The sequence below is a fragment of the Caloenas nicobarica genome, chromosome 6 (genome assembly GCF_036013445.1).
Source record: "Caloenas nicobarica isolate bCalNic1 chromosome 6, bCalNic1.hap1, whole genome shotgun sequence".
Lineage (NCBI taxonomy): Eukaryota > Metazoa > Chordata > Aves > Columbiformes > Columbidae > Caloenas > Caloenas nicobarica.
The window spans coordinates 32,215,936-32,276,380 of NC_088250.1; the positions used below are offsets into that span (position 1 = coordinate 32,215,936).

Consider the following 60,445-nt stretch of genomic DNA (forward strand, 5'->3'; position numbering starts at 1 on the left):
AGTGCCGGGGTCTTCCCCACGCAGGTCCTCATCCCCGTGGATTTCGGTGAAGGCACCGTTTTCCCCATTCCCCATCCGGGGCACTGAATCTCCCTTCTCCCAGCCGAAACCCGCAGCGCAGCCCCTCGGGGGAAGGACCGACCCGGGCAGAGAAGCCGCCGGGGCTGCGGGCGGAGCCGGGGGGGGTTGGCTCTGCCACCGGGGCCGCCGCCCGCTCACGCCGGTTCCTCCCGCAGGCGCCGGGGGCCGGGCCGGCAGGGGCGGTGCTGGCAGCGGGCCGGGCCGAGCGGAGCCGCCGGCAGCAGCGGGAGGGCCGCCCGCAGCATGTCCCCGCTCCGCGTCTGCATCGTGGGCTCGGGGAACTGGTGAGTGCCGCAGCGCGGGGGGGGGGCACGCTCCGTCCCCCCGCCACTCCCCTGCTGTCCTTCCTTTTTTCCTATTTATTTTTTTTTTTTCTCGCTTTTTCCTTTTCCTTCCTTGTTTCCTTCCCTCCTTCGCAGCACAACCGCGCCCCGGGCCGGCTCCCCCCGCCGCTGCCGGGGGCTTCGCAACAGGTCGGGGGCGGGAGCGGCGGGGGCGGCGGGGGCGGCGGGCGGGCTCCGCGGGGTCTCCATGGTCCTGAAACCGCAGCCCCGCTCCGATCGTGTCCGGCGGCAGCCTTGGGGCAGGGAGAGCTGGAAAAGACACGAGGCTCCTGCATCACTGGGGGGTGTAAACTGTTTAAAGGCAGGTGACAGGACAGCGAGATGTCAGAGAGGAGCAGAGCTGTTCCTCTAGCTGTGTGTGGCAGGGCCCAGGCAGGTCCAACGCAAGCATTGAGTAGGAAGGAGAGCAGTGATGCTGTTTGTATCCCTGTGAAGGAAGCAGGGCACAGGTTTCGTTTAAAGCCGTGACTTACTGACAGCTTTCACTTCCAGCCTCCTCGGCATACTGTTTTGCATTTTGGGGCAGATGTAGCCTTGTACAAGAATTGTGTTCAGATCCCCAGTGTATCTTTAGCCCCATTCATAAGAATATCTGCTGCTGCTCAGTCCTTTCTATTATAGACAAAAGCACAGCTCTCCAGAGCTCCTTGTGTCTGACAGACCCCACTGAAATCAACAAACCCTTTCTCACGGGAGTTCACAGTTTACTTTCCTTACAATTTATATAAGCTGAGCACAAACAAAAACATGTATGTGCATGTGCTTGGGATTAGCAAACCCAGCCTCCAGGTAGTTCTGTGGATTACTTTTGTACAAGAAGGGCAAGGTCCTTGAGATTTTAAAAATATCTGACAGCTAAGCAGAAATAAATGCCAAAAAAAATCAATAGGTGAGGGAGTGGTTGCTCGTGAGGTGCTGAGAACACCGCATAAAGCACCGCTCTTTGCCTTCCTGCCTTGCAAAAGCAGTCTGCTGCTTTCTGAGCCCCCACGTGCATGCTGTCTTTCCAATTCACACGCTCTCTGTGCACGACATGTCCCAGACACAGCCTTTCACGTGTAACTGCACAGCTAAGTCTGCTTTGGGAACTCATCATCACACATTTGGCTTTCTCTAGTGCTGACGGACTCAGTCCTGCCCTGTCATTTCTGCACCAGCATTTCCCCAACTGCCACTTCCACCATGTCATTCCAGCACTTGCACCCCTCCCCTGCTCCCCTTTTCTCCCTCACCTCAACCACAGGCATCCAAGCCTGTGTAGGCATCTTTCTGTCACTTCCAAGCTGCTCAACAGTGCTGGCTGCACATCTGGGAGTCAGCTTTTACCTTTGGTCAGCCCGCAGTGACAGTCTTCATCATTCTCTTGTTGCATCCTCAAGCGAGCACCTCCTGCCTTTCCCAGGCTGTACCCTTGCCATAAGACAGTCTCTAAAGCCACTTAGTTGTCTTCCTTTGGGTCTGTACTCAAGAAAGTTCTGGTTTGTTCACATGTACCTACAAAACTTGGAAAGAGTTATGCCACAGAGATACAGAGACTCCAGCTCATTCAATACTACCTACTTGTACTGCCTGTCTGCCTGGGCCCATCTCTTGCTTCCTACCACATATATGGACTGTAAAATCTTTGGGGAGGAGATAAACACTGTGCTCTGATGCGTACATCACATCTATTCATAGCCTCTGTGGCAGAACAGGTTGTCTTAGCACAACACAGAAATATGTTTATCCTTGGCAAACATTTTTTTTTCCTTATGTTCCTCCTGAATATTTGGGTGACAGTTCATATAACTGCTCTTGAGTCTTCCTTGCAGCTCAGAAACATGGTTGACACATGACACAGCGTGTTGCAATAGCTCGTGTCAGCTGCAGAAGTTCAGCAGGTCACAGAGACTTTCTAAGTCAACACTGCCAGGAGACTCATGAGTGATGTGGTTAAACGAATTAAGTGCTGCATCGCATTTTGTGGTTACCAGCCAGGTACAGGAGGGTTTGTGTTCACATTAATCACAGTTCAGTTACCTGTTCTTAAAAACAGAGGCTTAATTCACTGCCTGTCCCTTCAAAATCCAGAAACTCTCCTAACCTTCTTAGATTTGTTTGGACTGCAGAGCCTTCAGCAAAGATCCAGCTTAAACTAGGTTCTTGTCTTGCACAGACAGATGGCCAGGCTTTTTATGGAGGCGCATGGAAGAAAAACAAGAGCCAGTGTTCATAAATTGAACCAGAGAAGGTTCTAGCTCAGTATATAGAGGAGGAAAAAAAAGAACTAAACCCATATAAGAATAAGAAAGCATTGGGGCAGGTTGCCCAGAGAGGAGGTCGTCCTCGGAGAGTTTTCAAGACTCGACTGAACAAAGCGCTGAGCAACCTGATCTGAACCCAGTGCTGGTCCCACTTTGGAGACCTCTCATGGTCCCTGCCAACCTCAGTGATACTAGAATTTTAAAAAAATGGGGTGGCTGGTTAAAAAGAGACTAGAGGAAAACATGGTCATCTTCAAGGATCTAAAGGAGAAAAAAAATACTCCACACTTCTGAAATAGAAATAGGCTTAAACTGCAGTAAGAAACACTTAGGTTAAATATGAGGATGGTCTTTCTAATGCTAAAGGTAGCAAAGTCCTGAGATCGGATGGTTGGGAAAGGGAAGAGACGTGCAACTGCTGAGGCTTTAAGACCTCCTCAGAAAAACTATTATGAATGGCATAAGTATATTTGACTGCCCTCTGCAGAGGGAAGGGACTCGGTGTTTTGTGGGGTCTGTTAAGCTCTATTTTTCACTGGATCTGATGTAAACCACAAACACTTTCATGTTCACATATATAAATAGTAGGTCTTATTTGAGTTATTCTACATCAAAGCTTTTCCATTATGACAGGAAATCTCTAGATGAAAGCTTTATTTTTCTCAGCATGAATTAACATAATTGGGAAAAAAACCCCGACTGGCAGTTTTCACTTACTTTAAAAAAGTATCTAAGTGGAGTTCTCAGCCTTCTATTAATTTTCACTAAATGGAGTTTTGGAGAAAAAACCCTGCTACGTCAAAGTCTTTCTACATGAGCATCCTTGGTTTTGTTCGCATTAGCAGCCCTTTTCTGCCAGGCCTCCATAGTCTGTCAAACACCACCTCCAGAGACAAAGCAATTCTTTTTTCCAAGGCTGATCAGTGGTGACCGGATTTTAAATGGACTGAGCAAAACAGAGCATCAGGTTTTGAACTGTTTGAGGGTTTTGTGGTGAGATATTTTCCCTGATGACTACTCAATGTCTTTTAAACATTAAACCCTTTCTCCTTCAAATCCTCCTTCATCTAAAGAGAAACAAACAAAAAACACTGACATTTATGGAGTTACTTTTTGCCAAGATACCTTCACTGCTATCTTGTCAATAGGAAAATACTTGGGTGGCAACATCCGAGCACGGTGGTAATGACAGCTCTGCCGGAAGGTCAGATTTATCTACTGAGGATTGAGTCCCATTCAGGATTTCAGAGGTTAGAGCTGGAGTCTGCATCTTGCAAGAGAAAAAAATCATGTTAACTTGGTACATAGCTAGAAGGGTTATTTTTATGGGTAGGCTTGAGGCCTAAGTTCATTGTCCAGGTTGTGTGGGAGATTCCAAGCAGAGGTTCCTGGACAACCTGGATGATTAATTTAGATCCTCAGCTCAGGCCTTGATTGTGCTCTCTGTTGACAGCAGGGCAAGAGAACCAGAATGTAAGTCATTTTAAAGACAATACTTCTCTTACAGCAAAGGCTCACCCCTAAAACATTTCCCTATGCATTTTAAAGGACCAAATAATCTCTTTTTAGAAAGCAAGCATTACGGCAGCTCAGGATACATTATATAGTTAACACTGAGCAATGTGAAACCTGATCTCAGTAGGATTTCTTTATCGCTAAAGATAAAGGCCTTATTATTTTATTACTTATTGAGCAATTCAGCCTTGTGCAAACCTGTTACATCAAAAATATGGTTGACCCAAGGAGAGCTGTTACAACGTGGTTCTCCTTCAGCCATTGACAGCACAGACATACCTGGACTTCGTCTTGGACATACTCGAGACCTTTATCAGTTAGAGAAAACATACGACAGCTAAATCCTGTCCATGCAGGTGTGTTATAAGTGGGGCAGAGCACAAGAGTGTTGCAGCCGGAGCTCCTCTTTCAGTTGCATTAGTAAAATGGCCAGTACTTGAGAGATTAAAGTGGTATTAAAATGAAAAGAGGGAACAGAGGAATAAAAATAATCACCCCATAAAATATAAAGAGCATTAAGCAATATCTTCCAATATTTTCTATGGGGTTTTTAGTTCTCTCTTGCCAAGAAAACAAGTGAATGTTTGCAAGGCTGCAGTGGTGACGAGAAAATAAAATTATTGTCTGAACTGAGTGTGACTGAAGAAGAGTAAACTGGATGGTTAAAATATCCTCAGGCTGCAACTCTTACAGATCCTGTTACAGCGATAATTAGAACAATAAATAAAGAAAAACCATCAGGTTGAAGATTTGTTTGGATTGTTTCTATTTAACAAAAGAACAATTTCTGAGGAGTTATGTCTGACATAAAATCCTTATTGCAACTGTTTGGTTATTAGTAGGAAAGTGGGATCCATCCATCCGTTACAGTAAGGTTGTTCAGCGCTGCCTTGCCAAATTTGTTTGTCTTCAGAAAAAGAGAATTATCTGAGAAGAAAGAGAGATTTCAAACCCAGATACTGTATTTTTAGAGCTGTTGATGATACACCACACTTTCACTGGATAATCTTTGTTATGGCTTCAGATCCATTATTACAACTATGTTTTCCCTGGTTCTACTTTCTGTGGTTTTAAACTGAGGGTTTTTGATGGAGGATAGTGGATAAAGCTTTCTGATAAGTGTAGCAAGCACACAAACCGCTTTGTAGCACAGGCTTCTTAAGAGTTATTATGTTTAAAGTAATTCATGTTTCCAATTCACAATAAAAGTATTTGTTTCCTGTTAGTTATTTTGATTTTTTTTTTCAAGGGGATCAGCCATAGCAAGAATCATTGGCAAAAATGTCCAGAAATCCAACAGATTTGATCCTACTGTCAAGATATGGGTATTTGAAGAGATTGTCAATGGAAGAAAACTCTCAGAAATAATCAACCAGGAACACGAAAATGTTAAATATCTGCCTGGATACAAGATACCCCAAAATGTGGTAAGTTGGAGGGTGGAGGGAGCGGAAAGAAATCACTGAATTTTTTTTTTTTATAAAGGAGGCAACATCTAGCAAAATTAAGATTAGGAAGTAATTCTTCATTCTGGTTTGCCACCTAACTCACTCCAATATTTTAAGTTTGCTGAAATACAACTCGCTTCTGTGAGTTCTGCTTGTCTCATATGTCACATGCAACTTCAAACACCCGACTGGGTCAGGTGCTGGTAACACCCCCTTCCTTCTCTCCAGCAGAAATCAGCATCTCTGTGCCTGCCAGTGCTACAGTTATGTCTGCACAGACCTCAGATACTTCAAACCCACAGCATTTTCTGGGGAAAAAAAAAAAAAAATAGGAAAGCTAGTGCTCTCTCCTTTTCTGAAAAAGAAAACAGCACAGGTAACAGCTGAGATGAATAACTCATGGGCAACTTCAGGATAGCAACACACTGCTATAATTAATAATGCTATAAATTCCACCAAAAATATACGGTATTTAATTTTCATGGACATTTAAAATTCCAAATTATGCATCTCTACTTAAATTAATCAGCTTAGATAATTTATTGCTACTGAAGCAAACAAGGCGAGGCTTTTTGGCTGTTCAAGATTTTGCCAAGTGCCATTGTTCTGTGAATTAAATAAAGTAGCAACGTGTTTCTGGAACAGCTGCACTTGTAAGAGGAAGTTAGGATGCTGCATGTGGTGGGTCTCCTTTCTTGGAAAGTGCTTATATTTAGCACTCCATTTAGTGCTGTGACTGCATATTTGCACTCCCGTGGTTTGAACTTGGCACGCAGTTCTCCTGGGTTACAATTGACTTGCCATTGTTATTTTTACAATCCTCTAGCAGAGCAACAGGCTTGTCAGCATCACTTGAGATCAGCCTCAGCCTGTCTGTAGCAAAGTCTCAGGCTTCACCAGCAGAAATCGACTGGAGGGACCCTCACATCTTCATCTCCAACTGAGAAAGAAAACGAAAACCACACAACCCCAATTTTCCCCTTGCATTGCTCTGTGACATTTTGGAGAGCGAGGAGCACTGTCTGTACAGCGCTGCCAGCCTCTGCTCCGCTCCTGCTTTGCTGTTTTCTCAGAGAACATGCCTTGCTGGCAATAGCTCTGGTTCTCCCACTTGCTCCAAGAGCGATGTTTTCTCAGATTGTAAACTGCTTATGATGATCGGAGGGCTGGAACATCTCTGGTATGAGGACAGGCTGAGAGAGTTCGGGTTGTTCAGCCTGGAGAAGAGAAAGCTCCAGGAAGACCTTATTGCAGCGTTTCTGTACTTAAAAGGGGCCCATAAGAAGGATGGGAATGGACTTTTTAGCAGGGCATGTTACAACAGGGCAAGGGGTGATGGTTTTAAACTAAAGGAGGGGAGATTCAGGCTAGACGTGAGGAAGAAATTTTTTATACTGAGGGTGGTGAAACACTGGCCCAGGTTGTCTAGAGAGGTGGTGGATGCCCCATCCCTGGAGACATCCCAGGCCAGGCTGGACAGGGCTCTGAGCAGCCTGATCTGGGTGAAGATGTCCCTGCTTGTTGCAGGGGGTTGGATTAGATGAGCTTTGAAGGTCCCTTCCAACCCAAACTATTCTATGATTCTATAGCAGGCTGCAATTCACCTGCTGTTGCCTCTGTAGCCTGGCTTGAAATATTGTTCTGAGTGATGCCAGCATTTGGAAGAGGATACAGCTTGCTAGTTATTAAGCATTTTGTATAGCTCTTTGTAATTATTGGTTAAGTTACTAAGACACATACCCTTCCCCAGATGATGATAATCTCTGCCTTTTGATATAGTTTATTCCTGAGTAACTCTCAGCTGGTGACCTATGGAAACTAAAGACTGCCAGAAGAGGCTCTGTCTCACTGCCCCAGTTTGCTCCCATGCTCCCCAGTGCTACCACTCATTCCAGAAAAATCATATGGGGTTGCTCAGTATCTTCAGGAACCACCTGAAGAAGTTGAACCAGCAAAGGGGCTTCTCAGGATGCTGCAAATTCAGAAAGTATATCATCTTCCCCAGAGTATCCACACAGGGCTGGGATGGAAGGCAAATTAAAAGCAAAACTATAAAAAAATCTAAACCTAAAGTAGTTACGCTGCTTTGGATATTTCAGAAGAGATCTGTAGCTGTTCACATGAAGAGCTAGCAGCTACACCACAGTGCCAGTTAAAATTAAGGACATTTGCAATGCATCTGCAATGGCTTCAGCATGTTGCTGTCTTGCAAGGTGTGAGGATTCCTACCTGGGGCTCATGTTGGTTGTCACTCTTGTCCCAGGTGGCTGTACCAGACGTGGCTGAAGCAACAAAGGGAGCAGACATCCTAGTGTTTGTTCTGCCACATCAATTCATTGGACGAATCTGTGAGCAGATTGCAGGCCAGATAAAACCCGAGACCTTTGGGATTTCCCTGATCAAGGTAAGCTGTCATCTCCAGAAGACTCAGTTTGTACAGAGTAAACAAATAACTTCAAGTTAAGGGTAAGAGCTCCAGCCCTCAGCTGCATGCTCTGCATAAACACAAGCATTTCTTTCTGCAAGAATTAAAACTTACCCAGCTTCTGCCAGCCCTTCCACTGCTCATGTGGCCGCAGAAAGGATGGGGCAACCCAGCTGGGCTAAGAGTATCTGCCTTTGCCAGCCATCTTTAGCCTGGATCCGTTCCCACTTGGACCAGAACAGAGGTGAAAATGGACAGAGGGCGGGCTGCATGGGCTGGTGCCACTGCCAGAAAAAATGCTCATCAGACAACAGCCTCAATTAACTCTGAACTGGGAAGAGCACTGGGTCGAAGTGCTTATTCCAAGTATATGCTAAAGCTGTTCTTGACAGCATTAAAACAGCACAGTAACACTAATAGTTTTGCAGAACTGAAGCAATTTCAATCTGGCATGAACTGAGGAAGAGGGTTAGAGGTACCAGATTATCCTAATCTTAAAAGGATTAAATATTTTAAGAGAATCTCAAACTAAAACCCAGAGGAAAAGCATAGTAATATAGTCTACTGCTTCTTCGTTTGATTGCATTACAGGAAATATCCAATTAAAAATCATAATGAAAGAAATGTATTGCAGGTTTTCAGACTGCAATGTCAGCTCTTCCTCCCATCCCTGTTTTATTTTTCCCCTATAGAAATTATCTCGCAAGCAGCAGTACACAGAGGAAAGGAGGGTGGAAGAGGAAGGAAATTCCTGCAAATTTACTTCTTTCTTTAGCTCAGAAAAAACCTCAAGACATTTCAGTATACTCCTTAATGCCAATGAAGCACTCAGATTAACACTTAGATCTTGCAAAAAAAAAAAAAAGCCACTGCTTGTAGGCTTAATTTAAAAGTCTGGTTCTGTACTACAGGAATCTAGCACAAAGGAAAAATACAGCATCAAAGAAAGCCTCAGGACAGCAGCACTGGATGTGAGGCCTCTTGCAGATTTACCTTGACTGTCGCTACTTTCTCCTTGAACTTGCACTGAATTTGCAGTTAGCAAAGTACAAACCCAGAGCATTTGTAGTAATGGCTAATGCTAGTGAATATAAGACCCAAATCCTTCCGATTAACACCAGAGAGCTGCAGGCAATAGGACACCTTTTGCTTTACTGGTGCTCTACTGCTGTAATTTTCCTATTCTAACAACTTGGTTTTGACTGTTGTCTTTTATTCAGGGGATTGATGATGGTCCTGATGGCCTGAAGCTCATCTCTGACCTCATTCGAGAGAAACTGAAAATAGAAATCAGTGTGCTTATGGGGGCCAACATAGCCAAAGAAGTGGCTGATGAGAAGTTCTGTGAAACCACCATTGGTAATTACTGCAAAGAGCTATTTAGAGTGGCTGTGACTTAACTTCACCTGTGGCTGGGCAAGAGGAAAACCTCTGGAGGCAGCAGGGGGATGTGACAGTCCCAGGTGGTTCCCAAGCGGTGGGGTGGGTGCTGTACCCCTGAGCTCATTCAGGGAGGCAGCCTGATTTCCAGGGAGGCTGGTGCTGGCAGGATCAGATCCAAACCAACAGCTGGGTTTCAGTGCTGAGAGCCAATTTCATCCACTGAAACATTACAGCTTAATCCTGTTCCTGTAGGGGCTGGCAAGAGCCACCTTTTATGTCTGTACAGCTCGACGCTGAGTACATCAGTGGCTGATGCAGTCTAGACAGAGAACTGTAATCAGAAGCTCATCTGTGCTCATGCTCCCCGAGGTGTATTTCTCCATCTTCAAATTTCTTTGTTTGAAAACAAAACAAAACCCAGTAACATTCTGTTCCTCCCTCTCACTCAACTGCTTGCCAAGACGTAGCCTCAGATGCCCCCAGGACCAGGCCTGACCTGATGGGAAAGTTCATCCAGTAGTTTTTATAACCCATTGATTTTTGAAGTCAGCAAAAATTCGTATTATAATACATCCTTTCAAAGCTAGGCAAAACAGAAAAATAAATCATTGTTGCACTACTGTTCCTTTGCCCTGCAAGTGTTACAGTAACAGTGAAAATTGTACCCCCTGGGCATTCGTTGCTGGCAGAGCAACTAGGCACAAATAGGACTAGACACGATTAGAAGAGTTGAGCAATATCCATTTTCTTGGGGAGAGTTTAACTTCTGCTGGCTCAGTTTTAAGCCACGCTGTGACGATGACTCTGCAGAGAGCTTTGCCCCTTGCTTTTGTCTTCGTCAAAAGCCACACAGCCCAGAAACAGCCACCTCCAAGAGACTGAGTTTTCCCCAACATCAGCTATTGCTAAGGACGAGAAGCAAACCCAAAGTTTCTTGTGAGATGAGGCAGAGGCCCCACAGCTACCAGAGTGCTATCACCCAGACTCTTTCATACTCAAAAACACGGAATGCTCAGAACTCTTCCAGGAACGACAGCTGGAAAATGCTACAGCTTCTCACCGCTGAGCTCTCCCTGAAGGAAACCAACCTGCCTCATATGGAAATGAAGTGAAATTCCATTCAAAAGCCTTTGCCCAGCTGGCCAAGGGCTCTCTGGATAGAGCAAACTTCATGCCTTTACCGCTGAGGGCTCTCTGCCCTACCTCCCAACACCTAGGGCAAGCGCCGAAATGACATGATAATGACCTTGGTAGGACTGATACCACAAATATTCCAGCAGTGCCAAGGTTAAACTCATCATCTGTGGATTTCCCTGTAATTGGGAACTAATTAGCGTTAATCATTTGCACCCCAAAATAATACTTAGCAATTACACCAGTTTACATTTTCAAAGTAGCAAGTATACGGTTGTGCTGTACAAAGTGATTTGTAAATATGTTTTGTGGGGTTTGTGGTTATATGAGCTTTCTCGGGCAGGAAGCTGCATTGGGGCTACCTCCTTCTGAGCTCTTTAAAGTGTTATTAAGCGATACTCCATCAATGCCCTGGCACTTGCATACATTTAACACTGGCTTCCAGCAGCAGGAACTGCTGTCACACAAATCTCTTGTTCAGCATCACTCAGTTAGGTTTTGTGGTCCCTGGGTCCCTATTTTAGATTTTAGTTAATTGTGTGTACTGTGAAACATTACAAAAACATTCTAACTTTCATCCTTCCTTCCCACAGGGTGCAAAAATGAAAAACAAGGGGAGATCTTTAAAGAATTAATGCAGACCCCCAACTTCAGGATTACTGTGGTGCCTGACTCTGATACAGTGGAGATTTGTGGAGCCTTAAAAGTGAGTGGTTTCAAACCAAAATGTTTTTTATTAGGGCCAAATTCTACCTTCACCTGAGTCTTTTGTAAGCTATAGGGTCTAATATGAGCTCTGCCACCCTATAATGAATGAGCACAGACAAGATGTTCATGTGTCAATTTTCCAATCTGTTCAAAAGGGAAAATTTACTTAAAAATATGACTGCTGGCAAAGCATTTTAAATAGCTTTTTATCTTTCTTTGAGCAGAGGCACCTCTCTGCTTCTGAGGGCAGAATTTAGTCCGCCATATTTTCTTGTCTAAGTATTGCAAGCACGTGGAATAAAGACTGTTACATATGGTAGCTCCCACTAAAAACTTATTTCCATGGTTCCAGTAATAACCTGCTAGAAAGTTTGTATCAGAAGCAACCTTCTGTGTTGGCAGCACATCTGTGCATTGTTCAATGATGCCCATAGAGATCTCAGACCAGATCAGAGCAATAACCAAATCACCAGGTTTCCAATGAGAGGGCACTTGAGTGAGATTTGGAGATTACTTTTAAATCTGCTGAAAGTGACTTCAGCCTGTGATCCTTTGTACTTTTTTTTTATACAGTCAATCATTTGCACTTCAATAATTCACCTTTCCTTGGAGGAAGGAGGATTACTGTCTAGGAAAGAATTTTAACTTTACATACAAAACCAAGTACCTCTGGATTTTGCTTTCAGCCACAGATTGGAACTGGGGGCAGGCACAGAGGGGAGAGAAATTGTTTCTGCTTTGTGGAAAATCTTTGCTCTTTTTGAAGTAATTTGCTTTGCTAAAATATATATAAATTTGCACTAAGGTGTGTGCATGTCTGGAGTAAACACTTCAACAGCAGGACTGGGTGACATATTACTCAAACACAGTGAACTACACTTATTTAGAGACTTATTTAGGTGCTGGGAATTGGGAGGTGGGAAGGGAGGTGTGCAGGACAATGGTGAGGATATGTGAAGATGTTTAGGATACTGAGAGATTTGTTTAGAGCTGTAGAAAAGGGTAATTCTATTGACCTTTTTTGAAGGGAAACCCCAAATTTGATCTACTGCAGTATCAGTATGTAGAACCCATATCTGTTTAAATTAGAGGCACACAGAGAAAACCTGGAAAGGCATGACTCCGTGTGGGATATTTTAAATAGTTAAAACAGAAAGGTCAGAGAGCCCCAACTTGGAACTAGCAGAAGAAAAAAACCCAAACATTAATTGCACACATGCTATGTGATTGCACCATTACTATATTAAACAAGCTGATTTGATTTTTGCCCGTGGGAATAACAGAGGATACTTTATAATAATCTTCTAGAAGCCCAGTTACTTTTGTTCAACGGTAATTAGCTGCCTACCTTCTTCATAACAAACTCATAGCCAATGGGAATTGAACCTTCTTCTGGTGAAGGGGTGAAGACAGATTTGTAGATTTTCTTAGAGCTCAGTGCACACTAATGAACCACACATCTTGCCTGACCATTTCCTTTCCTCCTCTGTATTTTGCACTGGACTGTTTTCAGAACATCGTAGCAGTGGGAGCTGGGTTCTGTGATGGACTGAACTTCGGCGATAACACAAAGGCAGCAGTTATACGCCTGGGCCTTATGGAAATGGTGGCCTTTGCCAAGATGTTCTGCAGGGGACCGGTATCAATAGCCACTTTCCTGGAAAGCTGCGGGGTCGCTGATCTCATCACCACCTGCTATGGGGGACGCAATAGGAAAGTAGCAGAAGCTTTTGCTCGCACAGGAAAAGTAAGGAGGATTTTGAAATATTTTATAGTAACACATGAAGAAAACCTTCTGTGTTTTACAAAAGCATCATTAACTGTTTACCTTCTTGATAACTGCTGGTACTGCAGCAGTATCCCCTCTGATCCAAGTAATCGGTCTCCTCTCTTCTAGTCCATTGAGGAACTAGAAAATGAGATGCTGAATGGACAAAAGCTGCAAGGTCCTCAGACCTCAGCCGAAGTCTACAAGATTCTGAAACAGAAAAATATGCTTGATAAGTAAGTGCTTTTATTTTTTTAAAGAATGGAATCAACAACAAATGATGAGGGATTCACAACCTTCCTAATGGTACCTGTGTTTAATCACCTTGTTAGTTTGTGCAACAACTGTTTTCTATATCTCAGGCCACTGTTAGAGCTCAGCTTAGCCTGACTCCTCATTGCCACGGGCAGTAGAATGGGATGAAGCCTAAACAGCATTGGAAGAAACAAGCCACAGACATACAAGAAACAAAGGAAACAATAATCCAGAGGAGCTACCCAGATATCCCCATTCCCTTAAACAAGGCTGAAGGCCACATGCAGAGTCAGCTTGCAAACGTGATCTATGGGTCAAAGGGTTTCTCGTTCTCAGTGTGTCACCATTACAGCTTGCGGCAAACATTAACTGGGTTATCTCAGTATAAAATTCGGGAGTGTAATCCTAATTAAAAATTTGTACGTGCATCGAATAGGCAATATGTGCTGATATCAATGCTTTAAGCGCCACAAATAATGCTGAGATAAAAGTACTTCTAATTGTTTGGGATTATGTAAGATTATTTATAATTTGAAACCTTTATTTCATCTTACAGAATAGAAAAGCTAAACTTCGCTCCATCCCTTTTCCTCTCGTACATTAGCAGTCCTGACAGGTCAAACGCCGCTAAATTACTTAGGGAAAAACCAAACCAAACCAAAACACTATTAGAATTATAACAGATACAGAAGATTCAAGTAGCATTATCTTTCAAAAATGAGAGAGAATAGAAAAGCTCATTTTGACATGACGTGAACTTTAAATCAAAACTTGATCTAATCAGTATCCTATAATTGCACTTAGTTACACACTCAGCTCCAAGTCATTCAGTGGACTCATTTTTTACCACATAGTGACTAAGACAACTTGCAAAAGGGAAAGAACTCTAAGCCAGGAAAATAGAATAATTACACATTTTCATCCTTTTTTGTCTTTTAGATAGCAGTAATGAATGAAAATAACATATGCATTTTGCACACAGAAGGAAAAAGAGGATATGCAATTCAAGATTTTTTTTTTTTAAGATGAAAAATTATAGGAATTTTGTCTCCAAAACAACTCTTCTCTGCTGACACCCCCAAGAATTGCCTCTGGCTCCTCTTAATTGCCCTATATAGTCTTCCAGTAACGGCACCTCCAAGTTCAAAATTACATTGTAATGAGAGAAAAGTTTTCCACTTTCCTTTTACCATAACAAAAACCCCCCACAATGACAATAAAAACTTCATTATAAATGGAGTAGAAATGTTTTTATATAAGCTTTAAAAACTATTTTCATTGCTACGTGCTTCTTTTAGGTTTCCATTATTTACAACCATCTACAAGATCTGCTACGAGGGTCAGTCGATCCAGGGTTTCATCACATGCCTGCAGAACCACCCGGAGCACATTTGAGACGCCCTCTCCTCTCCTCACCTGGCTGCACCCGCATCTTCCCAGGACTCCTGTCCACAGCAAATAAAGTAGAGAAAGAGGTTGTGTGACAACACTTGCTGTAAAAGCAAGAAAGAATGTATTTCAGTATCCTCATTTCTGGGGGTCGAAAAATCTGCCTTTAATTTCAACCTTATACCAAATGAACAGGAAACGAATGTAAAATTGAACAGTATTCGATTTGAGTTGGTAACATAGGCATTTCCCTAGAATTACTTTCTTGTTGATTGAAAACAGTTCCCTTTGTCATTTCCATAACTAGAGCTCAGTCTAGCTCAGGTGAATCTCAACATTTCGCCTGCTAATGTTACTTACAGAACAGCACAAGATGCAGAAGAATTAAGAACTTCTCCAAACAGAAAAAATATAATGATTAAAAAAAAAAAAAGGCCTGATAGCAATAAGATGCAATCACATGGGCAAATGTTGGGTTTCCATAATTCCCCTCAAACAAAAATAACATTTTGTATTTTGTGACATTTAGTCCTTCCTTAATTTTGTTTCCCAGTGTAAGCCCCTTTTAAAAAAATAGGTCGTGTTACTGTGCTCAGACACACATGAATGTTCAGAGCAATTTAAGGGCAGAGAGGTGTTTGTTTCCAATTCAGGAAACTATGAAATCCTCAGGAGCAGTCTGACCTTTGCTAGACTTATTCTGTTGAAACACAGGAAAAAAAATTGGAATAGCCAAATACACGTATTCATTAATTGGTACTAGCTGAGAGGGGAGAACTGGAGGCTGACAAGGGGGATATACTCACGACTCAGCTCACAGCTTGGGCAATCCTGTTATTTTGAGGACTTCATGAGCAACAGTGAAAAACTCTCTGTGGTACTTGACTTTTTATACATGCATGGAAATGACCGCTCTAGACGCACAGAAATACTGTAAAATTGCATTTGAAACAGGGCTGCATTTTTAACTCCAGTGGGAAACTCCACTGACCCAACCCCAGCGCAGCTCCTGCGTCTTTCCAGGCTGCAGCCTAAGGCTCTGACCCTGCTGTGGCTTAAGCAACGCACATTACGCTCCAGAGGAGAGATCTTTCGATCTAATTCTGAATTTTAAACACAAACTGGTCCATATACCAGGTTTTTTTACTTTGTTACCAATGGCATTAATTTTAGAAACATAAAAGTTTTTAAACCTTATAGCTGCACTTGGGTAGATTTACATACCTGATGTTATTCAGCAAAGCCATCTACGAAATGAACAGTGGCATATTTTATAAGCTTTCATATCCTTTTGAAAGACTCCTATTTTGAGACAAGGCAAACAAAAAGGAAGAGTAACCTGCTTTTGCTTTGCTTTATCCGATTTTCCGAAATAGAAGAGATGAAGGCAAATGTTTGGGTTTTTTTTTAAAATCTATGTATTCGCTGACATACTGCTTAGGGAAAAAAAAAAATAAACAAAACACAAACCAAAAAACAACCACCCCCCCCCCCCATGCTAGATTATTAAATTGTATTCACTCTGCATTTGATAGGAATGTTGTTCTGTCTTTCTCAATTATCAGAGTAATTAATTTATATATATAAAAGTGTATTGTCATTATAAATATATTGTAAAAATCCCAGTCTCACAGCAGGCAAAGCTGGCTCAGGACCAGAAACAGTGGCTGCAACATCACGGATCCCACCAACCAGGCCGAGGGACACTGAGCAACTCCGGCTGCGAGTCCGGCCACAGCCACTGGGCAACACCAACATTCCTCCAGCTGAAATGGGAATCAGATGGCCAAATCCTTCACACAAAACAGGGAATTGTCATCTTCAAGTGGAAAAAAAAAAGAGACTTAAATATTGCATAATTTTTAAGTATCACATACATGAGGGTGGGATAGAGAATTCAGGAACCTACTCACTTCACCGGCAGACTGAACTTCTGAAAATCACCTATGAGCTAATGATAATATAGAATATTTTACATTCAAAGTGTGTCAAGTAATGGTTTAATAAAGTGATCAATACGCAGACAGTGTAATTTAATTTTTCAAAATTCTCACAAAATAAATGACTGTTGTAATGGTCCCTTATTGCACTTTGTCTTGCAGTTAACAATTGTCAGTGCTCAACGAAAAGGACAAGACGACTCAGTTTTCTACAGACATTTTATTGACATCATTTCTTTCTTTTGTATGACATACCCTTTTTTTCCACAGTAAAATAAGGAAATTTTTACTCCATAAATAACAAAAATTAGCCCTTATATCTCAACCCAGTCAAAACCTATGTAAAATAGTTTGTTCTGTATTTACATTCTGTACCAAAATAGGAAAAGCATGTTCAAGGTCAGCCAGTTCTCTCAAAACAGCTGGTTTATCTCCAAGGTAAGCTTCACATTAAAAAGGCAACATTTGCACTTTGGAAGTCTGGTAGTGTAAAATCACATTGTTTTTGGAAGTCTGATAATGTAAGATCACATTATTTTATACAGAAACAGACCCAAATCCTGAAGCATGACACATTCAGCCAGGCAAAAGCTGCTTGTTCAATCTTGCAGGGAAAGCTCTTGCCCTGCTCAGCTGGCTGGAAATCACTCCGAGGAAACACGGGGAAGGACAGACACACATCTCCCTCTCTACAGAAAGATATTCAGGCTGAAAGGTTTGCAGGACAGGAAGATTTCGAAAACAACTGGCCCTTGTCAGGGAATGTGGATATGGCTGCTCGGTCTTCCCAAATTACAAGTGCTCAGCAGAAAGACTGAGCCGTGTTGGACCAACTGCCAATTAATGGGGGTCGAAATTCTATTTCGGAAATTAAACTCAACTCATTTCAAGAGGAATGAATCGTCTGCTTTTCAGTGTCATTTACTTGCGCCATCCTCCTACCAAAAGCTATCCTTCCTCCTTGGAATTGTCCAAAACCCTAGAAAAGTGTGTATCTGCAGCATGACTTGCCTTGACTTCTAACTGAAATGCTACAGATCTAACTTCTGGGTAAGAGAAGACCAGAAGACTAACTTGCTTCCACAAGCAATATGGAATGTTTTTAAGAAATTAAAACTGTGGACATTATATACTGAAAACATTTCTGCTACAGACAAGCCAACTTATTTATCTCTTAGCCCTATTTCTAGGGCTCCTGCTGCCCCATCTATGCTGGTGAAAACACAAAGACTTATTTGGGCTGCATTTCAAAGTTTTCATGTGTAAGAGATGCAACAAGATGGACTTGCCACAATATGTTCAGGACACCTAAAGTAGCTGCCTGCAAACCCTGTATTTATTTAAAATCAATACCGAATTTTACTGGGGAAACTACACTTAAGGCTACATAACTGATTGGTTTAAGCTACGATTTTAGCTGTGTTCTACACTCAAAAGTGGCTTATGCTTCCTACTATAATTTGCTCTTGAAAACCTGAGACATGTTTTTACATCTTAAAGTTTGGAAGTTCACAGCAAGCTAGAAGCTTAACTCAAAGACAAACAGAACTGAGGTAGTCAGGTTTACTCAAATATTCTTTTTGACAGACACCAATTCATTCTCACTTTAAATTGAACTCGACATGTTTCTTGGCAGTTCCAACACGGCTACAGCTGCAAACGCACCAATGGGATAGAACATGTCAGATTTTGCTGGCTGAAACACCTTCCCGCCACCCCCTGACTCCCCAGAGTCACGTCCAGTTCTGCAGTTCCCAGCCTGTGGAAGGGCTGCACGTCAAAGAAATTACAACTGAAATCTCAGATTATTAAGGCAGTAATAGTTTTACTTCACTGGATTTGCTGATGCAGCTACTCAGCAGGTACTGGTGGATCTGGCCACAAGCACTCTGACAGGCAGGTAGATTTTTCCCTGTATGTACAACCCGCTACAGCCTCTGTCTTTAATTAACACATACAGTTCAGAAGTAGGTAAGCATCGACTTCTTCAGCCATCTCTCCATTATTTCCCAGGAAGAGAGAATAAAAGAAGAAAAGCCCTCAAGATAACTGTGTAGAAGATAAAAATATTCAATTAAATATGACAAATTTCACACTTACACAGACTAGAGACCAGCATATCAAATACCGAGCACAATAAATTAACACCAGTAAAAAAGTTTAACAGTTATAAAGTTAACCAGAAAGTTCAGACAGTGCAAATATTTCACAGTAAGAAAAAATAACCAATAATTTCTTTTCAAGTATCAAAAGCACTGTTGTTGAGTGATACCATTTAAACTGTATTATTGCACAACAGACAAAAAATACAATATCAGCCTCTGGGACCTAAGATGTATTCTCAAACCTTTATGTTTTCAAGGAATCAATTTACACCGACTGTTGATTGTGCATATATTAAAATAATCAGTGTTCACTTATTAATCTGAGTGTTCATTAATTCAAACTTGTACACATCTAAAGCATTTGATTCCTAATCTGTATTGCTTCTCAGAAACCCCTGTTTAAGGCTAGCCTAGGCCTTGTAGAATTCAAAGCAAACTTAACCTGCAGGTCAGAAGGGGAATGAGCCCAGTGCAAGGTGCTCTCTCACCTGTGATACTTCCAGACTGCTCTAGGTCACAGCTCACCCACTTCGGCAGCATCCCAAGAGTTTCTTTAAACAAAACAAGTCCAGTAGGCACAAAGATTTTCTTACAATTACAATAGAAGTCCCATTATTAAACAAGTTTAACTGTAGTGAAATAAATTTTACTCCATACTCCTTCCATCCCCTACCTTTCATTTTAGAAAGGAATCTAGACATAATTCTAACATCACAGCACATTTAAGAAGCAGAGTAACATCATCTTTCTCCCTATATTTGCATTTTTTAGTGTACTGGGCACATCTGCTCCCTCAAGTTCAACACTTACTCCAAGAATAAAAACTATCCTAACAGGACAGACAACAGATTGGACCATGTAAGAGTTTCTTTTACTCCAAACAGGAATATTTGTAAGACATTATAGAGTCAGAAACAAATAAAAACATCCCCACAAGTGTCCTATAGAGCAGCTACCCTTAGCTACACAGATTTTGCCCATTTTCTTCCTCTTATATATTTTGTCTATAAAGTGATGAATATTGTACCAAGGTGTGTCCTCAAGTGGTTCAAAATGTCTGATTCTCAACTTATTACAAATGCCCAAATAATCCATAGTATTTATATGTCCAAGAAATAGTGGAGGGAAAAAAAAAAAAGAAAAGAGACAGATTAGACTTTTCTTCACGCATTCAATATAGTTTTTGGTCTAGAGAATTCAATACGGTCCTGTAAGATTATAGCTGCCATTGCTACTGGTTTGCCCTTCAACAAAGAGTGAGAATAGCTGCATTTATATTCATAAAATTAAAAAAAAAAATAATGCCATTATTTAAGAAACAAACAAATGAAATTAAAAATAATCAGAAATCCTGTTCCAGTTTTACAGACTGTGTATCAGTACCACAATGCATTTGCCTAGCACATTACTCTGAGAAAGTTCAAACATGTGATGTATTAAATTTCACAGTAGAACTGGCACGTGCTAAAGGAAAATGGGATTTCTATATAGTTGTCTTGGTTACCAGTCTGAAATTCCACTTTGTGCATGTAGGAAGCTTTAAGTGAAACCTAAGAATTAGATGCTTTACCACAAACTAGTACGAATTCTGAGAAGCCTCAAAGCTGCAGAATCCAGTTATGGAGACAACTGCCAACCACTCATCTATCCCATTAAATCATATCTTCCCCCCATAAATTGTAAGAATCGACAAAACGAATAAAAAATTCCCACACCTGTTCAGGCCTGGGTTATTAGCAGTGATGACAACTGATTTTTACATGGCTTTTGACTAAACCACTGAGGTATATTTCTGGTTTGAGGATGCTTTGCTACCAAGTCACACAGAGGACATAACAAAAAACCAACCCCCAGTTTTATTACAGAAGACATCTCCTTTCAAATCTTGACCAAGTTGCCAGGTGGTCTAACACAGTTGGCATAGTGGATCTTGTTACTGCATCAAAAAAAAAAAAAAACAAAGATTGCAATTCAGGAAAATACTGGCACTTATTGAGATGACAAGGTAGATTTCCTCCTCTCAAACTCTGGCTGCTTTCATCAGTACCTCCCTGTCTGCACCGATACTTGCCAGGAGAGACGAGGTTCTGCAGAAGACTGCTCCTGCAGAGACAAAACTCAGTGCTCCACAACAGGGAGTGCAACATGACAGTACATGATCTCTGAACATCTTCTTGCCCCGTGCATAACTCTACGCGCAGAGAAATAATCCTGTTAGCAGGGGAACTAAGTTAGCCACCAATAGCCAAAGGGTTACAACCAGGCTGGATGAGCAGGAACATAGATCTAAAATAAAAAACAAAACACCACAAAGCTTATAAATTTTATATTTAAAGAGAACATGAAATAACAAATAGAACACTAAAAAACACCAAAGAGCAAAGTGCAGTAATCTGCACTAACTTAATTCTAGCTTTCAAGGCTAGGAATTCAAACCAACCAAATAACATGATTATTCCCTTTATAATTAAATACATTTCTGCATTCCTTCACCAATAGGAATTAGAAAAACAAATGAGAAAAATGTATCTGTATTGCAATAAAAGAGCAGAAAGTTTCTTATGGTATGACTGGGGAAAAGCAGCATTTCAAAACCACAGACTCTCAAAAAAAACTGTTTTATGAATATTTTTGATCTGTATGACTGCAAGCCATATAAAAACCCAAGCCACAAAACACGAAGCTGAAGAGAGGGAAAAAAAAAAAAAGGGATGGGGAAAACTCAATACACAAATCAGAGAGCTTGTCTGTATGGTAGGTAATTGCAGTCACGAGGCTTAAAAAAACCAGGGACACACATGTAAGGTTGCACAGATAAAAACCTTTTTATATACATATGTACACACACGAGAAACACCAAGCATGAATTCAAATAGATGCTAGAAGAAGCAAATCTCCAAGGTTACAGCTTTCTCATGCTAAAATCTAGTCTACAGGAGTCATTCCACCAACCACTGAAACACCGCTATCTCTGAGACAAAACAACACTCTGTGAAACAGTACATACAAACCCCAGGGTGCCGCTTGGAAAAAAGAATCAAGTGTGTAGGTAAACTAAACAGGTTTATTTTCCCTTGAAAACTGCACATCCAATAATTAAAGAATTAGTCAAAGGCTTAAAAATGAGGCACTAGTACAAAATACTGTAAAGACTCTTCTCTTCATCAACTTTTTTTTTTAGAAAGCCATCTGTTCTTGACAAAACATTAACTGGTAGTCAGTGAATTAAGGCTTTTTTCCTCCCTCCAAAAGCAAACTGACACCTGTCTTTCATGTTACAGATTACATCGTCGTCAATGGGAAGTTATATAAGCGAGAACTCACTTTCCACCAAGGTGATAAATTTTGCAGGTTGTAAAAGTGATATGACCTTCAAAACAAAGACCAGATTTTCTGGTAAGTTGCTAGATTAAAGCTAGATTTTTGGGACAATTACAAGAAGGAGACATGACACAGTTATGTTTCAGACATATTTCTCTTATGTTCATCACTATCCTGGTCCTGGAAACAAAAGCACAACTGCACAGCAAAAAGCAGGGCACTTTTGCCATCTTCCTTTAACTCCTGCACCTGGGATCTTAGAACTGCCTGGCCACAGCTCCTTTCCTGCTCCCCAACAGTCAGAGCTGACACAAACCTTTAGTTTTTTCAGATACTTTAATATTAAAGTTTCACTTCAGCAAATAAGGCAACCTACCGATTGGTGTAGCTCTTGTTACGTTAGAGGCTGGCGGATCCTGCTCTGGTGGACAGGAGTCACAAATGTCCAAACAGGCTGGGCAAATCAGATTCCCAACATGTATCCAGCCGTTCATCTGAATCCTCACAGTTAACACCTGACCAGAGCGGCTGCACAAGTACATGGTGTCCTTGACCCAAACGTGCAGCCCTTGCTGAGAACAAGAAACCTTAAAATAAAAGAATAAAGTAAAGTCTGTATTATGATTTATCAGAAATATGTTTGGAGGCTCTTTCAATAAATACGTAAGCAGCTGGTATTACAGCAGAGATTAACCGCGAGTATTCTACTACACTCAGAGCAATGATTCGGTTCAAGAATAAAGCACTGACTGTACTCTTTAAGTGTAATCATGCAGATCATGAACTGAGATGAAGTAAAATTCAGCTTCTGCTACTGAATACTTTTTTAGAGTTGTGCTGCTGTTGAAAGTGACACCTTTAGTGGGATTGGTGTGAGGAGAAGGAGGACAATGGAAAATAAGTGATGTCTACAGTGCTTTCCACCTTTGAAAAAAAAAAAAAAAATCAGACTGAATAACATTAAGCTTCAACAACAGAAGATTCCAATATAAGTATTCCTATTGAACTGTGAAGAAAGTGTCATGGGGTAAAACAGATGAAGACTCTGGCAAGCCTGGAAGTAACACACGAGCCATCCCAGTGTTCACACGCTTAACTGGATGTGTGATCTACACAACAGGCTTATGGTTGGAAGGTATTTATTTTCAAAGCATGTCATATAATCTAGTAATTTAAGGCAGAGAAGATCACGTACAGTGTCCAGGTGCAAAGTTCTAGTCTACGTTTTATGACTGACTTTTCCCTTTAGCGCTGTTTTTAAAAGGAATAAAATAAAACCCCAGCACATACTTACTTGGTAACATCCACTACCCCAGTCAGGGTAACTGAGTTTCCTCCTGCACTGTTCCATGACAAAAGCAGATTTCTGAATAAGACATACAGAGTTTGGTCCATATTTCTCTGCACCATAGTTTTTGGTAGGATCTAACACAGAAAGAACATAATAATACACTGAATTGCACCTTACTAAGGGAACAGAAAGTCCACATAAACTTAATATGCTATAATTAGTCAATGTCTCCACATGTAAGTCAAGCTTTACTTTTGGAATCTTTCAGACCATTAATCATTATCGATTTGGGAACTATACAGTCTTGAATATATAGTGGGAAGGAAGCCAAGGTTAAACAAAAACAAAACCAAACCAACCAAACACAAAAAGCACTTTCTGTCAGAAGCATGTGGTTATGTTTTCCCCCAGGGAGTGCCAGCTGTGATGGCTGGCTTGAGGGCAGACAGTGTTTATTTGGTTGTTTTTGAGACAATTGCACAGGCAGGTAATATCCTATAGCTGGGGTGTATGTAACTAGTCCTACATTTATACGGTCCTAAAATTATATTTCGGCCCTTTGAAGGCAACCGCGAGGCTGATGTGGCCGCCGGTGAAAATGAGTCTGACACTCCTGTCCTACAGCATTCTGGAGCTCCGCAATATTAAGAGTTGATGCACTACCCTAGGAGACAAGCTCATGCTCTGGTAACTCGCAAAGCTCCTTGTCTTGAACAGGAAAAAAAAACCCCAACCAAACAAAAAACAAACCACCACAAACACCAAACCAAACCACACCACCAACACCACACCACACACGCCCCAAAATCTCCAAACGAACACCAACATCTACAAAAGGTGGAAAGTGGAATTATTCTTCAGAAACTCAGAAAACAACCAACCAAACCCCACCCTTTGTCTAATATTTGGATAATTCGGGGTTAGTTTCTGTTCAGCTCTTATGCAATTCTTGTGTTAGATGTCTTTGCTTCATAGGTGTATGCTGTACTTGTGCTGTGCTTCTCACCCCAGCACAGCTTTTACACAGCTAGTAACATAAAACTAATTTCATATCCAATTAGTTCGGACAAATAGCAAGTCCACTCCAGATTAAAAAAGTCATCTCTTAAATACTATGTTGAAGTCCTGAAAACTGACCTGGTTGGTTTTCAACTATTCTACAGTCCGAGCTGCGTTGAAATTCACCACTTAAATGCCAACTGAATTCTTGACTAAAGGGACAATAGTCAGCAATCTCCACTGAGCCACCATAATACGGCAATTCCTCTGCTGGTACTCCACTGAGATTGTCAAAATACTGCAAAACAAAATAGGTAGTGAAGCAGTCCACGCAGAGACAAGTGTACAACTGTTTTTTTAAATAGAACCACTGCGTGTACAACTGTTTTTTTAAATAGAACCAATCACTACGGCTGTAAGGACATCAGCTATGACTACTCAGGAATGCTATTAACGGCAACTTAACAATATCCAAGAACCAGATGAGCCAGAAGTATTTAAGAATACTTAAAGCAGGGAGATTTACATTTGCATGTATCACTCCCCAGCCCTGCCCCCCTGCCCCTTTGCAATCATAGCACTGTCTGGAATGAAACAGAACAGACTTCCTAGCGTGCAGTGACACAAGGCAACAGATTGTGTGAAGAAATACCTCAAACAAAACACTGAGGGATTTCTGTTCTACAACGTTTCCATCTGATATTTGCTTAGATGGCCAAGCGACATCCTTATTGTTTTATTAAGATTGCTAGGCTTTTTTTCAGATTCCTTATAATAAACTAAACAGCCATTTTTCACAAGATCACAACATTTTTCACAAGATACAACCAAATATGATCACCTGGCTGCAAAGCACAAGAACAAAACCAATTACTTATTTGGTAAAGTAAGATCCATTATACCTGATATTCCTGAGGTAACTGCTTTGGAAACTTCTGCAAGTTGCACACTGCTACTGCTCTTTGGTCCTGTCTGCAGGTTAAATGCAAAGGATTACTCCTCAAAGTATCACAGTATGGACTGATTAATTGCCTCCTCAAAAAGGAAAAACAAAAAAAGAATAAAAATCACATTAGAGCACTTTCACTGCTTTTCATAATTTAACTAAGCAATCTGTCAAGACTCCCCACTCTCCCCCACACTTGATCAATCACACAAAGAAGCACCAATGACTTCTCTGGAAGGTAATTATTGTTATTTGTCTGGTTATGACGTTTCTAATTTAAAGAATACCGAGCCAGCAAACAAAGTTACAATGCACTCATCTATTTAGTTTTAAAGATATTGCTTTGTAAACTTTAAATAATAAAACCACACAAGTAAAACAAACCCACTATGCAGCTGTGTCCTAGAAATTTATGAGTATTGTAACAAACAAACACGGAAGGCTTTGTTTTGAACACGGCTATCACCTCCTGTTGCTTTAAGTACAATCCACTCCTGCAAAATGATACAGCCTGTATTTTAAATTAAAAGGGACAAAATACAGCAAATATTTTTTGATTTAGTCCCTTCCCTCCTATTAAAGCATAGCTCTCCTACAGTGTAAATGCATTCTACTCCCAAGATGTTTGGCTCTATATTTCTTGGGTGGGATGCTCCTGCTCTTAACACATCGGGTGCACTCCTTCCTGGATGCAGGTCCATAGGACACCATTCCTTGTTAATCTGTATCTACCTCTATTTCCTTTTACAGAGTTGCATTTGAAGGACAAATGTGAACAAGCACCAAGGTTTCCTCTTTCCTTTTTACAAAGATTGTATTCTTACTTTTGCCTCTTTTGGTCGATCCAGAATTTACAGCTCTTCATTACAAAGTCACAGCCTTTATTGCGTCCCCAATCTAATTTCTCTGCCATGCTGTAATTTGCTTTATACCAGCTGTAAAGGTATTTTGGAATGAGAATTTAGTTACTTCAAAAATTAGTGTTCTGATTAATAAAGCAGCAGTTCAAAGCACTTCATATTATGCCTTAAGGTCTTCAAATGAAGAAAAAGGAAAACTCTATCCCTTTCTGACTATGACAAAATGTATTACAATTTCAGTATTTTTAAAGTCGCAATAAACTAAAATAGAATTTTATTGATTATTTAACAGCAATGTATCATGATCTGCAAAGGAACAACATATAAAGATGAAATTTTACACAATTTTGCTTTTCCTCCATGTATGCCTTCCATCTGCAAGAGCTGAAAAAATAATCACAATGTACTACATGCAACTGGGAGAAGACTCACACTAAGAAAAAGTAAACAGACACTACAAATAGTACTATATATTGCAGTGTATGGGTTTTTTAAGGCTAGATTAAGAACAGATGGATTTTGAAATACATAAATTAAGATACTAGGTATAACACCTTGGCTAATGTAATGTTAATTACATTAATTATCTGCTGTGTTGCAGACAGATAAGCACAAGTGCATCAAATCCAAACAAAATAAAGTACAATGAAAACTAAACACAAATGAACAAAAAACCTTCTGTTCTTATTAATTCTTACCCTGTGTCTTCCATTAATGCTAAGGTGATCCTGGAAAAGACTCGATTCTGGGTATGAGATCCAGTCATTGCTTCATTCTGAAAGTTACCAGTTACTATTAGCAAGCCACTGAAAGTCATTATTGTAAGAAAATGCTTTCTATGAAAAAACACTTTATTTCCAGGCCTTTCTTACTATTTACAATCAAATCCCAACCTCCTTCACAGAAGAAATCAAAACTGCAACTCCCTTCCCCACTCCACCCTATAAAGCTTCAGAATTCTAGAAGTCAGAAACCTCATTCCTAATTCCAGCTAAACCTTTTTCATGACCAACGTGTACTCATTTTTCTTCAGGTAAAATGAAATTCTTCCTTCTCCTAGCATATTTATCAGTAGCTATCACACCCTCTTTTCTGTCTCCTTTTGATAAGATAAAAGCCAAGCTCATTTAATTTTCTTGTGCCACACTGATTTTTAATTTCCCTGGAATTTCTAGCAGTTCTTTTCAGGAGCGAGGTGCACAGGACACAGGACTAAAGGAACACAGCACTGCAAAGGAAGCTTTATTAGTGCGGCAGTGGAATTTTCCATCTCGTTTAAAAATAAGCAAGTTCACACCATCCTCTCAGAGCAACTCCAGCCACCTTGGAGTTTCCTAATCATCTTATAACTGGTAATTGTAGCACTCGTGTCTTTTCCCTGCTGTCATTTCCATCTGATAAATTTCAGGCTTACAGCAAAAGTCACTCACCCTTAATTACACAAGTCTGGGATTTCTGTTACTGAAGTTCATCTCATTTCTATTATTTCTTCAAAACATGCAGTTTTCCAGCCTTCCCTCTCCACTAGTGTGGTTAGGAGCAGTTATTAGCACCAGATCTGCTGTCACTACAGTACTTAATGAGAGTTGGATCAAGACCAAAACCAGACTCTATGGGTTATTTTCCAGATAAAAACTTTCTCTGGAAAGGTGTAAAGCAGACTAGTAATTATCTCCTTTTTGCTAATCCTATTCAGTCCTTAAATTATCCTCATTCTAATGGCAGTTTTTCCAGTTGGCTTTAAACTACTGTTCCATACCAAAGGTTACTGAAAGGCAGGAAAAGCTAACAACTTTGGTCTTGAGAAATAAGCAATTTTCAAGATTACTTCCACAAAAAGATCTGTCCTGAAGCATTTCCCTTCTTGTTTACATCACTGCATACAACAATAACTAGAAAGTGTATCTCTGCCAAAAATATCACACAACGCAAACTCATAAATAAAAATAAGATTAAATCTCAGGAGGAAACCAAGTGTTTCCTCAATCAGATGAGGTTCTGGAGCAGAGACAGCAAAAGCTAACCCCAGGGCACATGAATAAATATGAAGATAATGAATAGACAGAACAATCAAATACTTGATGTATAAGAGGCAGAGGGTGACAAAGTTGAATTGACTCGAAGGAACACCCCCTCCCATCCCCTATAAAGGGAGCACACCTTCTCAAAAGAGTCAGTGGCAGACAAAAGTAACAGACATTTCACTTTTTAGTAATCAGCTTATCTCAAACTCATACTCTGAGACTTGGCCATAAGGTAAAAAGATGGATTTATCTAGAAATTAGACATTTAGATATTTGTAGTTTAGTATTCTTTGTTATATATTTCAGTGAGGTTTCATACACCTGCATTTTCAAGGCTCCAGTAGGTACCACTATAAATCTAAAAAGAAAGGTGAGGGAGCAGACATTCCCACATCCCCCCTGTTCCCAGTATCAGCACTAACCTCCAACAACCTCTTCTCCCAGTGATTGAGCTCAGTACCCATTCCACCCTGATTTTCAAGCTCCATTCCCTCTAGAATAGGACAATTAAAATGTTTCCGAGCTTCTTCCTAGAAAGAAAACATTTCAACACAACTCTTCAAATATTGAGACACATACTCATATGCACTCCTAAACATCTAGAATGATCTTTTAAAAGTCTTTCAGCATTTAATTTTCTACCGTCTTGTTTTCCTCCAAACGTAAAACGCTTCTCCTACTCTGCCGCTGACTAAGCCAGCAAGTATTCTAACACCAAGCATGACAATCTGTCTACTTATGCTCTGGAAATAAACGATGGAAGTTTACAAGAATAAAACAGCAACAGAATTAGCTGAGAATAGCATGCATACACTAAATACCATACAAAAAAACAAACAAAAAACCAAACCACAACAATGTAGGAACACTACAATCCTGCTTCTGTCAAACATCTCGGAGGAAAAAAAAAAAGGCACTTTCTATTAGGAAGTTCTATGTGTTGACTAGTTTTGTATGGGGAAGTGTTTTCTAGAAAATAACTGAAATCTTAAGAGGCATCGCAACACCGCTGTGGTCTTACGGCCAGGAGCCCAGACTTTGCCAGTGTGGTACGACCCAGAAACACCTTTAATGCTCTGAACAGATGGACCAGCATGGCCAGTTTTCAAAACAGGGGTAATTAAACCAAGTCTGCTCTACATACCACGTTAGATTTAAAATAATAAAGAGATTATTTGTGGCCAAATATGATTAACACTGTAACTTCTTCTCAATACCAATTTATTACACTTAAGCATATGTTCTGTTGGGGATGGGGGGAAGCTGGAGGCGTGGGAAGCAAGAAAGATTTCCAAGAATACTTGAGGAATTTATTTTTAAACATGACAAAGTACTAACTGCATTATTTTGTAATCGATAAAATTTAGACAAAGATTAAACCAACGCTTTTAAAGAGAAAAGTAGAAAATAGGATGAATTTATAAATGATAAAAGCAGTGATGACAGAATCCATTAAGGCAACAGGAGTACTAGGTGTTAAAGTCTATAGGAAAACTTCTAAAGAGTAGGATTAAGGAATCTATTCAATATCAGCTCTGCTTAACCTTTTATAATTTACTTCCCAGTCCCTTCATTGTCTCTTACAATGTCTATCTATTTATTTCATACTGTCTCTGTCAACTGCTTTCCACTTTACTTTGGATATACCCTCTCAACTAATTATACCATCTTAATCGCACAGTCTTTGAGTCATACTTTAATGAAAAGAGTATCCACTGCTAGGTTATTACTTCTTAAAGAATAAGAAATATTTATGACTCGAGAATGTGATGCTAACCTTGGCATACAAAGCATAAAAGTTTAAGTTAGCCACACTTACAACTACACGAGGTGTTATCAGAAGATACACAGCATGACGCAGCATTTTGCCACCACGCACATCCCATAACCTCACTGCTTTATGAACGACTTTATTGCTCCACTGATACAAACCGAGACTGTAAGAAGAATGTTTTGGTTACAAATCTTTCCCAAGAATACACGCTACTGTGCAAATATTTATTTCAATAAGAAACAGAATCATGAATAATCTCCATGCTTCCTCATGCTTTCTGAGGAAGTATAATTTTTTAAAAAAATTTATTATGCAACATTTCTCCTCCATAAGATTTGCATTCTTTATATGCACAACTCTGATTTAATAAGCCAAAGTAAGATTATTAAAAATATGTCTCTAGACTCAAGGTGTATTTTCTACAGTTACCAATGTAAGAAATGAAACAAAAATCCTCAGAGTTCCTACTATAAAATGGAAGGTGAACAAAACCAAAAGCTCTCTGCCTTCTACCTCCATAAAAACCCTATAACATTTCTACAATATCAAATAAATAAATGAAGAAAAAATGCAAACTGTTCATTCACTAAGTCAGAAGAATCACACAGCAGACCACACACAGTCAGTTCTGCATAACTATAAAACTTGCATGTCTTAAAAAAAATGAACCGCACTGACGTTAGACAGAACACAGAAAATACAAGTCTTGATTTAGTAAGGCATTCAGAAAGCATCAGAATTTAAGCAATTGAATGCTTAACTTGAAGCCTCCTGATAAATGAAACCCTGCCTCAGTTTGTAACATATGTGGATAAGTGCTTAATGCCAATGTAAAGAAAGACTACAAAAAACTACACACCAATGTTTGAACATAATAAAGGCAAAGCATTCTAATAATGGAATCGAGTTGGATTTTCAACTGGCAAAAACACATCCTAAAAAGGCAACATGAAAACATCCTCCAATGGGAGTACCAAGAGGTACAAAAAAATAGAATACCTTTCATTAAAAGGAGGGAATCCATCTGCATATCTTGTTGTCAAAGGTTTACCATCATCATCACGATAAAACGCAAAGAGTCCGGCAGAGAAACCCTTCAGGTTAAAAACCAAGCACATGGAAACCTTTGGTGAGATATTCATATACAAAGTCAAATGCCGTGCAAGTTATCGCTCCCACAGCAGATGCACTGGAAATACCACACTTCAAGGTGATCAACACACAAATTGAAGGAGGCAAAGCAAGAGCTTTCCTCCACCAAACACCCTTCTCTTGCAACAAGCTGGAGGTGTGTGAGGAAGCAGGCACAAATTTCAGGGAAATGCATATTATAACATCAACCCTTACCAGTGCGTGGATGATCTCATGTTTCACTGTAGATAACATGCCGACAAACTCCTGAGCTTGCGTTGAAATCATATTTGGACACAAGTTAGCATATCCTGCTATTGGCCTAGAAGACAGTTTTAAAATCAAATTGTTTTCAGTAAAATACTAGGAAATTCAAATCATATTCACTCAAAGAGGCAGAATACTTAAAAGAAAATGAAGACTAATGTAAAAATAAGTCCTTCCAAACTACTTCCTCAGTCATTAACAAACTGTCTATTAGCAATACAGTGACTAGTTTACTGGTGAACTGGGGAGGGATGGGATCAGCCTCTATATTCAGTGTTCTGCCCAGGTGTCAGTGACAACAGCACAGGAGATCTGAATTTCAGGCAAGACTATAGAGGTGCAAAGTGTCTGTTACGAGGACTACAACCAAACCAGAAACAAAAGCCACATTAAGTAGGGCCCATTTGCATCCTCCTTTAAATTTGTGAAAGTACAACATTCCCTTCAACAGAAGCAGGATCTCAAGACAAAGTTTAGGCAATAACAGTGGAAGATCAGCTTTGACTTAAGTGCCTCAGCTTTGCAAGTTAAGCATTATTTGATGGGTTTGTGGTTTTACTTAAGTACAGCGCTTGCTGATTTCAACAACTTCCACTTTGCTATACTATACAAGACAGGCAAACAATTAAACTCCACATCTAAGCCATTAAAAAACTCAAAAGTTTAATTTAAAAAATAATTTGTATCAGAGCGAATACTTGCCTGTCCATTTCAGCTTCCAGTTGGCAGTAGGCTGCATAGGCAATGATATTTTCATGGCCACACCGTTCAGTAGTGAGAGCACTAACGTAAAGTACAAAGTCAGCATCTCGAACCCCTTCTTGCTCAGGTAAGCCAGTGGGTCCCCAGTGCCATTCGTTCTTATCGTACACCCTGCATTGCTTTGACATATTTCAAATGGAACAATTAAAATGCAATAGCTACAACAGAAATTTCGCATGACAAAATTCAGTTAGCTTGAAGGCAAGAATAAAACCCAATATAAGACAGTGGAAGATGAGAAAACTCCCTATGAAGACAGTAAACAAAAACAGATCCAAGGAATAATTTTCAAATGACTAGCTCTTTTGATGTATTAGACACCAGAAAGGTGGCAGCTTTGGAGAAAAAAGAGAAAAAAAAAAAAAAAAGGGCCTGCCAAGCTAGATATCCCCAAATTACCACCCTTTATTTCCTACAAATTAAAAAAAAAAATTGCCTCACACAAGCAGGATACATAAGTAGCAATTGCATTTCATGTGTAATCTGATACATTTTTAATACAGTAGTTGAAACTTCAAGCTAAGAGAAAGAAATCTACTGATCACATACTGTAGTTGAATCAAAAGTTCATGCAAGAAATCAAGTTAGAAGCATTTTCTGCACCGTGCTGCTGGTTCAGTGGATAACCTCCAGTAAGGTCTCCAAAAATAAAAAAATCAAAAGTTATTTTTAATGCTGTGAAAATCTGACTCACTGACCAAGGTGAAGAATTAAGTGACTAGTAGCAATATAACAAGTTTTCAATCTCATCTGCTCTGTACAATTCCTTATAACACAGGCTTAGAGAACAGTAAACAGTCTAGTTTTGCTGGACTTCTGGTTCATCAGCATAAACTAAAGAAGCTCCCACCAACTCAAGTTGTTCCATTCTGTCACTCAAACTCAGTGATCACTCACAAACAAGTCACTTACGCAGAGTTAGTGATATCATCTTTTTTATTCATTTCCACAAACACCAATATTTCAAAGGTTAAGAAGCACTTGGATGGCTTAGCTCACCTGGAGGTGCTCCTCAGGAACTATAACAGGCCCACATCTCGTATGGTCTGCGCAGGCTCCTCGGCAGTATCTGTGAGGGTCAGCTTTCCTCCTTAAATACTGGTTTGTTGCACACTGCCTTCAATCCAACATGAAAGACAGTCAGCGCTGTTTTATCATTAAAAAGAAACCATGGAACACTCTTACAGCACCCTACAGCACTGTAATACAGATATTTAATGTAACTTGCATGAGAAATCTTATTTACCCTGCTCTGGAAGACACAAGGCTTCCAGTTGTTAATGGAGTATCCATGGGTTTAAAGAGAGATTAAGAACAGGTTCATAAATGGGGGTACATGTAAAATGAAACAGGCAGCATGTGCACCCTTTAAAACCTCTGACATAACGAGTGTAACGTTGATCATGGAAGGCTGGCAGTTTTCTGTATTCTCCCTAAATAGCATCTGCTACCACCACCGGGTCAGATGGGCCACTGGTCTGACCGAGGAGGGCATTTCTTACACCCTTATTCTATTCTTATTTCAAAGGCTTTACAATGCAATGTAAGATGTCGAACAGAACAAGTGATTTTCAACAAATTTTCACATACCTGCTTAGTAATATAGTACCCGTGGATTTGCGCACTTGAAATGTCTTCTCCAAATAAAATATAGCTTGTGGGAAGAGTTTGTTCTGAATAGAGCAAAAATAAAAGTCACTCAGTAGCAGTGCAGACAAAGCTCACCTGAAAAGCATTGACTATGAAATTACATGAAACTTGATAAATGTTGGGGTATAGCGGAATAGCAGAAATCCAGGCTTCATAAGAAGTCCAATTGTTATCAATAAACTAGGAAATACTTTGTTTCAGTATTCTCACATTTTGTTATTAGAATGACAAAATGAGAAGGCTGCCAGTATCAATTTGAATGTACAGCTTCCAGGAGGCCTTAAAAGCTACACACACATTGCTCACCAAAACCTTTGCACCTGGAGATACAGCAAACACCTGTCAAAAAGCATTCAACAGACCACTGCAAGTACTTGGAATGGAACCATAACTTGCAGACAAAGCCTGGGTTTCCCCAACCAGAGGATACAAAATTGCTCGTATTCAAAGCCTTTCATTAAATTGGCCTTAAATTTAACTTCATCCATGTAATAAAATACGAACAAGCAAAAAGGGGGAGCAAATATGACATACCTTTATAAGGTGTCTTTTCTCAGGTAGCAAACTATATTCAAAAAGCGAAACAAACAAGCTTTCGTTAATAGCATTTCCAATCCCAGTCATGGAGAACAAAAAACCAAAAGTTGCCGCAACATTACACTCACCCCTCGACGCTTCCGTCGTATACAATCTTAATCCTTAGCTGCTGATCCACATTCCTCTTCAAGACGTGATTTTCCCTCAGAGGAACCTGATAGACAACCTGGCGGGGAGGGGAAGGGGCCGCTGGCGGAGGCAGCTCCGGACACACACACCGACCGGCGCCCCCCGGAGCCTCTTTCTGCCCGTTTTCCAGCGGAGCCCCTTCCCGCCGCTCCCCCCGCACGCCGCTCAGCCGGACACCGCCCCGCCGCCCGGACCGGCGCCACGGGCCAGGCCGCGCACAGCTCGGCCCGGGCAGCCCTGAGGGGCCGGACCCAGCCCCCCCCGCCGCCCCCCCCCACACCTCCTCGCCGCTGGGCGCGCGGTGGCGACAGGACGACGGAGAGGAGGGAGACAGGGCGGCGCAGCGGCCGCAGCCCAGCAGCAGCAGCACGGCGGCGAGAGCGGCGGGCGGCGGCCGGTAGCACCGGCCAGCCCACGGGCGCCCGCCGCCCGGCTCGGCAGCCATCTTGCCCTGCGCCGCGTCGCCATGGAGGCAGCGCCGGTTGTGGCGGCTCCCGCCAATAGGCGAGCGGGGAGCGCGGGAGAGGGTGGGGCGGAGGCGACGGGCGCTTCTGATTGGACGCGGTTCACTGAGGAGCGAGGGGCGGGGCGGGGCGTGAGGAGGTGAGGTGGAGGTGACGGGGGGCGGTAATTGCGCGTGGTGCAGCGCGATGCAACGCAACGCAACGCAACGCAATACAACACAATACAACGCAATGCAACGCAATACAATGCAACGCAGTGCAACGCGGTGCAACGCGGTGCAACGCGGTGCAACGCGGTGCAACGCGATGCAACGCAGTGCAACGCAGTGCAACGCAATGCAACGCAATACAATGCAATGCGATGCAACGCAGTGCAACGCAATACAATACAATGCAACGCAACACAATGCAACGCAATGCAACACAATACAATACAATGCAACGCGATGCAACACGATGCAACGCAGTGCAACGCAGTGCAATACAATACAATGCAACGCAATGCAACGCAATGCAATGCAACGCAAAGCAATGCAACGCAATACAATACAATGCAATGCAATGCAACGCAACACACTGCAACGCAATGCAACACAATACAATACAATGCGACACAATGCAACGCAATGCAACGCAATGCAATGCAATGCAACACAATGCAATGCAGTGCAACACAATGCAACACAGTGCAACACAACGCAATGCAATGCAGCCTTCTGCAGGGCAGCAACGCAGTGCTGTGCAGTGGAGCCTTCTGCACAGTGGTGCGGGGCAGCAGCGTGGTGGGTGCGTCTGCGGCCATGCAGCACTGGGCAGTGTGTGCAGTGCGGGGCAGTGGAGTGCAGTGCGGTGGGGGACAGTGCGGGGTGCTGGGTCTCTTCAGCTTGGAGGAGACTGAGAGGTGACCTCATTGATGTTTATAAATATGTAAAGGGTGAGTGTCAGGAGGATGGAGCCAGGCTCTTCTCGGTGACAACCATCAATAGGAAAAGGGGCAATGGGTATAAACTGGAACACAGGAGGTTCCATTTAAATCTGAGAAGAAACTTCTTCACGGTGAGAGTGACGGAGCCTGGAACAGACTGCCCAGGGAGGTTGTGGAGTCTCCTTCTCTGCAGACATTCCAACCCGCCTGGACACCTTCCTGTGTAACCTCATCTGGGTGTTCCTGCTCCAATGGGGGATTGGACTGGATGAGCTTTTGAGGTCCCTTCCAATCCCTGACATTCTGTGATTCTGTGATGCAGCACGTGCAGTGCTGTGTGGTGCAGCCCAGTTCAGGCGCAGCACGGCGTGATGCAGTGCTGTGCAGTGCAGTGCAATCCAGTTACGTCCATGCAGCGCAGTGGGGAGCTGTGCATCACACAGCCGCTTGCGATTCAGTGCCCTCCACAGCACTTGGGTTGCCTTGCCACTATTAAAGCTGGTTTTGGGTTGGGGTGCCAGGTCCCCAGCTCAGCAAGGTCCCTCATTCTCCCACCAGGACCCACCTCCCTGTCCCCGGACAGTCCTGCACCTTGAGGAGTTTGCTCCTGGCTGTGAACGTGAAATCCTACAGCCTAAAAGCAAAAGTTCTCCTTCAGCCAGCCCAGTCCAGAGCTCAAGTCCAGGGCCAAGATTTCATTTTTCATATGCAACACAGCTTCTTTTCCAGCTTCTTAGACCATGAACACTGTACCACAGAGCATCCCCGAGTTTCTAGTACAGAAACTAGTAAAGAAGCTTCTACTACCACCACCACCGGGGATAAAAATTGGGGTTTTGTAGTGCTTCATATCACAGCTCCTGCTGATTTCCAAGGTATTCACTTATAATGAGATGACCATGCACATGGGAAGTGATGTGACCCAGCTCCCCTGGCAGCTCGGGGACTGCAGGGGGAGAAGCCAGCGGGCACCTGGTACTGTCAGTTAAACCCAGTGGCTCCGGCTGATGCAGTGTTTCCACAATACAGAAAAGCACCTAAAAAAGCAGAAAACGGAGAAAAAGCTTCCTCACCTTTTCACAGGGAGCAAAAATCTGTTAAAACAGGAGCAGGCTACACTCAGTTTTGCTTTAAATAGGAATTCACACAGGACATTCATCAGAAGTGTTGCATGGGCATCTGCTGTGAAGAGCAGAATTTATTTATGTTGCCACCTGCCACCTACAGATACTGTAAGCACTTTTTCCCTTTGCAGGCAACGAGAACATTCCGGCGGGTTTTAAGACATCCTGGCAGCTCTTTGCAGCATGGGTCTCCTTTGGACTAAGGCAGAATAATTTCACCTGGAGTCTGTATGCACAAATCTGTCACTCAGACAATACAAGAAAACAATTTTGTCTTCTAAGCCTTCTCAGCTTCTCACTAGTTGTAGCATCACTATAACATAAAGATATTCAAAGGTAAAGCAACACTTCTACTGAAGTGCGCTCCTTTGTGAAAAGAACGACTCAGTAATACAACAGCTGTTTGAAAATACTTTTATTAAAGCGATGTATATGGCTTTTGATTGGCAGTTTTAAGATTATCACTGTATTTAAGTGTACAACTTGCAAAGATGTACAAATGCCATTATTTACTTGCTTTACAGAACTTTAAAAATTTTAAAATGGTTGAAGTGTGGTAACTGAGTTATGCTCTTCTAAGTTTCTCTCTGCAAATTGCTGATTCTACAGGAGGGTTAGTGTTTTGGTACTGAACAGGAGAAATTAAAAGTCCCTCTTTACTGTCTTGAAAATTGCAGAAGCAAAGACTTTGTATGTGGAAGTTGCACGTATGTAATGCGAGGGACCACGGAGAATTCCCCTAAGAAATGGGTACGAATATAGGAATATATACCTAGGGAATAACAAAGTATGCCACAACAGAATAAGGGGGAGTTTAACAATGAATGCAAAGTGTATGTTCAATATTGGATTGTTTTTCTTCAGGACTCTTAACACCAACAAGGGTGAGTGGATGCCTGAGAATGACTGAAAACTCTGTTGATGAGTGAAGTTATTCCCCTGACATGGAGTGTTTGAAATAAATCCTCACAGGCAGCCAGCCACTTGGTGCTTTATGGTGAATACTGAAAACAGGAACATGCATAGGTGCACGGACCTTACGTAGGAAGAGGTCGGGGCTGTTCACAGTTCTTGCCTACATCTCTGAATAACTAAATTTAAAATGCGAGTATTGGGATAGAATCATAGAATCCTAATCTTTTCTTATCCTGGCTTCATTGTGTTGATAATTTCAAGACATATTTAAAAACATAGGTAGACAAATAACCACTTTGTTTAAGACACCTAGATGCAAACAAGGATCAAGAAGTGCCCCATTAATTCCCACATGTAAAAGGCACTGAAATTTCCCCAACTATTAAGGATATTCTATTTTGTGAAAGTAATAAGGTACTCAGGATATGCCTCATGGTCATTAAATATGACGAACATTGTTGGATTATTCACATCATCAACCACGCTATCATACCGGTCTGTAGGATCTGATGGGTTTTTTGGTGGGGGCATGATTAGTCCTTTGCTCCCAGCACAGTACTGCCCGGTGAGGACCCGGGCCAGGTACATGTATCTTCTGTTATTCGTGTCTGGTTTGGAATAAGTATCCTGAGCAGAATAACACGCGTCAACAGCAAAGTAGGTTCCATTTCCAAAGTGTGCAGCTGTTTGGAAAGACAACATTTTCAAATATAGTTAGTGTTCTTTTTCCCATAAGAATCTCTAAAGCTCCCCTTTATTTTTCGCTCTGCAGAAATTATAGATTTGGTTAGAGTTTAAACAGCAAATTCAAGTAATAATCCTTTCAAATTCAAGTAATAATCCTTTCTATCAGAATCAAATACAAATCCACTTAGATGTTGGTTAAGTATCGACACCCAGGTTTTGACTGTCCTTTCTTACATGGAAAAGGGTTCCTCTCTCCATTGTTTAGCCTGCAATCCATCAAATTGCAAATCCGCAGAACCTCTTCAACTTAAAATAACTAAATCATTGTCATGACAGTTTTCTAGTTACACTTCACAGCAAGTTAGAGCAAATCACGTTTCTTTGTCTGAGACAGAGGGGTTTTTTTCTGACATTGGTAGAAAGCTGTTCAAGGCAGGCAGGTCCTTCCTATCTGGCTGCTCTGATCTTTGAATGTTTTGGGTGTTTGACCGAAGGGAAGCCATTCCTATCGTAAATCGTGGCTGAGATGGAGAGGTGGATGTCAATCCTCACAGGCAAAGAGAGGACATGGGGATCCAGGGCTCGTGCTTCCCAGGTAAATCCAACGTCCCGGTACTACCAAAGAGCAAGAAAGCAAAACTACATCTCCTCTGGTCACTTTTTAAAAAGAAATCGTGGCTGCCATTTCTATTTGTGCACAGCCTAATGTATTTTGTGTATGTTGGGCTTCATTTCCTCAAGAAAATATCAGCATAAGTACTTCTAGAGGATCCAGACAGAGAAATGTCTACTTTCGGATCCAGACCACACTGAAATATCAACTAGATCTGAGTTAAGTTGACTGTCTCTCTCAAGATTAGGTCAGCCCTAGGTATGTACAAGTGCTTTTTAAGGAAGAAAACATTAAGAAGAGAAAGTAAGGGCTTTTGAAGTAAAGTTGCAGGACCTCTAACAGCAACTGGTGCCTCAGTTCAGCCCCAGTTCCACTTCTTTGGATCCTGTATTTAATCTTCGAATGCTACCAAATAATAAACGTAACATGACTGTACTAGAGGAAATGGACAAAACAATCTTTGAACTAATGCAGGAAGTATTTCTACCTAAATGTTTAATAGCTGTGCCTAACAACTATTAAAAGGGAAGGATTAATTCATTAATCTCAACAGATTTTATGTGCATAAAAATGATAGGGGAGTGGGATCTTCTGATTGCTTGTGCTGTCTTTATCTTTGGAGGCAACAGGAGAAGTACCTGCACCTTGACTTTGCTACCTGCCTTTGTCTAAGAAGAGAAGAGATACCAGCAGCTAGCAGTTGGTATCTCGATTGAGGATGTTGAACAGCAGTCCTCGTTCCTTTCTGTAGGCAGATAGATCATACAAAACATTTCTCAGAAGCTGCCCAGGCTTGTTTTCAGAGTAGGTGAGCTTCTTCTGATACGCTGTAGATCGTGGAATTCATCAACAAGGGATTAACTGAACAGGTTAAATCCTCTGAGCATATACATTATGCTCTGGACTTATTATTTTGTTCTCCAACTTGATTCAGTCTTCACGTTGTGCTGACAGTACTATAACATTGACATTCCCTAGCACCTCATATCCATCTAGGAAATTAACTGCTTTGGATAATGACTCACCATTCTGTCCAGCAAACCCACGATTAAATCCAGAGTAGTTGATCGTCCTCAGTGAGGATGCAGCTGTCCCGTGAAATAGCAACCTCTCATTAACTTTGTATTTGTTCTTAGCACAGACAGCTATTTTCTTTGTTTGGTATGTCTGCCAGAGGATGGGATTTTGTATTCTTTCAATCTGCAAAGTTACAAAATAGAACTATATTTATACTGGTAGGGACCAATATTTATCATGGCAGAAAAACATTAAAACCAAACCAAACTGAAAGAATGACCATAATTTTCACTGTGCCCTGGGGGAACTGAACACGTGAGCCTCCTGAAAAATCAGAAACCAAAGTAGCTTAAAAGGGCTTGTCAAGCTTGGTAATTTTTGGTATACTTTTGTCTTGTCTCGTATACCAGGTACAGAGGAATCACGATAGCGGTGCACTGTCGGTTTTAGAAAGAGGTTGTTGTACCACTGCTGTAGGCAATGGTGTGAGATGTCTTCTGTGCATCCTAAGCATCTTTACTGATGATTTTCTCACTAAAGGACAGACTGTAGCAATAGCATTATGTTGAATTTAAGTTTCTCTTCTAGATATCAGCTTGGAAGTCAAAATTACTTCCTCCTATATAAAAATGAATTGGTGGGAGGACAGATGTTGCTGGCTCCCTCTGCCAACAATGTGAAGAGAGCCGAGGGGCTGTGGTGGTACAGACCCCCCCAGGGCCACCTGGCAATCTCAAGACAATCTGACATCGTGTTCTCACCTTGGTTACAAGCATTCCTGCTTTGATCACCAGTGGAGTGAGTAGAAATGAACTGGGACTCCTCGCTTGGTGATCCCAAGGCCGGTCAACACTGTTCTTGAGAGTGAGATGGGACAACCAGGTGCCCTGTGATTGCACCTGAAACTCCTACCAATGCAACATTAACCAACTTGGGAAGTACCAGGTGAGCCTGAGGTGAGTTGTGGCCAAAACGGAAAAATAGTCACCAAAGTCAATCACCTCACAACCCTATAAATAGCAATCCTAAAGCCAGACCCTTTGAGCTCTCCTAGATCGCGTCAGGCTGTGACCCAGCGCCTCCTCCTCACTGGGACGCCTTCAGGGCTGATTTTGAAGATTCAGTGATGTTTACTGATGATTTTGCAAGGTTCCAAAGGCCTAATTTTGCATGGTCTGCTGATGAATGTCAAGACATAAAGGTAATTTATAAAAACTCACGAAAGGGAAATTTTAAGCAGAGGTTCATCTTTTTGTGTGTGATTTAATTTCAGAACTGCTTTGTCTGTTTGTTTGTCTGTCTGTGTGTGTTATAATTTACTGTCGTGTGTGTGTTTGTGGTTTTTAGCTAAGAAAACCCTGCTATAAGTTTAGCGCGAACCTTGCCATTTACGAATCTTTAATTAAGTCACTATTTTGATTGATTATAACAAATGTTATTGAATCACTCTGTTAAATTGGCTGATGATTAAGTGCTATTAGTAATTACAAAACCTAACCTTGTAATATACCGCAAAATATTAGTAAATCCTAAATTGCGGCTAAATCAAAGCCATGTAAAAAAAAATCCATTTGCAACAAGGGGAAACAGTGTCTCTGCAAAGTATAATCTTAAAGGCATCAATGTAACAGGTTTCCATTTTCAATGGAAAAAGTCTTCTTGTCATTACCTGATTTTTTTTCTATTGTATATGAATATTTTGCTCTATTTGTGTCTTAGTGACCATGCTCATGGAATCTCATGGTGTAAGAACATTTTTCAAACATATATTTTCACTCTTAATCTCATAATATTTTCTGCTATTTCTCGCTCTTCCTGATGCTGAATAATTCCATCTTCTCCCTGGCAATTAAATCTCTGTGCCCTGTGTTGCAACCTTTCAATATGCAAGATCAAATCTTGGTGCTCTGGTTAAAGCCAACAATCTAGTGTGGAAGGTTCTGGGAGAAGTGGTAAAACAGTAAAAAGCTTCATGGCCAGTCTGCAAGGTCTTTGTATTTTCCTCTGTATTCTGAATGCGTTTGCTCATGCTTCCGTTTCAATATAGAATTTCCTGATTGGAAATACCACATCAGCTAATGAGTACCACATCAGCTGAACACAGAGTCAGCCTGAAGCCTGATGGTCACTGGTTTTGCATTATCAGAAGGCAGAAATGACAGGGGAACTCTTAGGAATTTTGATCCACCCTGCATAGCGCTGACACACCGAAGTTGTATTAGGTTGCAGACGCCTTCCAAACAAATATATAGAAAGTATATTAATGTTTTCAGCCCAACAATTCATTCCCCCCCTGCAACTCTCATAGGACTTCACCTTCTCTATGACAAAGTTGGGACAAGTTTTCTTGAATTTCTCCTGAACGTTCAGGTATTCCTGACATGACGGCTTGAGATTCACCAGTTTGACCTGTTCCTCTTGCATGTCTTCCCACTGCACAGGCAGTTTATCTGCAGAACAGAGATTGCATTATTAGCACGGATTCCTAGCTCAGCTTTGCAGGCACGTTCTATACGCTGACTGCATATAGAGGGCTGAGAGGACAGTACCTTATGCAATAATTTATTCCAAAAACATTCTCTCTCTTCAATCACTGGCTCAGTAATGCACCATTAAGACTTTACATTTTCTCTAGTCTAATTATCCTCATACCCATATCTAACTAAAATAAGTCTGAAAACCGCAGAATTTTACACATTCTTCATATACTACTGTGTCAGACTTGAGCATAGTCACATATGTATGGATAATGTTTGTATTTAAAATAGATGTTCTGATTTCAGTCATTCCTGACACCGATTGTGAAACTAAATCCGCTGGCTATGCCATGACCAGGGGAAAAAAAACCCGAAAAAACCCAACAACAAACAAAAGGGGAGAGGGTGAGGGGAACAAGGGGATTCAATAATCTCTGTTAGAGGGGGTTTTTATTAAGCTGTAATTTACCTTCATTCTTTGGCACACGTTGAATGCTTATAGTTTTTCCTTGGCCATCATTAGCCTGTAGAGTATTCAGATCCACTCTGTAGTTCTTATTTTTAATTTTGACAGTCAGATGTGTTTTGTTAGCCATTTGGGCATCCTCCAGCTGCATATTTGTCAGTTTATCAAAAGCAACAAAGTTATCATTGCTTCCTGGATACCTCCATTCTACCAGATTATAAACAACTTCTGCCCTGGATCGTTCTTCTTCACTATCCTTCATTTCTTGGATCATTTTTTGAACTTCCACAGAAACACAAGCAACATCCCTGCTAATACCAGAAATTTTAATGCAAGGGGGAGAAAGTTCACTTTCAAGCTGAATGGTAACATGATTTCTTCTCTGGATTTCTGCCAAAGTGGCAATTTGCCTCTCATCAAAATTTCCAATTAGCTCATCTGAGATAACATTTTCAAACTGTTCCTTTAAAATTAAATCCTTTATCCATGACTCGGTTGCATCCACATTTTTCTGGCTTTCTCCACAAATTTGAAACGTGGCTAAATCAACTTTCTTCTCCAAAACTACAGCCTTTTTCTTCTCAGGGGATTGTTTTTTGGGCCAAAATAATGCTGTGAAGAAATAGATGGTAATTATTAGTTTTAAATAAAAGATCTTTACTTTTATGTGCCCATGCACATGGAAAACACACTTACATTTCAACAGAGACATCCATGAATCTTTTGTGGATGAATCTGGATCTTCTCTTGCCTTCATGCTTTCGTAAAAGTCACTGAGCATATTTGTCTGGAAGATGACAATTTTAATTTTTTGCAAATGCTTCACTGATCTTTTGCTTGCAAATTCAACTATAGCATCCAACATGTCATCAGCGACCTTTGCTGGCTTCTGTCCTGCCCGACCTAAACAAAAATAAGAGGTACTTATCAGTGAACAGTACTTAAATCAAGGCAGCATCCAGAAAACAGAGACCATGTCCCCAGCTCATACAGAGTGGTGTCCCTCTCTCTTCCCCCATTATGCTTTCTGGCCAAAGCCCCAGGTTTAACCTCAGCTTTACACCTAAGCCTGTGACTAAGAAGCTGACACCCTACACAGACCTGGGAAGTCCTTTGGAGATTCTCCCCCCGTTTACTTTGAGGTTCCAACAAGCACTTCAGCCTCAGCATCTCCCCGGTATTTTTAAACCCACACATCCCTAACACTATCCCCATCTTTAAAACGGGTACCAAAGTCAAAGTAAATAAAAATGAGTGGAGGATTTTGGCACAAGCCTGTTTGTATTTCAGCATACAAACAGGAACATCAAGCTCAAAACAACTGCTTCATTCCCCTACAACAAGCCTGAAGTGCAACCTAAAGCTTAACCTGAAACGTTGGTGGGACCCCTGCCCGTTTCAGCCACGGCATCCCTTGGGCAGCCGTCGTGACACCAGCATGCAGATGGTGGTGGCCACCCTGGAAACCTGCCCTAACTGTTGCTGTGAAGTCCAAACACTGACCCATGCACCAGCTCCCACCCTACCCCGGCATGCTGAGCAAGGACCAGCTCGTGATTTCTTCAAGGGGAGCCTTGGTGTGAGAAGGACACTCCGCTTTCTTCAAGCCGTGCTCTCTAAACTAACCAAAAGCTTAAGCCAAATAAGCTTGTGTCCCTCCAGCCTTCCCCTGGAGCAGGTAGGCTGAAACAAGACCTATCAAAGGTGTAAACTGCAAGGATTCTGTGCCCAGCCCACAATTTCTGTAGTCAGCCAGGAAAGGTCAGGGTTTCAGGACAACTCCAGCTTTCTTCACCTACAAAGCCCAACTCCAGCCCTCCCGTGTGGCTGAAATCCCAAAGCAAGGTCTATGGGAAGTTTGCTGAGTGACCAGCTGAGATACACAGTCTGTTCAGGGGCAGAACATCTTTTATGGAGCAATACCTTTTCTTTAGGTGCTCTTGCTCAGTCAATATTGACTGTAACATTTATACTTAAAAAAAACCAGCATTTTTGAAGCGTGCAGGTGGTGTTTGAACTGACTACAATGAACTTTAAGAACGCACAGTTTACGGAGTTTCTTGTACGTCTACTCTTATCCATATCAGAGGTATCACAATAACTTTGTCCCAGTTGCTGAACTACCCCCACCACAGCCCTCATCGCTTTCCCAAGAAAATGCAAACCTGTTCCAATTGCCGGGAAGGCGACAGATTTGTACATCCTTAGCTCACACTCGTTAAGCACTTTGGTGACCTGACCCTTCACGTCGTCGTTGTGAATCAAGTGGATGATTTTACTGCACAACAGTTTTCCACCTTGTGTAGTAATAAAGCCACTTTGCAATTGCCCAGCTGGAAGACAGAAGATAAAGAAGACATAACATTTTCAAAGTGGCTAACTCTTCTGGTAAGACAGCTGGTTATATTCATGCTAGAAGAGAAGTGGAAAAAGTAGAAAGAAATCCACTGTGAGCTGTATTATCCTAGTTCTAGTTGATTCCAGTTTTCTCTGTAAATATTCTGATTGCAGAATTTCGTTGAGAAAGTAATTCAAGCAATTGTGTGCCCTCTAATTTCCTGAGATCTCTGCAACAAAGCAGTTTCTTATTAAGTACAATGTAAAAATTTATGTTGAATTTAAATAGAGCTCACTTTCATTTAAAAGCATGCAAATAGAATGTGTATAATTCATTTATATGAGAAATCCTTTCTTATTCCACTTATTCCTTGAAAGTTCAAAGTCTTATTCTGCAGAAGAGCTGAATACGTAAAATAATATCATTAAGATAATGATCAACTGATCTAACCGTGGCATGGAATCTTTAAAACAACATTCCTGTTTTTTCAGAGCGCTCATGTTTGATTACGAACACCTCAAAATGGAGTGATATTGTGAGGATGGACACCAATCAGATCAGACTGATGGACACCGAATTACACAGCACTTCTCTGGTCACAAAGGCAACGATCAATTGTAAGATGCTCTGTATACGCTGAGATTTGGCTGATAAACAGGGAGAGCCTGCAGAGCCAAAGGCTGGGAAAAATATCCAGGAAACTCCATCGTGAAAGTTAACTTCTGGACTCAGAGCAGGAACAGAATGCAGACTACAGAAGAACTCATGATCAGGGCGATAAGCAGAGTTACATTATTGCCATAAAAAATAATTATGTATTTGTCAATATAAACCCAGATTTGCTATTAGCTTTTAAAAGCCAGTCCTGCATGTGCTTACACCAAAAGACAGTCTTCCATCACTTTGTTAAGTTTCAAAACTTCAGCTCCTGTAGCTGACAGCAGACGAGCTTAAAATTTACGCTCAAGACAATGGGACTGGTTCTGTTTTTCAAGTCAGGAACACACTTGAGTGATTTCAGGGGTAAAATCTTAAATTACATTAATTTCCCAGCACTTATTAGCATCAGAAAACTATATCTATCTTCTGTTCAGTCGTGAAAAGGAAAATTGTCAAAGTAGGTGTCAAAACAACAACAGGACTTTTCAAAATTCCTAAAAGTGAAAGCTATTTTTTCAGATAAAATAATTATACCAGAGTAGAGAATTATAGAACAACTCTAAGCTTCCAGAGAGAACAAAACCAACCAACCAAAACAAAACAAAAAAAATACCTACACAAATTAAAAAAACACCAAAACAAAACAAAAAACCAAACATACACACAAAAAAACCCCAAAATAGTATGCCTTAACATACCATATTGATGACATTCTTCTTCTACCTTGGAACCAGCAGCATCCATAATTGCTTTGGAGACCCCTTAAATTACACAAGAAAAGCATACACATTCATTAAGCCAACTTAGCTATTTCTACTCAAAACTCTACCCAACTTCTGTGCTCTACAAATACCCCAATTCTCATATGGGCAGATCCCGCAAAGTGCAAAACCTTGCCAGTTCCCCCAAGTACCCTCCATGGCACACGGCACTGGCTGCAAAGAGAACACTGACTTCATTAGTGATTAGAAATCATTAAGAATAACTCCCATTTCATCATTTCACCAGCCAATGGTATACCCCTCGGCAAGCGCTCCCATTGCTTTGAATTACATCATTTGATATCTTTCATGGTTGCAATTCACAGTGTCACCAAAGAATCCTCTGCTTCTTACAGGTTCATTTACTTAACCAGGGCTTTGGTTTACAGTGAAACATATCAGGACCAGAGCAGTCTTTCCAAATTATATTTGATCCAAAAATTCCCTTCTATTTAAGCATTTTTTGTTTTTAAACAGGAAAAATTTGGTCTGATGCCTTCTGTTTGAGTAGTTTGGAAAGTACATGGAATATTCAGGACACATAAAACAACCTGTTTAAGACCTGTTTCCATGACTAATCACAACTCTCTCTCTCATCTGAAAAATCCTTCACAGAAGTTTCACAAAAGGACAATTTTTTCCACTACCCTCTTCTAAAAACTAGCCCAAATTTATCACTAAAGAACTATATATTCAATACAATACCTCCTTGGGCATGAAACGTTTGATCTGATATGTTTACAATAACCTCTGTATCTTCCTTGGTAATATCTCCAGTAATTACTTGGACTGTAATGGAACCAATTTGCATTTCATGAACTCCCAATACTTCAGTTGAAACAGGCTTAATGAAACCTGCAAAGGAAACAAAAAATAAAAACAAACAAACAAACAAAAAACAAAACCCCAAAGCCAAAACAAACAAACCAACCAAAACCACAAACAAACAAACCAAACCCCCAAAACAAACAAACAAAAAACCCAACCACACAAAATAACCAAACCAAACCAAACCCTCAAAACACTTCTCCTCTAGTTTGGGGTATTGTTCTCTTCCACTACTGGAAATTTCAACTTATCCTTTTAAGGAATATGCTTTAGGTCAGTGTGATGGACGTAGAGAGTCTCTGCCTTTCTCTTTACTCCATTTCCAAAAGCAGGAAATGATGTCTTCTTCCTATTTAAATACTGTGAAAGTGAAACCATTTCTATTCCCGTAAATGCACACAAAATTAATTCAGAAAGGACTCTTGGGGTTATCTCATCTGACCAGCTCCGTAACAGAGTTTCCTGAATTAACTTTTACAAGAAATGGAGTATCCAGCTTAAGCATTGCCAGTGATGGCAATCCCAGCACACTACTCTTGTAAGTTATTTCATTGTTACTCTCACAGATATAAAACTGTTCCTTACTTCTACCGTAAACTTATCCAATCCATATTTTATCTGCGCACTCTTAACTTCACCTCACTGATACAGCAACAGAGAAGAAAGTGCTATATATTCCCATGAATAAGCCTCTGCTGTTGATGCTGTTCACGCATAGGTTTTTGCTACTGTGTCACACTACCATCAATTAATAATTGGCAAGGAAATTATCCTTTCCGTATATCTCTATGTAGAAGATTAAAGGTACAGAAATGCATGTTACTTATGGCTCGTTGGGCAAAGTGATACCAAGTTCTTATACTCTTTGAGTAGGTGATAAGACTGGCCTCACTAAGAGATGAGCATGCCCTCAACAAAAGAAATTCCTCTTGAAGATTTTTATAAATGGAGTTTAAGAATACCAGTCCATTAGGAGGAAAAAAAGTGCTCTGTGTCTTGATGGCATTTCATCTGTTTCCTGATAAATATAAAACCACTTTACAGCAGTTACATTCTCCCCTCTATCCCACCCCCTGCCCCTGCACAACTTACTGGACTGCGGCGCTGCAGCATTGCAACTTTCAGCTACCCTACGTTCCAGTTCAGTGGTAAAAGCCTAAGAAGAGAAGAAAGGTACCAAGTTTATAAACTGAATATTTCTCTAATGAACATTAACAGTCATGTAGCTCTTGCTACTGATGCATTTTACAGTTGCGTTTAGGCATAATTGATAGTAGCAGAAGCCTCAATGTGGACAGTGTGACAACAGATCCTGTCTTTGCGTTGCCAGAACTCCTCTGTCAAAAGATGGGTGAGCACGTACAGGTGTTCACAGTGCCAGCAGTGAGGCAAATTTTGGCTGCAGCTTGTGCTTGCTGAGAGTTTGTATATCAGAGACACTGCGTAAGCCACTGGAGAGATATAACATTGTGACCAGCCCACAGCAGTAAGAAAATGCTAAATTATTCCCTTAAGAAAGCAGTATAACGAAAATGTATTGTTAAGCCGTAACTAGAACAGCATAGGACATAGGCAGCTTTGTCCCAAGAAGATCTACCTGAATGTTATCTGCATCTGGTGGATTCAAGAAAAAATGAACTTCCTGGAGAGTCTTGCGAGTGTGACTACTACTGAACTTGAATACCACATCAAACATTAACTTAGAAACAAGGAGTTTAGGAAATTGAAATCCTCCAGTTCCAATAGCTGGGAAAGCGATTGATTTCAGTCCAAGTTCTTCAGTTTTCTTCAAGCAGGAATTTATTATATCTTCTAGGGTCTGTAAAAAACAGCAAAGATCCATTTTTTCAGAAGAAGTCATTTCTTTTAGTTCCATAGAGACTATGCTTGTATGAGAAAAAGCTCTCAGTGCATCAAGACATCTTCAAGGTCACTACAGTAGAAATAAATGGAGCTGAGACATCTAAACTAAATACTCTAAATCCTGAAACTTCAGGACAGCACACCATGTTTTTCAAAATCAATTTTAAAAAAAAATAATCAAAAGGTACCTTCAGGGTCTGTCCTTTTCCTCCATCCCACGTGGGAAGTATGGCATGAAGTACGGACTGGCAGGCCAGAGCACCTCCACTGGTGCAGACCACATGCCCTTGACCAGCAGCCTGTCTTTGTTTTTCTTTGTCAAACTCTACTTGGAGTGCTGGTCCAGCCTTTTCCAGCAAGGCTTTGCAAAGAGGCCCCACACCGAACTGCAGGTCTGTGCCAACACTGTTGACAATAACATCCGTCTGCAAAAAAATTCGAATGAAAATATCTATAGCTAGACCTCAAGTAAAAATATGCATTGAGACTAACCGCACTACCAAGGAATGTACAGCATGAAAATCAAGACACCCATGGAGAAAAAAATATATTTTCAGTGCAGCTTCTGCATCCTGAGTATTCCTTTACTTGTAGGAAACCTACAATAGGCAACATCTGACTCACTGTGAGTACCTGCACCATAGGTACCTACATGTGAGCAGGTCATCCATCCATTCATCCATCCATCCCTGTCACATCCTCAGTGGAGGTAAGGCTGTGACTCACCTTGTCTCAAGCAGATGCCAACATCTGGGTAGGTGAAATAAACCCAACTTCTGGAGTCTGCCTCAACCCCTCTTCTCAGACCCAGCTTTTCCTACATTTCTTTGTGAAGAACTGCTGCAGTGTTGTTCCTTCTTCTCTAGCATCATTGCGGGATGCAAAATATACATTTCATATAAGGAATACGTAATGTAGAAAGTTTAACCTTCTTTTCACTAGAGTGGGATTGTCTAAACTTTATCAGAAAAGTAGCACCTCATGCACCAAAATGATGTGAAGTGAGATGGTTGTACTTCCATGAAGTAAAACAGGCAAAACCTCAAAGCCTGGTGTTTGCTTTGCAGCTCCACTGGAGGTCTTTTAACTAGGAAGCGTTTTAAATATGTGTCATATTGAGATTTTTTTACATCTTCTATTGGTCTTTTATTGGAATAGGTTTTTACAGGCAACAAAATGACAACAGAAACAATTAATATTGAAAGAACAGGATGATAATAATAATAATTTAGGGAGATTTTAAACTCTCAAAGCAGAAAAATCAGGGGCAGTGGAGAGAGAAATGTATTAAGATGTACTTTTGATCACTGAAGAAAAAAACAAAGGAAAGAAACTATATCAGAAGTGTAAATTTGGTCTTGACGGTCTAGATGAGTAGTAATTCAACTCTTTGATAGCAAAAAAAAAAAGAGGACAAAAATAAGTAGAATGAGGTCTAGACTTTGGCAAAACAAGCTAAGCATGCACTCTTCTAGGAGGTTGGTTTCCTGCGTCTTTAACCCCCACAAAGAGAAAGGAACTAAAACCAATAAGCTACGTTCTTCCTGTTAGCAAGACACAGCAGCAGCCCAGAAAGCTGCTGATTTCCCGTAATATCCAACCTGGGTAGCTACAGATCACATAAATACAAAAAGCCAAGTGTTTAATATGTTGACCTCAGATCTGGAGAACAAATAAAAGCTAGCTGGGAACAAAATATCCTGAAATTCAAAGCTGCCCACAAGAAACAGCTGCAAAGTGACAGATCCCAACCTGAAATCCATCAGTTTTGCAAGCTTGCATCTTTGTGCAGGTAGCATGCAGCTGTTGTTTCCTTACGTAGCAATTGCCTTGTAAAACAATTTAATTTACTGACATTCCTTTTCTATTTAAATTTAAAGAAGATCTTCATATCGAGCTAGAAAGGAACTGGGAAATTAAAGACCTACCGTGGCGTCCTGAATGTTTTTCTCCTTTACTCGAATGCGCAGTCCTTCATTTGTTGTCACCATCTTCGGATCATCTCTGGCCATCTGCAGATCCTCTTTTCTCTTCTCCTGGCTTTCTCTCGGTTTATGGTTTCCCAAGCTCCACACCAAGGAGGAGGATTTAGCTGTAAAGACTTTTTTTACCGTCTCACTCAGAACCTGAACTGTTTCTTCCACATCATCCACAAGATGAATCTCCTTCAAGCTGCTGTCCCCCATGGATTCTTCCAGGGTCTCCTTGATGGAGGATACAATGGAACGCGTACACAGATCCAGCGGGAAGCCAAAAATCCCGCCACTTATAGCAGGCAGAGCTATGGAACGATGATTAAACGTGTCGGCTAGCTGTAGGCTCTTCTTCACTGTCTTTCTTAACAAGAACACGCACTTTTCTGCTTCCTCCTTCCTCCACCTGGGCCCAACAGCGTGAATGACGTTCTTGCAGGGCAGCTTCCCAGCGCCCGTGATCACGGCGCACCCGGGCTGCAAACTCCCGTTCCTCCTCACCAGCTCGTCACACTCCCGCTGCAGCTCCGGACCAGCCGCTTCTAACAGCGCCTTAGCAAGGCCACCAATGTGTTTGAGGTCTTCATTAGACGAATTCACCACAACATCAACTGGGTAATTACACAAGTCGCCTTTATACACTGCTACTACAGCTCCATCTGGCAGCATTGTCTTGTAGTAGAGCTTTCTTTTCTCTGTATCATCAACTTTTTCACCCTTCTGTTGCTGTTGTTGTTCTTCTTCTTCCAGCCTAATCAAACAGCTAAATTTCTGCTTTGCCTCTAGAACATATGAATCTTTCCTGTCAGTGAAGAATGCTTTGGCTCCCGGTTTATCAATTGGCACGTTTTTCGAGTAAAGGGATGAGAGAATTTTTTCAAATGTGGTGACAGCTTTTGACACTTCTGCTCTTGGTCCGCTGAGGGCAATACACGGTCTCTTGGTGTCAAAACATACTGTCACATCTTTCTTCTTCAATTCACGATAAACATCGGATTTTTCCTTCTCTACAAATAGCACTACCACCGCTGACTTAGCCAGGATTACTTTTTCCACATGTGTGTTTCTTTCTATAAAATCATTAAGCTTCTGATAAACTTCTGTCACAGCCTTAGAAAACCCAGCAATGATCACTTTATTTTCTTTTCCAACAGGCTCATTAATGACTAGAGTTTCCTGGGAAGAATTGTACTCCTTATGCAAGGAAGCAAGAAGACTCCTCCACTGCTCCTTTCTAACGACTTCACCGTCCTCCACGTTAATGCACCTATATTCTAAGCTTGCCTTTATTTGCTTTTCTGCTTCTAAAAGATCTTTTGGAGCATCTCCAAATAGCAACACCGTATCATCCTCAAGCTCATAAAAAGCATTGATTTTTTCCCTAGTGAATAAAGTCTCTGACATTGTTTTATTATCTACCCACTGTAGATAGCAGAAAACATGGGGATCAATGGCAACTGATGTACATGGCATGTTCAATACCTTTTCCAGTAAGTCAGCTTTGATTTTATATACTTCTGCAGGTAATCCACACAACTGAACAGTTTTTTTGGTGACATCATAAAAGACCTTTAAGCATGGATATTCTTTGTGAATATTCTCTTCCAGCCCAGCATTGTGCAGAACGGCATACTTGCCTGGGATCACTGCCACAGAAATTTCTATGCTTTGTTTTTCCCTTTTACTTTCCTTCATGGCTTTTTCCATGCATTCCCTCACTTCTTTCTCTGCACTGTCCACCGCTGCTCTCTTGCCTGCAATCACCACCATCTCCTCAGAAATATCAGTTACGATCAAAGCAACATCTTTCATCAATCTGTTTTTCACATCTCCCCAATTCTCTGAATTCACTTGACACTTTATAGCTATGTACCGTGACATGATACACGAGAACTCAGTAGAAGCATCTTGCTTCCATGTCTTGATCAACTTAATCATGGCCTTTTTCCGCTCGGTGAGAGATGATGATGGGCACAACATAATTTCTGGGTGTGCGCAGTCTGTCTGTGGCCATTTCAGCTCACAATGGCAAATTGCCATTTCCTGGTTGATCTCTTGGATCAGTTCAGGCTGCCTCTGCAAGAACTGCCAGACGTACGGATCTAGTGGCACCCCAACAGGGTCTGGCATCTTGATGGCTGGTCTATCTCCATAGAGAGCTGTTCCCAGGGAGTGGTAATACGGATACACAGAAATCGGTGTCTGTTCCAGAAAATGCTGCTTTCCCAAGACAGCGTTTAGATCTAGAAGTTAGCGCACATACATACAAATACACGTCATTAACTTTCAAATCAAGCAAATGACTCTGTTCTTAGAATTATTACATTGAATAATTCTTTTTTTTTTTTTTTTTTTTAATTTGAAAGAGCTATTTTTACGTCTTGCTGATTTCCAAACCACTCTGTAAGGGACAAGATAAGAGGTTTAGCTCCAACTAGTTTGATAAATACGCTTGTGCCTGTATTTACCTGTACAGCTACACCTTGCTCTCATTTCCTAAGCAAACCTCTCCACAGAGCTGGGCCATATCAACATAATACTATGAAATGCTCCTTACTCTCAACTTAAAACAAAACTCTTTGTGCCAGTGCATTTTTACTTTTTTTTTCCTTTTTTTTTTTTTTCCATTTCAGTTGGCAATGGGCAGAATGGACAAAGGAAAGGAATTATAATGCTGTCAGGGACTTAAAACCACGGTACAATGATCCAAATTATATATTAAATTAATATACAAAATATTCTTAAGCAAATTCTGAGAGTCAGAAGAAAAAACATCTCTTGGCACACATCTTTAATTAAAGTAAAAGAATTTACTAAGCCTGGAGTTTCCTAACACAGAGAGGTATCTACTAGAGGTTGCACTGGCACAAAACCAGGACAGTGATTCCTCACCAGGAATAGTAACAAGATTGTTCTTTAGCTTTGTTCTTCCATGATATTTGACCACAATTAGTTTCTGAAAGCTAACTGTGAAAGCTGAAGTCATTGACAGATCCTGCTTGCTGTACCTGTAACTACAATTCATATTGATAAAAACCTCTGTAAATGGGGAAAAAAAACCTCAGTAGGAACAACCCATGCACAAAGCAGGTATTAAAAAGAACCTTTGGTAACATAAAAAAAAAGACATGCAGCAGTGTTTCTAAATGCAGAGCAGAACAGTGTACACTGGCTTTAGTGACAGCAAGCCAGGCTTCCCCTAATGCCCACATTCGCAGTAATTTTCTTTCAGGTCCTCCACCTGGGAGCAGTTTGGCCAGGTGAAGGACAGCGTTACCTTTGTGATCACAGAAAGTAATGATGGCCGAGTTCTCCTCGGGGAAGAGCTGGATGTCCGACACGGGCCCCCCTCCGTTCCGTGCATTCTCAAAATAAATGGTGATGAAGTCTGCGGAAACGCTGGCTGGCAGGTTTTCAACCTGGATGCTCTGGGTCAATTCAAGAAGCCTGGCAGTCATTTTGAATTCTTTAACTCTTTTGTTTTGTGAACAGTTTCTGACAAATTCTTCAGTATCTGTAAGCAGAAAAGCAGTGTGAACTGACTGTGTTTTCCTGCGTTGTTATCAGGTCCAGCTTTCACTTCTGACAAATAAATGAGCTGAGTCTACTTCTCCCTGTAGTGGGAGCAAAACCATCTTTGGTGCCAAATAACTCTGTGTTGGAACAAAAAAGGGGAAAAGCACACAGCCATGTTACTCTCTGCTATTCATCACTGTGTCTCTGTTCCCCCCTTATTCACCTCTTGTATAGGCTAAGCGCTTCTTGCTGTTTCACCACCTTCTCAAATGGAGACTTCATATACTTCAATAATTTGCAGAACTCACCTCCACACTCAGTCTGTTTCTAAATCTTCTCCATCTTAACCCAAAATAAGACAGAGACAATGAAATGCTCTTATCCAATTTCAATTAATGAATATGGCACAGTTTTCTTTTTTCAGTGTAACATTTGGATCACAGGCATTTTCATGGAGCTCTGTGTAAGACTTACATCTTTCTTGAGAGACTACAGTTCAGGTACATTTTCAAAACTGTCTGAATCTCTCACAGGAGAGGAATCAAGCTCCAAAAGCTATTACTGGTAAATAAACATGGAAATGAATGAGGGTCTTCATCCTGTCTTACCAATATGTTTTATAAATGTGGCTACAGCAACATTTATTTCAGGTATCACTTCCACAGTGAAGTCATCATCTACTAACAGGTTGCTGATGTTCTCCAACAGCATACGTAGGCATTTTAGACTGCAACCTTGTATGTTTTCAAGCACCACTGAAGATGAGGCCTTTGCAGGTTTTTCTGTGATGTTCCCTGCACAGCCAGCTTCCTCCTGGAGTTCACTGTTTGGAACAAGACTCGCCGCTTTCTGCAAGGCTTCTGTGTCACCTTCAGCAGAAAGAGAAATAAGCCATATGACATATTGGTAGGCATTTCCTGGAATAAAGAGATTTTGCTTACCCTTTCTCTGCTTTCCCTTCCCAAGAAAAAAGATCATGTAACCAATCAAATACTGCAGGGTACTCTGGCACATTTTGGGATCCAAAACAGCCCAGATGCGATATTTTGCAGGACTGTAGGCAGCTTGTTTGGTGGCACAAAACTAGCCATGTATAAACAGGTCCAAGGTCACTGGTATATCTCTGGGTCAGAGACACAAATAAAATCAAATCAAAAACCACTGAGTTAATTTGCTACAGCTGCTCAGACTCTGCACCGGTTTCTTGGCCCGTGTGCGAGCATAACAAGCCTGAACACAGCTCGGGACATCCGCAGGGACCACAGGCCACCAGCAGCTCTGCACGACTCGATGCAAAGCCCCCTGATGACCGCAGTGTCCCACCACCAGCGTGGCACCACGGCGCTGAAGGACCCATGTGCACGGAAGGCTGGCAGGGATGCAACAAATTTTTGCAGATAGAAAATACAACAAGGGTGCCCACCGAGTACCCCAGGTGTTCAGTGGCTGCTGGAGGAAGGAACATCTCCAGTTTTGCAGACAGATGAGGGTGGAGGCAGGAAAGAACACCCCGAACATGAATGACTTGTTCCTCTGTGTGCCCTGAGTAAACTGGAAGTGTCACCCACGTATGCTGGGACACAATCGTCCAACAAGTCACAGAAGACGGTGGTCACAGAGCCCTGCAGGGTGGCGGGGCAGTGGCACAGGCCAAAAGGCACCCCAGGGTGCCCAAGATGCCCACACTCACCAAAGGCAGCTCCCCACTCCTCGCCCTTACAAACACGAGCAGGAGCATAAGCCCCTCTCAGCTCGGTAAACTGGTACATCCTTGTGCCATGGTGGAGAGATGAGCATTGAATGAAACCCTGGTGCTCACCACCTTCAGCGTAAACCTCCAGGGCCACCATCTCTGGCCATGGCAGAGGACAGGTATGACCGAGGGGAGAGGAGCTCGGTGGAGCAGTCACACACCTGATGAGGGGTGCGAGGGTACGGTCTTTGCTTGCTTTTGCTCAAGAACACCCCAAAATCCCTCAGTGCTGGGGCAGCACCCAACAGGCTGGTTGGGAGGGGCAGCCCCAAGGAGAGAGACAGAGACATGGGGTGGGGAGGCTGGAGCAGGCGGCAGCACAAACAGGCTGCTCTGCCCACTCGCAGCTCTCCCGAGGTACAACAACAACTGATACCAAAACCACATCATCTACAGAAGACAGCTGCCTTTGAAGGTCTACCAGCACAAGCCAGTCAAGAAGAAATCAAAAGAAATAACCACGAAAGCAATAGCTCTACAGATGCTAGTTAATTGTTTCCAGACCACTGACAGGAATCCTCTGTTTCACTGTGTCCAATGAAGAAAGTACCAAAAACACAAAACTGAAAGCTAGGCTGACCCAATGAAGAGATTAAGAGCAGCATCTGGAGATTTTCAGGGCTCTCTCTAGTGTAACTAAAAAATAGTAGATGACAACTTCGAGCACCTACTTTTGAAAGGAGGAAAACCACGCAAAACAGCACCAAATAAGACTTCGTATGGAAAGGAAAAGACATGGGGGTAATCACTGAAGAATCTCCTAACTGGTCTGTCTTGGGGCCGAGCACTTACTCTTCATGGATGTGGGTGTATTTGGGTGTGCAGTACTGTTTTCTTGATTGCTTTCTGAATCAGAAAGCTTAGCAAAATATTGCAGAACGAGGACCCAACCAAAGTCCCTGCGGTGCTGGGGAGATGCACCACTTGCCTTTACAGACTCTCCTGACTGCAGGGAGCACAGAGACACCAGGCCTGGGATTAAGACCTTCGATCTAGGTGTCTCTATGCAGATCTTACCTTAGAGCAGTTGTGCAGGATAAGGGTACTAAACCCCCCTCCACAGATCCTCTTCTGACTAAAACGGTTATTTTAGGAGTTAAAACCAGGCACATGGTCTAAGTCTGGCAAGGTGAACTCCATCCTTGGTGATCAAGTCTACAGTGTCCCCGGCCAGAAGCCTTTCCCTCTATCACCCGAGTCAGGCTGCAAAACTCAGAAACTTTCAGCACAACTCCCCACAGAACTGGAGTTGAGTGTGGGGAAAAGCACCAACATGTTTTTTTTATGAAGAATCAGCACACAGAACGATGGATAACATTTTACCTTTTGTTTGAAGGCTGCTCATGGCATCCAGAGCCTAAAATAACATGAAAGCAAAATATCAGTAATTGATTTGAAACTCTCACCACTATTTCAAAGTGCTGGTTATGTTTACAATTTTTATTCACCTTTGTGGAAACTAATTTTTCTTCCAACGCCTCCTCTTGAGCAGTTAGTGCTGTTTCAGGCTCTGTGACAATCAACTTCAATTTTCCTTTTTCTCCCAAATACAGCTCATGAGCCTGTCTCTCAAGAACTCGTTGCCTCACTGAATGAAACAAGCAAAAAAAACCCCAGTGACAATCTGAATAGAAATAGAACTTTACATTACGTAGCGCTTTTCCACCATTACATTAAGACACATGTACTGCCCCACAAAATGAAAGCGCTTTAAACTCATGATGCTACAACAGCAAGCACAAGGCTTCCCTCCTGAAAAGAAAGAGTAGCAGAGGATATTATTTCTGCCAAAAAACCCCACCAGAGATGTGAAGGTCGGCTCTATCCAACGTTTCCCAGGTGGTGCCAGGCAGATAGCCCCACACCGGGGCTGCAGCACCGGGGTGCTGCTGCCGCCCCACATCTGGCACACCCTGGTCCAGTCAGTGCCAAAACAGCTTAGGACTGCGTGTCCTTGACTTACCAACTGGGTGAGCCCGCAACTGGGAAGCATAAGGAAGAAAGTGTATATATACATTATATATATATATGTCTGTGTGTGTTTATGCACATTTATGTACATCCATGCATATGTATACATTTAACACAACTGCAGGTAAATGCTTTCCGCCTTGCTGCAAGTTTATATAGATACACGCACATTACTGTCATATAGAATCATAGAATCGTTACAGCTGGAAGAGACTCTCAGGCTCATCGAGTCCAACCACAACCTAACTCTAGCACTAAAATATGTTATATATGTTAAATATATCTCTGTAGTTAAAATTTATATTAAGTTATATTAACATAAGCATTACTATTCCAAGCGCAATCTAGACAATACTACTGTGCAGCAAAATTAATATGGATATATACCTGGTAGGACAGATTTAGTAACTTATAGCCTAGTGTTATTCAAAATGCAATCTACAGGCTAGTACTAAGCACCAAATTTAAGCATATATAAGCAAATACATATTATATATTCTATACTGCATATTGCAGAATGCATATGACATTGTATACTATAGACGTGTATATTACATACCAGATAGCATACATCACATTGACTATAATAACTAGGTCAGTATGTGTATTTTAACTTGCGGAAAGTTACCAGGTGTAACTCACAACACGCTCACTTCTGTAGGGACCGACACAGTAACCCGTTTCCCGGCCGCTCCGGCCGGGGTTAGACGGGCAGCCCGCCGGCCCCCACCGGCTCCCTCGCCCGCCCCCGTCCCCCGCTCCGGCCGCTCACCCTCGGGCCGGGCGAAGCAGACCAGAAGGTCCCCGGTGGCGGTCCCGGCCCGCAGCTCGCACTCGCCGCCGCCCGAGCGCTTCTGGCTCTGGAAATAGCAGAGCAGCTTCTTCCTCAGGGCGGGGGGCGGCTCGGCGGCGCCCCAGTCTCCGCGCACCAGCAGCGGGAAGCCGCCCGGCCCCTGCCCCGCCATGGCCGCCCGGCTCGGCTCCCCGTTGGCTTTCACTTTCGTTTCTCGGACCGCGGGCGCTCTCGGCTGGCAGCGGCAGCCGGCGGGGCCCTGCCCGCCGCGGGGGGGCGAGGAGCGAGGAGCGAGGAGCGAGGAGCGAGGGCTGGGACGGGCGCTGCTGCGGGCGCAGCTCCCCGCCTCTCGCGGCTGTCGCCGCACACCTGCTGCGGGCGGCGGTCACGGCTTTACGCTCGCACCCTTGCGCTCCTGTCCCCGGCAGGATTTCCGAGAACACCCTGAACGGTGTCAAATGTCTCTGTGCCGGGAGCTGGAAACCGCCACGCTGCTGGAGGAACGAGGTCCCCCCGTACTCTTCGGCTTCCTCCCCTTTAGATTATTGCAGCCTTTCAGTATTTAAAAAGGGCCTACAAGAAACATGGGGACAGACTTTTTAGCAGAGCCTGTTGTGACGGGGCAAGGGGTAATTGTTTTAAACTAAAAGAGGGGAGATTCAGGCCAGACATGACGAAGAAATTTTTTACAGTGAGGGTGGTGAAACACTGGCCCAGGTTGCCCAGCGAGGTGGTGGATGCCCCATCCCTGGAAACATTCAAGGCCAGGCTGGACGGGGCTCTGAGCAACCTGGTCTGGGTGAAGATGTCCC

The 60,445-nt window shown here is 41.8% G+C and overlaps 3 protein-coding genes across 3 annotated transcripts; 1 reads left to right on the forward strand and 2 right to left on the reverse strand.

Moving 5' to 3' along the window:
- The first annotated feature begins 323 nt into the window (after window positions 1-323).
- On the forward strand, window positions 324-16,737 carry LOC135990130 (glycerol-3-phosphate dehydrogenase 1-like protein). The gene is made up of 8 exons (XM_065637555.1): window positions 324-365; window positions 5,433-5,610; window positions 7,895-8,035; window positions 9,277-9,415; window positions 11,167-11,279; window positions 12,795-13,028; window positions 13,179-13,285; window positions 14,603-16,737. The coding sequence occupies exons 1-8, from the start codon at window positions 325-327 to the stop codon at window positions 14,697-14,699; spliced, it is 1,050 nt and encodes a 349-aa protein (XP_065493627.1). The 5' UTR covers window position 324; the 3' UTR covers window positions 14,700-16,737.
- A 3,856-nt stretch (window positions 16,738-20,593) lies between these two features.
- Window positions 20,594-34,964, reverse strand: LMLN (leishmanolysin like peptidase). The gene is made up of 17 exons (XM_065638001.1): window positions 34,770-34,964; window positions 34,429-34,526; window positions 34,298-34,328; window positions 33,704-33,786; window positions 33,113-33,230; window positions 32,054-32,232; window positions 31,301-31,406; window positions 30,953-31,047; window positions 29,999-30,116; window positions 28,602-28,709; window positions 26,854-26,930; window positions 26,120-26,230; window positions 25,252-25,384; window positions 24,488-24,647; window positions 23,354-23,484; window positions 22,436-22,646; window positions 20,594-21,024 (listed from the first exon to the last, which is right to left on the reverse strand). The coding sequence occupies exons 1-17, from the start codon at window positions 34,932-34,934 to the stop codon at window positions 20,930-20,932; spliced, it is 2,019 nt and encodes a 672-aa protein (XP_065494073.1). The 5' UTR covers window positions 34,935-34,964; the 3' UTR covers window positions 20,594-20,929.
- A 2,488-nt stretch (window positions 34,965-37,452) lies between these two features.
- PARP14 (poly(ADP-ribose) polymerase family member 14) lies at window positions 37,453-59,826 on the reverse strand. Its single transcript, XM_065638064.1, has 17 exons — window positions 59,613-59,826; window positions 58,318-58,457; window positions 58,193-58,226; window positions 55,725-55,985; window positions 54,878-55,114; window positions 51,556-53,843; window positions 49,816-50,052; window positions 49,362-49,583; window positions 48,857-48,920; window positions 47,642-47,791; window positions 46,874-46,936; window positions 45,343-45,510; window positions 43,874-44,080; window positions 43,181-43,789; window positions 42,551-42,684; window positions 40,243-40,417; window positions 37,453-38,600 (listed from the first exon to the last, which is right to left on the reverse strand). The coding sequence occupies exons 1-17, from the start codon at window positions 59,803-59,805 to the stop codon at window positions 38,311-38,313; spliced, it is 5,472 nt and encodes a 1,823-aa protein (XP_065494136.1). The 5' UTR covers window positions 59,806-59,826; the 3' UTR covers window positions 37,453-38,310.
- Window positions 59,827-60,445: the final 619 nt, after the last annotated feature.

What these genes read in the sequence shown, in the direction of transcription:
- LOC135990130 (XM_065637555.1), top strand. Translation starts at nt 325, where the DNA reads ATGTCCCCGCTCCGCGTCTGCATCGTGGGCTCGGGGAACTG. An exon ending in ATCGTGGGCTCGGGGAACTG is followed by an intron (nt 366 to 5,432) that starts GTGAGTGCCGCA and finishes TTTTTTTTCAAG; the next exon opens with GGGATCAGCCATAGCAAGAA. An exon ending in ACAAGATACCCCAAAATGTG is followed by an intron (nt 5,611 to 7,894) that starts GTAAGTTGGAGG and finishes CTCTTGTCCCAG; the next exon opens with GTGGCTGTACCAGACGTGGC.
- LMLN (XM_065638001.1), bottom strand. Translation starts at nt 34,934, where the DNA reads ATGGCTGCCGAGCCGGGCGGCGGGCGCCCGTGGGCTGGCCGGTGCTAC. An exon ending in TGATAACACCTCGTGTAGTT is followed by an intron (nt 28,710 to 29,998) that starts GTAAGTGTGGCT and finishes TTTTCTTTCTAG; the next exon opens with GAAGAAGCTCGGAAACATTT. An exon ending in AGTTACCTCAGGAATATCAG is followed by an intron (nt 24,648 to 25,251) that starts GTATAATGGATC and finishes TTTGTTTTGCAG; the next exon opens with TATTTTGACAATCTCAGTGG.
- PARP14 (XM_065638064.1), bottom strand. Translation starts at nt 59,805, where the DNA reads ATGGCGGGGCAGGGGCCGGGCGGCTTCCCGCTGCTGGTGCGCGGAGAC. An exon ending in GAGCAGCCTTCAAACAAAAG is followed by an intron (nt 55,986 to 58,192) that starts GTAAAATGTTAT and finishes TTTCTGCTGAAG; the next exon opens with GTGACACAGAAGCCTTGCAG. An exon ending in CAGATGCAGATAACATTCAG is followed by an intron (nt 48,921 to 49,361) that starts GTAGATCTTCTT and finishes TTCTCTTCTTAG; the next exon opens with GCTTTTACCACTGAACTGGA.